General features: G+C 46.0%; 1 pseudogene; it reads left to right on the top strand.

Annotated features, from left to right (window-relative positions):
- The first annotated feature begins 70,991 nt into the window (after positions 1–70,991).
- The window catches only part of LOC144107756 (uncharacterized), a 1,175-nt pseudogene continuing 77 nt past the window's right edge, over positions 70,992–72,089 (top strand).

Below are 72,089 nucleotides of genomic sequence, written 5' to 3'. Positions count from 1 at the left end.
GGCCGGTGCGTACCATGACGTCTACTACAGGCAGTCAGACAGGCCAGCCTTCCGGCACTGTCCCGCCCGTTGTAGTTCTCACCCCTCGCTCACCACCATCCTTCCACGGCGATCGGTTTGAGGACGTCGAGGACTGGTTGTCCAGCTTTGATCGTGTGGCCACTTTTAACCAGTGGGACGACGACCGAAAACTACGAAACGTCTGTTTATCGTTCCAAGACTCTGCGAAGACATGGTTCGAGAACCATGAGGCATCCTTTACGAACTGGGAAGCGTTCCGCCGTCAGTTGCTGGCTACCTTCAGCACAAACGCACGCAAGGAAAATGCCGAACTCGCCCTTCGCACCAGGTCACAGCAGGCGAACGAAAGCGTCGCTATGTTTATTGAGGTTTTATTGAGAAGCATGGCGAAATATATACAGCACAGCATACAGCATTCAAAAAACATATAAACAGCACAAAAAGCCGAATAAGAAGCCAGCATCCAAACTCATCGCTTAACGTCGCATATCCAAGAATTCCATCTCTTTTGTTGACAGAAGGATAGACGGGGTGCTGACACATGAGTCCTCCGCTTTTGCTATCGCCCTAGCCTCGATAATTTCCCTTGTTATTGTGCACTTGTTTCGTGCCAGGATTTTGCAGCCCTGAAGGTCGGGTATGCAGGCAGGTTTATGATTGCAACGGTGACAGTGCTTAGCCAGAAAACCTGATGAAGCAATGGATCTTACATTGTTGTTATGCTCCAGTAATCTTTCGTTAAGACACCGACCGGTCTGGCCGATGTATCTGCTTCCACACGGTAACTTAATTTCATAAACAACACCCTGATCACATGCAACAAAAGGATTCTGGTGGTTGATTTTGCATCCAGGGCGAGGCTTTTTCATTGGATTTGTCGCTTTACACAGTTTTATTAGTTTTTCTGGGGCAGAAAACACAACCTTAACATCGGCCTTCTTGGCTATTTTCTTAAGGTTGTGCGAGATCTTATGCATATAAGGGATGACCACAACTTTTTGTTTATCATCTCTTTGTCCCTTTTGTTGATTGCATCCCGTCTGCCCTTCCGCTTTTTTCTCTTTTAGAACACCTTCCGCCACTGACACTAGCAATTCACTGGGGTAGCCAGCCGCACCTAGACGGGCAGTTTGCTTCATTAGGCTTTCCTCAACTGTGTGAAAACACGACCTGTTTAATGCACTACGAAAGCAAAGCTTAGCAATACCCCTTTTCACCAATTTCGAGTGTGCCGAATCGTACGGAAGTATCGGCTTTTTTCCCCTAGGATCATAAATCCAACAGGCATGGTTGTTCGTAAACCGGAGGCTTAAGTCCAAGAAACGGATGCTTTCATCCTGAGGCAGTTCATTGGTCAATGTTAGGGGGTTTAAACACTCCTCGAATATTCTTAGAATGCTCCCGAATGTTTCGTCAAGAGGTTGGTCTGTCCTTTCTATTATAATCAGAACGTCGTCAACATATCGTGCCACGTTTAAAACTTGGCAGCCGTCCAGACGTGTTAACAACACATTGTCACACTCAGCCAGAAATAAATCGCTCAACAAGGGCGCTATGCATGAGCCTATACACACACCTTGCTTTTGTAGATACGTGTTTTTTCCCCAGTCTACATATGTAGATGTCAGATAAAGATGCAATAGTTCCAAAAAGCCCCCTACATCTATACCCGACTCATTCTGGAATGCAACAGCTCCTGCCTTATCAATACACGTTTCAACACACGACATTAATCTATCATGCGGGAGTGAATAAAACAAATCCTTGATGTCAATAGAAAAGGCCGTCACTGATTTTCCTTCTACAGAATTGAGATAGTTAGCAACTTCATTGGAATTTCTGATTAGGAACGGGTCATCAAAGGTAAGCTTTCTCAGCTGGTCCTGCAAGAAAATTCCAATGCTCTTTTGCCACGTCCCACGCTCCGACACTATGACCCTGAAAGGGCACTATGGCTTGTGCACAATAACAAGTGCACAATAACAAGGGAAATTATCGAGGCTAGGGCGATAGCAAAAGCGGAGGACTCATGTGTCAGCACCCCGTCTATCCTTCTTTCAACAAAAGAGATGGAATTCTTGGATATGCGACGTTAAGCGATGAGTTTGGATGCTGGCTTCTTATCCGGCTTTTTGTGCTGTTTATATGTTTTTTGAATGCTGTATGCTGTGCTGTATATATTTCGCCATGCTTCTCAATAAAACCTCAGTTGCTAGTTCAGCGCTTGTCCCCTTCTTTCTGTCTGTGTTTGCTTGTGCGCTGTTTGTCACTAAGATGCAAAACAAACTAGCCCATTAAGCTGCTTTGCTGACAATGATGTTTATTGAAGACATGGCACGTTTTTTCAATCGGGCTGACCCTGCCATGCCAGAGGCTACCAAGGTGCGCCACCTCAAACGTGGTGTGAAGGAGCAGCTCTTCGCTGCCCTCATACGCGACCCACCAAGAACCGTCGCTGACTTCGCTAAAGAAGCCACAGGCATGAAACGTTCCTTACAGGAACGCAGTGCGCAGTACGGTCGTCCGGGAAGTGTTGCGGCCAGCAACTATTGTGCGTCCCTGCCAGTCGCCGGGACGAGGCTCTTCGGGAGCTTGTGCAGAGTGTAGTTCGCGAAGAACTGCGCAACCTCCGCTAAGATGCTCCACCTGCCAGTGTTGCAGCTGTAGCCGATGCCGTCCGCGAGGAAATTTGGCGAGCAGTCCAGCCACCACCGGCACCACAGCCGGAGCCGTACGCCAGCAGCTACAACGAAGCCCTACGGACACCGCAGCCGGAGCCGTACATCATGAGCTACAGTGAAGCTCTGCGGAGACCTGCGCCAGTTCCACATGCGTTCCGCCCAGCTGCCGAACAAACGCAGGGGTACTTTCCCTCCGCCGAGCTGCGTGACCCGCGCCCTGTTCGACAAGCTGACGTGTGGCCACTATGCTACCGGCCACTATGCTACCACTGCGGGGAGCCCGGTCATATCCTCCGCAACTGCCCCTACCGGCGGATGGGATTAAGAGGATTTCCACCGAGCGCACCTCGACCGCGCTATGGTGAGAGACCGCGAGACATTGAGCAGTACCTGGCCGATAATGTGCTGCCCTCAACGCCTCCACGACGCCAGTCTAGGTCGCCGTCTCCAAGACGAGTTCCTCCACCCAGTCATGCACCATCATCTGGCCAATTCAGAGGCACGTCTCCCCGCCGGGAAAACTGAAGACGGCGTCCTCTGGGGGTAGGACCACCGCTGCCGCAGACAGTGAACAGCCTCCATCCGACGATTTTATGCGACGACCCCACCCGTTGACCTTAAAGACGATCCCACCGCCGACCTCACCGACGACCTCAGCGACGACTCCATCGACGACGGCACCAAAAACCTCGCCGACAAATTGTCAAACAATTGTTTCCGCCGCCGAAATTCTTGTTGCCGTCGATGGCTATGACGTATCTGCACTCGTCGATACCGGAGCCGACTTTTCTGTCATGAGTAGTAACCTAGCCGCAACCCTCAGAAAGGTTCTAACACCTTGGCATGGGCCGCAGATACGCACAGCTGGTTGCCATGTGGTAACGCCGGTTGGCGTCTGCACCAGCCGTATAAAGATCCGCGGTGCAACTTTCACTGTCTCCTTCGCCGTGCTACGAGAGTGCTCTAAAGAACTGATTCTCGGCATGGACTTCCTTAAAGAGTATGGGGCGGTCATCAACCTGCACGAGCAATTGGTATCGTTTTCGACACAGCGAGCCGTTGATACCGACCCCGAGCCGCACAGAGCACCATTACGCATCTCTGATGACCACACAACGATACCGCCGAGAGCAAGCAAGTTTGTCACAGTCCAGTGTGATACCAGCTCCGGTACTCGTGGCATTGCCGAAGCGAATATGTCGCTGCTACTGTCTCGGCAAGTTTGCGTTGCTCGCGCCCTTGTCGACCTTGTTCAAGCGCGTACCACGCTCTTAGTGACCAACTTTAGTTGTGAACCCCAACATTTGACGAAAAACACGGTGATTGCCCATTTTGAAGAACTTGGCGAGCATGCCGGCCAATGGGTCTTATCAACAACGGCCCCCGAAATAACTGAACAGGACACTGCAACAGCCATTAGGACCGACGTGAACCCTGACCTTCTGACCAATCAGAAACGCCGCGTGGAAAGCCTTATTGACTCTTTCCGCGACTGTTTTGCATCAACATCCAAGGTTCGCCAGACGCCAATAACTAAGCACCGTATTATCGTCGACAGTGACCAGAGACCGCTATGTCAGCGTCCTTATCGTGTTTCGTCGAAGGAGCGCGATGCTATCCGCCGCCAAGTAGCCAAAATGATCCACGACGACGTCATACAACCATCGACGAGCCCCTGGGCGTCACCTGTTGTTCTCGTCGCAAAGAAGGACGGAAGCCTACGGTTATGTGTAGATTATAGACGTCTCAATAACGTTACCAAAAAATATGTCTATCCACTGCCGCGCATTGATGACTCATTAGACCGCCTCCGCCATGCTACCTACTTTTCGTCACTCGACCTTCGTAGCGGTTATTGGCAAATCGAAGTCGACGAACGTGACCAAGAAAAGACCGCCTTCGTTACTCCTGACGGACTGTACGAATTTAAGGTGCTTCCTTTCGGCTTGTGTTCAGCCCCTGCGATGTTTCAACGTATGATGGACACCGTACTAACTGACCTGAAGTGGCAGTCCTGCCTTGTCTATCTCGACGACGTCGTGATTTTCTCCGAGACGTTCGAGGAGCACCTGAAACGTTTGCGTGCCGTCTTCGAAGCAATTCGTTCTGCGGGTCTGTCAAGCCTGAAAAGTGTCACTTCGCATTTCGGGAGCTCAAGTTTCTTGGCCACATTGTGAGCGCTCAGGGTGTTAGCCCCGACCCAGAAAAGACCGCCGCCGTTGCTGCATTTCCCCAGCCAACAGATAAACGAAGCTTGCGGCGTTTCCTGGGGCTCGCCTATTATCGGAGGTTCGTTCAAAACTTCTCCAAGCTCGCAGAGCCGCTGACTCGCCTGACAAAAGACTCCGAACCCTTTTTCTGGGGCCAATATCAGGAAAAAGCTTTCATAGAGCTTAAGGCCCGCCTCCAATCTACGCCTATACTTGCCCACTTGGACGAGCAGGCCGACACGGAACTGCACACAGATGCCACCAATGTGGGCCTCGGTGCGGTGATTGTGCAGTGGCAAGATGGTGTGGAACGCGTGATCGCATACGCAAGTCGCACTTTGTCCCGTTCCGAAGTGAATTATTCCACAACGGAAAAGGAGTGTCTCGCTGTTGTGTGGGCAATCACAAAATTTCGTCCATACCTGTACGGCCGCCCGTTTCGAGTCGTCAGCGATCATCACTCCTTGTGCTGGCTTGCGAACCTCAAAGATCCATCGGGGCGACTTGCACGGTGGAGCCTTCGGTTGCAAGAGTTCGACGTCACCATCGTGTATAAGTCGGGTCGGCAACATAGTGATGCAGACTGTCTCTCCCGAGCTCCTCTTCCGTGCCCACCAGATGAGTCCGACGACGATTCTGCTTTCCTCGGCGCTGTCACCACATCCGACCTTGCCCACCACCAGAGGGCCGACTGCGAACTGCTGCCTCTAATCGAGTACCTAGAAGGAACCGCTCCGTCTCCGCCCAGACTCTTCTCGCGCGGACTTTCGTCGTTTTGCTTAATAGATGGAGTCCTCTACAAGAAAAACTACGGTCCGACCGACACTGCGTATCTCCTTGTTGTCCCAACCGTGCTTCGTAAGGAAGTTCTCGCTGCATGCCACGACGACCTTCCTTCTGGCCACCTCGGTTTTTACAGAACATTGGGACGCCTCCGCCACAAGTACTACTGGCCACGGCTTGCTGCGGTCGTCCAACGCTACGTTCGAACCTGCCGTGAGTATCAACGACGGAAGGTACCACCGACAAAACCGGCCGGCCTTCTGAAGCCAATTGATCCACCGCAAATCCCATTCCAACAAGTCGGCATTGACTTACTGGGCCCATTCCCGGTGTCCTCCATGGGAAACCGGTATATTGTTGCCACGGACTACCTAAGCCGCTATTGTGAAACCAGGGCTCTTCCCCGTGGCACCGCGGCTGAAATTGCACAGTTCTTTGTTCACCACATCGTGCTTCGCCACGGCGCCCCCGTGGTTGTATTAACTGACCGGGGAACCGCGTTTACGTCGGCTCTTACACACGAGGTCCTCCGTCTTAGTGGCACCAGTCATGGAAAAACGACTGCTTACCATCCTCAAACGAATGGACTTACTGAGAGGCTTAACAAGACCATCATAGATATGATGTCTATGTATGTCGACGCTGACCATCGCAACTGGGACGAAATACTTCCCTACATCACGTTTGCGTACAACACCGCCCTCCAAGAAACGACGCGCTTCACCCCCTTCCGTTTGGTGTATGGCCGAGATGCCCTGACCATGCTTGACGCCATGCTGCTCCCGGATTGTACCCCCTCGTCTGTCCCAGGCGCTGACCAATTCGTTCGCGATGCAGAAGCCGCTCGCCACCTTGCTCGACAACGCATTCGCCACCAGCAGACAACTGACGCCCGGCGTTACAACCTCCGCCACAGGGAGGTGATTTACCAATCCGGCGAGCACGTCTGGGTATGGAGCCCTATACGTGTGCGCGGTCGCTCTGAAAAGCTTCTGCGGCGCTACTTCGGCCCCTACGAGGTGCTACGTCAACTCAGCGATGTGAACTATGAAGTGTACCCGCAAGGAGTTGTCCGGTCTTCTCGCCCGCCCAAGTCTGAGGTCGTCCACGTGTCCACACACATATAACACTTGTGTGCACTACACATTACTCAAGAATCACAACGGCGCGAAGAACGGGACAATATATAGAGAAACAACGCGCACAACACCGAACTTACAACTGAGTGTATTTCATGCGAGAGCGAAATGAATACAAAAAGTACACATAAAAACTAAAAGAACACCATGATATAAGATTGATACGATTGCAGGTCACTATCTAAAAAGGCTATGTCTTTTCTCGACAAGCGAAGAGACGGCACGCTCAAGCACTTGTCACCTCTCGTGTGGATGACGAAAGCTTCGTATAGTTCTAGTTTTTGTTGGCTTGCGTACGTGTCTAACACTTTGCTTTTCTTGAACTGGGGAGTGCATTTGCTTGTTGTCACATGCTTGGCGGATGTGATCCTTCTGCCTACTCTGCCGCTTATGAACGCTTATCGTGGTGGCTTGAGGACAGCAAGCCACTGCCAACATGTAGGACAGGGACAGGATTCCGCCGAGGTCTTAGTGCCCAAGATCGCGTCTTAGACTTGGTGAGTCACACTGAACATCAGAGAGCTTTCGGCCTTCCACTTTAGCCATTTTTCTTGACGTAGCGAAAGCTTACGACAGCGTGCTTCAGAGCTCAATTCTAAACAGTTTACAAGGCATGGGCATACAGGGCCATATGTTAAGATTCATTTACAAGTTTATAAGTGAACGCGCGGTTCGTGTACGGTTAGGGAGTGCGTTAAGCACCGAAAGGGTTCTATCACGAAGTGTGCCTCAAGGAAGTGTTCTTTCCCTCAAGCTCTTTAACGTCGTAATGGCTGGCCTTCCTGATTCGTTGAAAAAACGTTGCAGGCAAGTGCGTATGTCACTTTATGCTAACGACATCTGCATTTGGATTACTGGCTACCAACACAAGCGATTAGCCCTGATAGCTCGACAGGCTCTACTTTCGGCACAAGCTTACCTTCAAGGTGTGGGGTTGTCTCTGTCAGTAGAAAAATCCGTCTTTGTTCTGTTTCCAGGTGTAGGAAGACGTCAAGCGCGGTTGAAGATAGACCTCGGTCACTCTTGCATCTGTCAATTCAACCACACGCGTTTCATGGGCGTGAATATTGACTCCCGTCTACAGTGGCGAAAAGCTGTAGATGCGATTGTTTCATCTATATCTTCTGGTCTCAATGTGATCCGTAGAATTGCACGTGAGTAATGGGGAAACCCTCCTTCTTCAATGGTCAAACTTCATGAAGCGCTGGTGGTCAGTCGCATAACATATCAATCAACTTTAATTTCCCTCTCGGCATCACAACTTGAACGTCTCGAAGTTGTCCAGAGAAAAGGCCTAAAAAGAGCCATTGGAGTTCCCCAGGCGGCTGCGAATAAGGCAGTATTTCCTGAGTCCCTATCGAAACCTCATAGCCTTACAGCTTCTCAGAGACTACTAATGCTTCTTGACCGCCTAGGAGAGACAGTAGCTGGGCGATCCCTTCTCCAGCGGCTCTGCAAGAGATATGAGTCGAAGGCTTACTTGGCATCATGAAGAGCAAAACCGCAAAGCAGGACGAGACTAAGGCAGGCGACAACACAGGGCGGCCCTGTGTTGTCGCCTGCCTCAGTCCCGTCCTGTTTTGTGGTTTTGCTCTTCATGATGTCATACCAACTGGCCTACACCAAAGTCCTTCTAAGCTTACTTGGCACTCAATACTCTTAGTTCTTTAGATTAATGTCCGAAGGCAAAGGAAACGGTCCAAACCCCCCTGGTCTTTTTTCACCCTCGACTGTAAGGCCACAATTCCAGATGTGAGCGCAAAGCGCTGCTCTCCTTTGGCAGCAACGCGTTCGCTTGTACTTGAGCACTTGGAAACAGAGTATGCCCGCCATCTTCAAATTTTCACGGATGGTTCTGTGGATAAGGTCAGACAAGCTAGCGCAGCGGCTTTTTACATTCGGTCTTTGGACTGGAAGTGATCCGTACGCTTTACTGCTGTCGTATCCTCCACAACGGCTGAAAGTGTTGCTATTGAGGCGGCTTTACGAAAGTTAGGGTCTTGTCCGGCTCAACCTGTTGTCATCCTAGCTGATTCAAAATCTGCCCTTCAGAGGTTAGAGCGCGGATTCCCTACTGACGCCTTGTCTATAAGCTCTCTGCACTTGGTGCAGAATCTGCACTGCAGAGGCTTTACTCTACATTTTCAATGGGTGCCCTCTCACATAGGAGTCAATGGTAATGAGGTGGCAGACAATCTCGCCCATAAAGCTCTCTCAAGGATTCAATCAAAAAAAGTACCTCAAGACGGAAAAAGTCTCTACACGAAAACGGTGCTCGATCACTTCAGTACCCTGTGAAGTGCGTCCCACAAGCCATGTGTGACCAAGGAACTGAGATCTCAGGCGACCCTTCTACATCGAATTCGCACGGCCTCTGCTCACACTCTTGCATGGATGCATAAGACGGGCATATCATCGTCTCCGCTCTGTTATTTATGTGGTTTGTGCGGGGATATCGAACATTATGTTATGCACTGCCCAGAGTACAACGCGGAAAGGCATGTGATGTTCGCACCCTTCAAGAAGACAGGAAGCTACCCGTCACAGTACAATTCAGGACATTGTTTACCCGAGTGGCAACCAGACATGCAGAAGGGAGGCTGCACGCCTTCTTTTAACATTTCTGCAGGATACGGACCTTGTTTCTAAACGGTGACAGCAGGAACGAACTATGGCCTACTGTGATTGAATGTGTGCGTAAATTGTGTCTTCCGGAGTGGACTACGTTATACTGTGAGTGAATGTGTGTATTGATTGTGGCACTACAATGACCTATGTTCTACTGTGACTGAATATGTGCAAGGATGGTGACTTCTGGAGTGCACTGTGATGTGAACTGTGTGGATTGATTGTGTGCATCGATGGTGACTGCGGGAGAGAATGTGTGCTATTATAAGAGACTGTGCGCATAGCGGGATAGATGCGACAGGCTTTAGGACATGGTTAATATAGAAAAGACGCTACGGTTCAGCCATTGCCGCAGATAAAGCAAGGCTAACCCCACCTGTAGCATTCAACACCTCAACTCAACTCAACTCAGGTGAGGCGTATACGGTACTAAAGGACGGGCACATACTGTGCTATCGTGGATTAGCGGATAGACGTGAATGGGGTGAGGGATTCCTCATTAATCATGATATAGCTGGCAACGTACAGGAGTTCTATAGCATTGGCGAGATGGTGGCGGCTACCGCAATTGGGCTCAATAGGAGGTACAAGCTGAAGGTGGTGCAGACCTAAGCGCCAACATGATGACCAGAAAGTTGAAACCTACCATGAAGAGGTGGAATTGCAAAGTAACAAAGTAAAATCACAGGGCAACGTATTCATGGACGAATTCAATGCGAAGGTGGGCCTGAAGCTTAGTTAGTTAGCTAGTTATATTGATTTTAATGGCGCAAAAGCAACTGAGGCTATGATACGCCAAACACACGGTTAGAGCTTTTATTAAAGATTATGCTTTTTATATCTAAACTTTGTTTAAAACATTGGCTTCTCTGAGAAACTTAAAAATGCTTGAAAAATCAACCAGTGCTTGATCTCCCAAAAGTAACATGGGGTGTAGTGGGATGTATTCATTGTAGAATGTTGTGAAATATTTTTCCTCAGTTGTTACAGTTTTGTGCATACAATTAAAATGTGGTTTACCATGACTTCATCGCCACACATTTCGCAGAGAGGTTTGTCTTTTTTTGTCAGTAAGAAGTTATGTGTAAGGTGCGTGTGTCCAATGCGTAGTCAATACAAAATAACTTCTGTAAAACGCTCCTGATGTTTACATGATCTCCATTCTCCCAAAACGGGTCTTATAGAATGTAGTTTTTTGTTTGTCTGTTCTTCCCATGCAACCTACCACTTATTCCTGAGTTTACTGTGCAGTAAATTAGAAAAATCTTTTTGTGGTATGTTAACTCTTTTTATATGACCAATTCGAGCTCGTGCTGCGCAAGCATCTGCTCTTTCATTACCTAAAATTCCAACATGGCTAGAGACCCAGCAGAATAGAATGTTATGTTCTTGCTTTGTGATTTTAACTGTTATGTATGATTTTTTCTATTATGGGTTCAGCGGCATTTGTAGAGTGCAGCGCTTTGAGCATACTCAGTGAATCGGTGTAAATGATGCTATTTTTAAGTTTTGTTTTACTATTTGTTCTACGGCTACGAGGATGGCATAACACTCAGTAAATACCGATGCATACTGTGGCAATCGTATCATTTTTTCGTTCTTTCCTTGAATTACTGCACTTCCGACATGACTTTCTGTTTCTGAGCCATTAGTGTAAATTTCAGTGTAGGTGTCATATTTTTCTTGTAGTGCAAATGACTCTTGCAGTATGTGCTCGCGTGGCATTTCCTCTTTGTTTACGTGTGTCAGGGTGAAGTCACCCACCGAAGGGAGGCTGTACCATGGTGGCAGATATCCATGTCTGTGTGCAATATTCGGTAGGGCGTCCAGCACTGCTAACTCTTCACATTTATCTTAAAAGCGCATTATTAGTGGCCTGATAAAATTTGGTTTATTATTGAATAATCTTCTAGATGGGCACTTGGTAAAAATGGGATAGCAGAGATGTTTAGGAAGAGAATGGGTTTTTAGGATGTACGTGCATGTATGTGTGACTCTTCTATCCTCTAGTGTGGGCTCATTAGCTTCAAACATAAAGACTATTTACCGGGGATGTTCTATATGCTCCAGTTGATAGACGCAGACCAAGATTATGAACAGGGTCCAGTCGTTTCAAGTAGAATGCTCTTCCCGAACCATATACCACGCACCCGTAGTCCAGCTTGGAGCGCACCAAAGAGAGATATATTTGCAATATGCATGCTCTATCGGGCCCTCATCGTTTTCACCAGAGTACCTTTAATACATTGAGGGCTTGGGATGCTTTCTTTTTAAGGTTGTTAATGTGTGGTAGAAATGTAAGTTTCTTGTCAAAAGTGACGCCTAAAAATTTATGTTCCTGTTTGACTGGCAGTGGGGTTTGATTAACACCGGTTGGGATCGACCTGTAGGCCTCGTCTTAATGAGAACAAAACAGCTACTGTTTTCTCAGGAGAGAAGTTTAATCCATTTTTCACTGCCCAAGCAGCCAGTTTATTTAGCGTGATTTTTATTTGTCTCTCGCAGGACAGTATGCTGGAAGAAGTGTATGCTATCTGTAGGTCATCTACATAAACTGAATACATTACGGACTTGGGTATTACTTTGGCTAAAAAATTCATTTTTACTATGAAGAGTGTAGTACTTAAATGCATCTCTGGGGTACGCCATTCACTGGGGTGAATGTCATTGACAGAGTTGCTCCTAGACGGACTCTGAATGTGCGGTTAGTCAAGAAGTCGGTCAAGCAATTCAGCATCCTGCTGCGGATCCCTAGCTCTGCTAGGTCATGTAGGATGCCCAGCTTCCACGTGGTACATAGGCCTTCTCCAAATCGAAGAAGACCCCGATACAGTGCTGTTTTTGGATGAACACCTCCCGGAAGATGTTTTCTAGGCGGACAAGGTGATCAGTGGTCGAGCATGCTTCCTTAAATCCACATTGATGTACATCTAAGAGTCGACGAGATTCAAGTGTGAAGGCCAGTCTAATGTTTATTATGCTTTCGAAAGATTTAGCAATGCAGCTGGAGAAGGCTATCGGTCTGCAATTGTTAGGACTTGTTGGTGGTTTTAGGGTTTCAGAAAAGGTACTACTATCGCTTTCTTCCACTCTTCTGGTATATTCCCAGTTGTCCATATTTTGTTAAAGAACTTCAACAATGCCTGCACGGCAGCCTCAGAGAGATGGGCAAGCATAGTGTAATGCACATTATCTGGGCCTGGTGCTGTCTTTTTACCAGAAGATAATACCCCATTCAATTCCTGGAGTGTGATGGGTTGATTGTAGTCCTCGTGCATACCTGCTGCAGATGAAAGTTTTTGTTTTTCTACTATTGCTTTGTACTTCTGGAACGTGTTTGTGCAATTGGACGAACTGGAAACTTCAGCAAAATGCTCACCCAGTATGTTGGCCTGTTCTTCTAATGATGTTTGTGTCCCGCGTGTAGTCAATAGAGGAAGTGTGAAAGGGGTATGGTCACTACTGAATCTACGAACCTTTTCCCACATTTTTTTGAGGTTATTGAGCTGTTTATTGAGGACACATATTACTGCCACGAGGATTTCTCGGCATTTTTTCGAACGAATCGCGCTCTGGCCTTGGCCCTCTTTAAGGCAATCAAGTTCTCCGCTGTGGGATACCGATGCAGAGAGCCCCAAGCTTTATTTTGTTGTTGTTTGCCAATGTGCATTCTTGTGTCTCCCATACCTTATGTTTTTTGTGTACAAGTCCTGTTGTTTGTGGTATGGCTAATGTAGCGGCCGATATTATGTATGTCGTAAACTTTTCAATAATTTCGTCTATGCGGAGGTCTCCACAAAATTGTTTTTATAGTGTGGCACTTGCTGTAAAAAGTGACCAGTCAGAGAGATGAAGTTTCCAGTACCGTGGTCTTGCGGGGATGATTGGAGTAGACGATGAGAGGCTGATGATAGTATGTAGGTGATCACTGCCCAGAGGGTCATTTAAAACATTCCATTTAAAATCGTTAAAAAGCTATGGTGATGCGAATGCTCAATCGAGGAATCTCATTTTTGCCGAGCTTGGGCAACAATAAGTGGATTTTCCCGTATTTAAAAGACAGATATTATTTGAGAGGAAAAAATCTTCGATTATTTCTCCCTTTGAGTCACATAGTTCGCTTCCCCAAAGTAGGGAGTGAGCGTTAAACTCGCCAACTGCCAGATATGGCTCCGGCCGTTGATCAATCAGGCTTTCTAAATCTTCGATTGTTAATGTGATGTGCGGGGGAAGATATACAGAACATACTGTTATTGCTTTGTAGGCAACGACGCTAACTGCAACTGCCTCAAGTTTTGTGTTAAGTTTGACTTCTTGAGCAGGGACGCCGCTTTGGACGATAATTGCGACGCCTCCCGAGAGTCGATTTGCCTGCTCGCGATCACGTCTAAAACTTTTGTAATGTTTCAGGATATGCACATGTTGTGGACCAAGATTGATCTCCTGAAGACATAAAACTATGGTTAACATTGACCCTAAATTATATGTTACGTCACTGTAATTCCGCATAAGTCCTCTGGAATTTCATTGAATTAAAAAAGCCATGTTTATGTTTTTGAAAGGAAACGAAAGGGGATTTATTTATGTGGTAGGCCCGTTATGAGGGGCCTGTCTTTTTTTCGCTCAAGAGAGCTGTTCCGCCGCTGTAAGGGACGCGGTAAGGGTGTTGTATCCATCACCTCAACACAGGTGCTGGAGGACCACGGAGCCGCGGTTGTGTTTGTTTCAGGCCTCTCCCGACGGCAGGATGTCCTGCGGGATGCCGACCCATGAACCGGCGCTCCCTGCTTTGGCAATCACAGGGCAGCTTTCGCTGGCTCTGCCTGGGGCGTGGATAGCCCTGCCATAGGCTCGTTGGAAGCGGCCTTGGCAGGTGCCAGAGTGCTGTGTGGTGCTACGCCCCTGCGCACCACATCAGCGAAGTTTTGTTTTGCTGTGAAGGAGAATTTGTTTGTAAGCACAAAACGCTTTCTCGCTTCTTTAAATGAAATGTTTTCCCTTGTTTTTGTGATGATTATCTCTTTTTCTTTCTTCCAGGACGGACACGCCCTGGAGTATGCAGCATATACTCCACAGTTTGCACAGCTTAGGGCTGCGTCACATACATCAGACTGGTGATCATTCGAGTCAAATTTTTCACAAGTTTTGCTACCGCGGCAGCTCTGTGAGCCGTGGCCGAACCTTTGACAGTTGAAACATCTTCGAGGGTTGGGTATGTATGGTCTTACATTGACTTTAAAATATCCCACGTCGATTGTGTCGGGCAGTGTGCTGGTGTTGAACTTGAGGATCAAGTGCTTTGTGTCTATTTCCTTATTGTCCTTCCGGATTTTTTTATACGGCGGACAACTATGACGTCTTGGTCGGTGAGCCCTTCGAGCATTTCTTTTTCAGTCATGTGAACAAAATCATTTTCCGATATTACGCCACGTACAGTGTTAAGTGAGCGATGAGAAGTCACGGAGACAGGGATTTCCCCTATGGACTTTAGATTGGAGAGCTCAGATTGTTGGACATTGTTGCACAGTTCGAGCAAAAGATCGCCGCTGGCAATTTTTGCGACCTTGTAGCCAATGCCTAAGGTTTCAGTCATGTACTTTGACACAAGGAATGGGGATATTATTCTTGCCTGTTAATTTGGTTCTTCACTGTGGATCACATAATATTTGGGAAAGGTTACTTTTCTTTTCTGAAAGAAGTCGTCTGCCTCGTTCCGCCCCCTTTTGAGAGAGCATTCTGGTTTTGAAAGTACGGGAGCCATAAAAAAATTTTCTTTTTCAATCGTGGTGCCAGCCACCCACCACGGAGTCCAACAAGGGGACGAGGCCGGCACTTGAAAGGAAGTCCTGCCCAACGCCAGCTGTACACCTCAGCTATAACCAAATATGACCCAACTTATGGTAGTTGGTCACACAAGGTTAACCCTCGCCGCCAGGAAAAAAGGAAAAAACCAAGAAGCGAGTAGGAGACAGGAGATCCGGAAAGCAAGCTGCCGGGCTAGTTGGTGATGCATGTTGTAAACTAGGAAGCGCAAAATACCGGACGACGGACAGAGTAAGGGACACAAAAAACAGGTTCACGAGCGCTAGGAGATAGGAGAGTTGTGAGAAAAACATAGGAAAGTGAAAGACGGAGGGGAGAATAGGAAAAGCCAACTGCCGATTCCCCCCGGTCGGGTCAGGCCGGACGTGTCGTCTACAGGAAGCTGAGGCCAAAGTGGTGTGTTGCCTCCGCCGAGGGGCCTTAAGGGTCCAAACGCTCGGCATTGGCTCAACCACCAGGATCCCCTTTTCCCCGGACACGGCGATGCCACGCACGGCTAGGCGCAGGTGCTCGCGTCCGTGGTGACGCACTGTTCACGATCATCCCCTTGCGGGGATGTCCCTGCGGATGCTCGGGAACGCGTGGTGTTGCCACTCTCCGACGCCTTCAAGTTGCAGACGCCCCTCTACGGGGAGGTGGGCATGAAACAGGCTGGCGACCAGGCGGTAAGCGAACACGGGTTAGGGCCCGGTAATAGCCGGCAGAGTTATTAGTAGAGTTCGCAGATAGAAATAATTTACGGATCGTGAATGCCTTCTTCCGCACACGAGAGAGCAGGAAGAGGACCTGGAGCGGCCCCAATTGTGAGACTAAGTATGAAATCGACTTCATATTATGCGCTCAACCTGGCATCGCTCAGGATGCGGACGTCCTCGCAAAGGTGCATTGTAGCGTCCACGAAATGATTAGGTCTGGAGTTAGCTTCGACTTGAAAAGGGAACAGAACAGGCTGGTTCCTATCCCAAGTTACGTCTTACAAATAGCTCGGAACTCAGCTCACTCCAGATCTTTCATGGTGTTGTCACATTTCAGCATTCTGCAACAAAGTGTCGAGGACACTGGGGGTTTCATAGGCCGTAACCTGCGCAACTCTGCTAGCTCCGTTCGTAAACTAGCATACCTTATTTTGTAAGACCCCAGTTAGAATTCGTCTCACCTATACGGTCACCCCATCAAAAATATCTCATTAAAATGCTTGAGACTATTCAAAACAGAGCGCCTGGTACATTGTTAGCAATTATAGTCCCCTCGCCAGTGTCTCCCAGCTTAAAACCGTTTATTATTTACAGATACTCGATATTCGTCGCTCACTTTCACTTCTGTGTTTATTTCAAAAATATGTTTACACCAGCCCCTTGTTCCTGCCTCCGAATCACCTTTAAGCTCCTCAGCGCGCTTGAAATATCATCTCAGCTTCAATCGTATACACTACAAAACTCAATCTTTTAATTCGTCTGCATTACCTCTAGCAATCAGACTCTAGAACGATCTTCCTGACAACATAATCTCCTGTCCTGATCCTACAGAGTTTAAAACGGCCCTAAGTATGCATTTACCCTTTAGGTGTTGTTTCAGATGCTTTTTTACAGTTTCAGTTCATTTTATAATGTTCTGAGATGTACCACTGTTCTTGTTTACACCTGACTACGACATTTCGCATATTCGCGTGTAGCAGTTTTTTCGCATTTTCTAATGTTTTGTACAGACGTTATTTTTGCTCCGTTTTAAATCATCCGTGTTTGTGTTTTTTGCCTTGTACCGCGTCTATTGTAACGTTATTGTTGTTTATTATTTATGGATATTCCTTTTCCTTGATGCCCCACTCACTCAATGCTCTTCGGGACCGGTGAGATATCAATAAATAATAATAATAGTGAACAGGAAGTGGCGAAAGCATATCGCCCAACGACGTGGTCGTTTGTCAAAGGGTGCCAACCAAAGAAACCAACTCAACTAATATAATAGTGCAATTCCAGCGCCGCGAAAAACGGGACAAAGTCCTCAAAAAGGCTCGCAAGAAACGGATAACCGATTCTGTGCTTGGCATGAAAAATGAGTCGCCTATTTTCGTTAACGAGCACCTCTGCCCTCCAATGAAGCGGCTTCTGGGAAGGGCTATCGCACAGAAACGCGAGCAAGACTGGAAGTTCGTGTGGGTGAGAAATGGTAGCATTTTTGCGCGCCGGACGGAAACTTCGCCTATCATTCCTATCATCAGAGAAAGCGACATCAGCAAGATCTGCGCCGATGATTCGCCGTAGACCGAGTATTTCTTAGTCTTTTTATTAAGAGTACCGGTCTGCGTGTGACATGTCTGGAAACTGTATCTTGCCTGAAGATATTATTAATACAATCGGTCCACAAACAAATAAATGTTTAAGCTTGCTGCATTTAAACGCGCGTTCAGTTCAATCGAAACGAGATGACATATCCTTACTAATAGAATCATGCAGCTTTGATTTCAATATCATTACGCTGACTGAAACCTGGTACACAAATGACGCAGAGTAACTTATATTTCCCGGCTACGATCATTTCTGTCTAAACCGTCAGCTAAGCAGAGGTGGCGGTATCTCAATTCACTTATACCAGGCTGTGTAGTAGTTGCCGATTACAGTATGATAACAGAAAATTACGAAGTGCTGTGCCCCAAAGAACGCCCCAACTTTTTCGCAGTAGTTTATCGTCCTCCCTGTGGAAATCTTTCAGTTTTTTGTTTACTTCACTGATAGCTTTCTTTCATTTGCAAATGATGCTGGACACAACCTCACAATTGGCGGAGATTTCAACATAGATCTTTTGAAAGACACAAAGCCTTCCTCAACCTTCACATCTATACTTGAGTTTAATGGTTTCTTTAGTACTGTCACCTCACCCACGCGTATTACCGCGTTAAAATTGTCATTACTCGACACATTTATTACAAATGTGTCTGCCGAGGATACAGTATCTGGTACGATAAGCTCGGATATCAGCATTTGCCAATACTTTTATCTGTGAAACAGCATATTGTGCCCCTGCCTAGTGAAAACGAAAATTATACGCATCGTCTGATAACGCAAAGTACGCTAGAAAGTTTCAGAGAAGAAATAGCCGGAACAAATTGGAGCAGAATTATGGCCGTCAGTGATGCAAATGAGGCATACAAAAATATTCTAGCTACGTTAAAAATAATATACAGTCAGTCTTTCCCTGTTCAAACGCATCGAAAGAATAAGAAATCACGTAAACTGTGGATCTCAAGGCAACTTATTACGCTAATTAAAAATAAAAAATAAACTGTATCTGTCCTTCCTGCAAACCCGTGACCCGAGGAAATGGATGGATTTTAAAACCCTTTGAAATAAAATAAACAAGAAGAAACAGAAAGCCAAGAGTGAGTACTACCGTCGCATTTTCAATAAGGATAGCATAAAAAGAAGTAACGTCATGTGGCGGAAGGTAAACGAAATGCTAAATAGAAAATCGGGTGGCAGACATATGGACAGTCTGACTATCGATGGCGAAACAATAAGTGGGGTAAAACTGGCAGATAGATTCAATGACTTTTTTGTTGAATTAGGGAACAGAAACAATGACTTAGATACTGCTTCAAGCATTCCAGTTGTTCCACAATCAATATTCTTTACACCCACTTCCAAAAATGAAGTCCCTAAAATTTTTAATGGCTTCAAGAACAGCCATTGCCATGATACGGATGGCATAGAAATTGGGCCAGTGAAATATGTAATAGATTTAATTTCGCCTGTGTTAACACATATTTTCATTGCTGCCCTTTCCACTGGTGTTTTTCAGGAACAGATGCAGATAGCGAAGGTCGTCGTTATTCATAAAGGAGGTGATAAAAACAGCCTAACAAACTATCGCCCAATATCTATATTGCCCATATTTTCTAAAGGCCTGGAGAAAATAATAATGACCGTATAGACAGTTTTTCGCAAAAACATGACCTAATTACTGACTGTCAGTATGGGTTTAGGAAAAAAACGTTCTACTGAGATTGCTCTCTTGCAACAAAAAGATATGATCCTAGATAATTTTGAAAAAAGACTCATGACGCTAGGTATATTTTTAGATTTCAGCAATTAAAACTTTTGATTGCGTAAATCATAAACTACTTCTATGTAAACTCGAGTCCTACGGTTTCCGTGGCACACCATTAAACGTAATTAAGTCTTATTTAAGCAGACTCAGACAGTTTGTCCAAATACATGAAGAGAAATTGAGTAACCGACCGATAAAATCTGGTGTGCCGCAAGGTAGCATCCTTGGTCCGGTACTTTTTCTTTATTATATAAATGATATTGTAGCAATCAGTAATATCTGTAAGTTCTTTATCTATGCAGACGATTGCACCATATACGTGGAAGCAAAGGATTTGGGAAACATTTTAAGACAGGCAAGCTCTGTGTGTTGTAGCCTTCAAGGTTGGTCTGTAAAGAATAACCTACTACTAAATGAATCAAACAAAATGTGTTCTTTTTCGTGCAGCAGGGTCTCAAACAAAAGTGGCTGGAAGCATTACTTTAGGCCCCTACTCAATCACAGTCGAAAAACACGTTAAAACTCTAGGAGTAATTTTCTCAGAAAACATGTCCTGGAATGAACATATTAACGCTATGTGTACAAAAATTCGCAAATCTGTTGGCGTGTTTAACAGAACCCGGCATTCACTTCCTGTCGCCATTAAAAAACTCATATACCATTCTCTTTTCCATTCTCATCTCTGTTACTGTGTGTCAGTTTGGGGAAATACGACGTCCCAATACCTGCATAAATTGACTATTTTACAAAAGAAAGCAGTACGAGCCATACAAAATGCACATTTTCTTGAACTTACAGAAGGATTTTTTCAGACACCTAAAATACTTAAAGTGGAAGACGTGTATAATAACATACTAAGATGCTATAAAAGTGCAGTCCATGGAAAACTGGACTCATTTTTACCAAATGCCAACCTCAAACGCTCCCAGTAGGGGTACCCATATAGACACCAACCCCCATGGCAAATACCATTCTCACGCACAGAGTACGGTCGGCAACGCGCAAGTTGTACTCTACCTAAACTAATAAACTACTTTGATCAACTAGGTATCGATGTGTCTACACTAAATAATCGGCGCCTAACAAATATTCTTGTAGGTAATATGCATCACATTTTACAAGACAAAAATGAATGAAATATTAAATTACAAGTGCAATCGTGTTTTTCTGTCTTTGTTGTGTACTGCATGCATCTTCCTTCAAAGATTTACATATTTGATAACCATGTGCTATTTCGACACAGTTTTCTGTTACAACATATGTTGTCATAAATGACAGATCTGAGTGGTATTTCTGTCTTTGTAACTCTTGATCAGCATCGATTACATGTTTTTTTTTTCTTTTGTTATCAGTGTGTGTGCATGCGCGTTTTTTTTACATGTACTATAGCCTGTCTTTGCTCGAGGGGCGGACGGGGCTTTTGTCAAACTGCGAGACATGCAGCTTTTTCTCCACCGCCCCTTTACACCACCTGTACACTTTGTTGGTGAAATAAATGCTCATTGATTGATTGATTGTTTACCGAGTTAGTGGTATGAGGGAAAATGGAAGAATTCAGAATATCGCTGCAGAAAAGATATTCAGCTTCAACAGAGGAAGACGATGTTAATGTTCATACAGTGAACGATAATCTGACAGCTATCGTTACGGAGTGGGTAGTAGAAGTAGGCGGTTGGACGGTTCGACAGGATACCGGCAAGCTATTGCAGGAGGCGAAAGGTATGATCAAGAAAAGCCAAAGCATGAAGGCGTCTAAACCTATGGACAGAATTGAATTGGCAGAGCTATCGAAGTAACTAAATAAGTACAAAGTAGCGGACATAAGGGAGTTTAATATGGAGAGAACCGAACATTTCCTAAAGAAAGAACTAAAGGAAATTAGGCTATTGCGCCGTTAGCGACGTGCACGGCTCGTGTCGGTATTCAGGAGATCCTCTACGTGATTGAATTCATCATCTTTCTAACATGTTCTCATGAAATCATCTTGGGTTGGGACTTCCTGTAGCGGCATAACACAGTCATCGAATGCGCTCGTGCTGAACCCGACCTTTTGCGCTCAGTGGTTCCTCGCCGCCCGATTCACCTTCTGCTGCTCCTGCCAAAGCGTTCGTTGCCGAAGACACGAAACTGCCGGCGTGCTCTTCTGTTCTTGTGCCCTTCACTTCTGACCTTGTTCGCGACGGCAACGTACTTTTTACACCATCGCCCCTCTTTCTGTGCCGCAAGTACCTGCCCATACCATACCTTAGCTGGCCTTAGCGCGTTTTTCGTGACCCATCCGTTTACATATGTTTCCGCTGTGCGTCGCGGTGAGTGCCTTTGTACCGGCCAGATCATTGACTTCACATTCTCTTGCGATGAGACTGACGACTCGCCATCCCTCGACGTAGATGCCCTCAGCCCACCGGTTCCTGCACTCGACACTTCGCCTCCAGACGTTTTCCTTGCCTCCATCGCCTCGCTCCCTGCACCTGGACGCACTGAACTTCTCGAGCTGCTTCATCAATTTCGTTCCTCCTTCGATTCACACCAACCCGCTTTGTCGCGCACGTCGACTGTCGCCCATCACATAGACACCGGTGACCACGCCCCTCTGCGTCATCGCCTATATCGTGTCTCCATCAGTGAGCGCCAAGTTATTCAAGAACAAGTTGGCACCATGCTTCAGAGCGGCGTGATTCAGGCCTCACGCAGTCCTTGGGCCTGACCCGTGGTACTCGTGAAGAAGAAAGACGGCTCTATACGTTTCTGCGTTATTTACCGCCGCCTGATTAAAATCACGCGAAAAGATAGTTACCCTTTCTCCGCATTGATGATGCTCTGGACTGCCTTCAAGAAGCGGAGCTCTTCTCTACTCTCGATTTTTGCTATGGGTACTGGCAGGTCCCGGTGGCAGCCGACGATCGGCCGAAAATCGCATTTGTGACCCTTGATGGCCTGTATACATCATGCCTTTTGGCCTCTGTAATGCTCTAGCCACTTTCGAGCGCATGATGGACACCATTCTGCGCGGCCTTAAATGGAAGGCGTGCCTCTGTTATCTCGACGATATATTGATATTTTTGCCCGACTTTGCGACTCATCTGTCCCGCCTCAAGCACGTCTTAACCTGCCTTACGGATGCCGTCCTTCAGCTGAACTTAAAAAAAAGTGTTGATTTTGCTGCTCGTCAACTGACAGTTTTAGGCCACGTTGTGTTTAAGGAGAGCGTCCGCCCTGTCAACGCTAAACTTCGTGCTGTGATTGCATTTCCAAAAACAACTTGCAATAAGAAACTGCGCAGCTTACTAGTCCTCTGTTCCTATTTTCAACGTCTTATTTGCAACATTGCGGCCATTGGGGCCCTTTTAATTCAGCTTCTCGGCAGCAACGCGGATTTTTCGAGTTAGTCGCCTGCCTGCGATGCCTACAACACCTTGCGCAGTCTCCACACGGCACTGCCCATCTTGCGTCACTTCGACCCGCAAGCCCCAACCGAAGTACACACGGACGCCAGTGGCATTGGCCTCGGGGCTGTGCTCACCCAACGCAACTCTGGATTCGAGGAATATGTGGTCGCTTACGCCAGCTGCACCCTCACGAATGCGAATCCAACTACTCCGTGAAGAGAAAAGAGTGCTTGACCAATGTCTGGGCCCTTGGCCAGTTTCGACCTTATGTCTATCTCTATGGCCGTCATTTTGACGTCGTGACCGATCACCATGCCCTCTGTTGGCTTTCTTCGTTAAAAGACCCCTTCGGTCGCCTGGCTCTATAGGCTCTTCGCCTGCAAGAATATGACATATGCGTCATATATTGGTCAAGCCGCAAACATTAGGACGCTGGTGTCCTCTCCTGCTCCCCGCTACCGGCCGAGCTTGACAGCCTTTCCGCCCTCGAATCCGCTGCGCCTTCGCTCAACACCTGCCACATGCCTTCTGAGCAGCGTAAAGATCAATGGATTGCCTCTCTTCTTGACTTTCTCTCCGACCCATCTACGGCTCCAGCTCCCGCGCTCTACGTCGGCAAGCTTCACATTTTGCAATTCGTGATGATCTGCTTTATCGGCGCAACTATGATCTCATGGACGGAAAGGGCTTCTCGTCATTCCCCGACATCTCCGGTCCCAAATGGGCACCTGTTTCCACGCTGACCCGCAATGCGGCCACGCGGGAGTCTTCAAGACGTACGCTCGTATCCGTCTCCGGTACTTCTGGCGCGGCATGTATAACTTCATCTTGAAGGACGCCCGCTCCTGCCCGTCCTGCCAACGCCGTAAGCCTAAGCTCTGTGCTGGAAAGTTGCAGCCACTATATTGCCCACCTCTCCCCTTCGATCGTGTTGGCATAGATTTAAACGACCCTCTGCCGTACACCGCTGCTGGCAACCGCTGGGTCACTGTTGCCATTGATCACCTAACCCGGTATGCAGAAACTGCCGCGCTCCGGGCTGCTGCAGCTCGTGAAGAGGCGTCCTTCATTTTGCAGCACTTTATTTTTGGCCACGGTGCTCCTCGTGAACTCCTCAGTGACAGATGATGCGCCTTCTTGTCTCATGACGTTAATGGTCTAAGCGCCGTATGAAATATAATTCATCGGACTTGTACAGCCTACTATCCGGCAAACAAATTGTCTAATTTCGTGGCAATAGCGCAAACAGGACAAGGGACCAAGACGAGTAGACACACACAGCGCTGACTTTCAACTTTATTGAGAAAAAACACATTAATTTATACATGCACTTATTGCCGTGTCATCACAATGCATGCGCAAAACTCAGTGTGAACGTAGGTAGGCCAGTTCTTTCTTCGATACCCCGCAGGGGGGCGCCTGCAGCCTGCACGCGTCGCGACGATGTGGGGCGACACCGCGGGTTCCCGAGCATCCGCAGGGACATCCCCGCAAGGGGATGATGGTGAACAGTGCATCACCACGGACCCGAGCACCCACGTTTCGCCGTGCGTGGCATCGCCGTGTCCGGGGAAAAGGGGATCCTGGTGGTTGAGCCGATGCCGAGCGTTTGGACCCTTAAGGCCCCTCGGCGGAGGCAACACACCACTTTGGCCCCAGCTTCCTGTAGACGGCACCTTCGGCCTGACCCGACCGGGGGAAATCGGCAGTCGCCTTTTCCTATTCTCCACTTCATCTTTCACTTTCCTACCCCTTTCTCACAACTCTCCTGTCTCCCACTCACTTCTTGGTTTTTATCTTTTTCCTGGCGGCGAGGGTTAACCTTGTGTGGCTGACAAACCTTTGTTACGCCATATTTGGTTATAGTGATGGTGTACAGCTGGCGCAGACAGGGCTTTTTAAAGGCACCTGTCCCGTCGCCATGTAGGGCTTCATGGTGGGTGGCTGCCACCATTGCCGAACAAAGAACACATTCCATGGCTTCTCATTTTTTTCAACCCGATCTCCCTAGAAAAAGAGGGCGCACCGAGACAGATAAATTCTTCAAAAAAAAAAACGCTACAAGCTTCCCTCGATTCCACGTTGTTCACAGCGAACACGAGGAACAAACTGCTAGACAAGTGTCACCATTCATTGTTACCAGGACTTTAACAAGTGCCATAGGAGAAGGGTACAAGATTAAAAAACTAGCAAACGGAGACCTTCTTTTAGAAGTTTTATACAACCACCAACAAGAGAAATTGTCAGAAGTGAAGTCATTCGGAGATATACCGGTCACAATCAGCACACACCGATCTTTGAATACTGTTAGGGGAGTTATCTCAGATGATGACCTCAAATATGTAACTGATGGAGAACTTCTGGAAGGTTTGAAGGAGCAAAACGTGACCAACGTGTACAGGATAAAAATGAGACGAGATAATTAAGAAATCCCCACAAAGCACATTGTCCTGACATTTGCATCTAGTATCCTCCCCGACTCCGTAGAAATAGGCTACATAAAGCTCCAACTAAGACAGTACATACCAAACCCACGACGCTGCTTCAAATGCCAACGTTACGGCCACAGCTCTCAGTGTTGCCGGGACCAACTCACATGTGCTAAATGCTCTTCCCATGAACACGATTCCAAAAACTGTGCAGTTGAACCACACCTATGTGTAAATTGTGAGGGCAGCCATCCTGCATACTCACGCGCATGTCCAGTTTGGAAACAAGAAAAGGAGATTGTCACAATCAAAGTCAAAGAAAACATAACATTTAGGGAAGCGCGAAAGAAGGTAGCTTTAATACACAAACCTACTTTCTCCGATGTGGTGCAAAGGGGCACAGCACCACAGCCGCTTTTGGCTCCCACTCAGGCCACACGCAGTGAGCCTGTAGTGGGGCCACCCGTGCCCAAGGTGGCAGCAGCTAGCGCTGCGCCACCACCCACAAAACAGGACGCGCGGACCTCCAGGTCCGCGGGCCCCAAGGTCCCTCCCCACGCGGAGAGGCCGAACATGAAAACAAACGTGCGGCTCGCACGTTCGTCCAGCGTGTCGGAGGATGCGATAAACACGATGGACACAAGTCAAAGTAGTCCTAAGGCGTCGACGTCGAAAGGGCGGCGGGGCTCCATAGACCGAAAGAAAAAGAAAAGCCCCGAATAAGGGCGCCTGAAAACCCAACCTAGTCCCTTTCAGTACCCACATAATACAAGATGGCTTTTATACACTGGAACTGTAGGGGACTCTTACATAATCTAAGCGACATAAAAGACATATTAGCCACATACTCACCTGTCGCCTTGTGTTTACAGGAGACAAATTTAGGCTTTAAACACGAAAACATTTTAAACACTATAAGGTCTTCCGCCGTGACCGAGAGCAGGTGAGCCGGCTTTCGGGTGGCGTAGCCATCATTGTTAACAGTGGAATCGCAGCCCGAGAACACAAGCTTAAAACCAAATTAGAAGCTGTGGCGGCCATCCTGCACACATTTAAAACACTCACAGTGTGGTGCGTTTATATTGATCCACATCTTAAAATAACACTCCAAGGCTTACAACACCTTTTCGTGCAACTACCAGAACCGTTTTTGATGGTCGGAGATTTTAACGCCCACTCCAGTTTTTGGGGCAGTAACAAAACCGACACTGGAGGCCAACTGATCGAGGATTTTATACTCTCCAATAACCTTTGCCTCCCGAACACTGGCAAACAAACCTATTGTTCCCCTAGCTCAGGAAAATTCAGTTGCATAGATTTGTCTTTTAGTTCGTCCTCGATTTTTACAGATTTTAATTGGGATGTCTTAGATAACCCATATGGAAGTGATCATCTACCCATACTAATTAGCTTAGCACATTCACCCGAAGTAATCCCAACTAAACCACAACGATGGAAACTGCACTTAGCCGACTGGGCACTGTTCCGTGAAAAAGCCAGCCTAGATAGAATAGTTTCTGACGACGTGAGTGTAGACGAACTAAACGAATGTCTCACAAACTGTATTATTGCCGCTGCACGCCAAGCTATTCCTCAATCCTCTGGAATAGTAAAACAAAATCACAAATACTGGTAGACAAAAGAATGTAAAGAAGCAAAAAAGAAACAAACCAAAGCCTGGGGCATTTTTCGCAGATACCCCACACAGGAGAATTTTATAAAATTTAAAAAGGCGAGAGCAAAAGCTCGTTATATCCGTCGTAGTGCAGAAAAATCTTCTTGGAAAAATTACGTGTCGTCGATATACAACTCAACCACATCAAAAAAAATGTGGGAGAAGGTCAGAAAGCTAAAAGGCAACTACTCTCTGTTCACAGTCCCCCTTCTTACCGCTCCAGGTGTACAGACTAGTCTAGAACAACAGGCAGATATTTTAGGCGAATATTTTTCCGAAGTTTCCGGCTCATCCCACTACAGCGATTCATTTTTAAAATACAAAAAGACAGCAGAGAAACAAAGACTGCCGACAGACTGCGGTACAAACGAACCGTACAATAGTTTAATTACAATACCAGAAATCCAAACAGTACTTTCTGCCGGTAAACATACCGCCCCCGGCCCAGACCAAATACATTACCAAATGCCAGCCCATCTTTCTGAACCTGCCGTAGAGGCACTCCTAAAGTTTTTTAACTAAGTTTGGGTATCAGGAAAAATACCCAAAGCTTGGAAGGAAGCTATTATTGTGCCATTTCTTAAACCCGGGAAGCCACCAACCGCTCCGAACAGTTATAGACCCATAGCCCTTACCAGTTGCCTCGCCAAGTCCTTTGAAAGTGTCCTAAACATAAGATTAACTTTTGTCCTTCAATCGCGTGAACTTTTCGACAGCCATCAATGTGGTTTTAAAAAAGGATGCTGCACCACAGATCACCTAGTCCGCCTTGAAAATACTGTCAGAGATGCGTTTATACACAGACAACAATGTCTTGCAGTCTTTTTTGACTTAGAAATGGCATACGACACAACCTGGAGGTTTGGGATTCTGCAAGACCTTGCCGTGCTTGGCGTCCGCGGCAGGATGTTAAATTGCATAAAAGACTTTTTATCCAATCGCTCATTCCATGTGCGCCTAGGCTCGACCTTTTCAAAGAATTTTATTCAGGAAAATGGGGTACCCCAAGGCTGTATTTTAAGTACAACTCTCTTTGTCGTAAATATGAATTCTATTAGGAAAATAATCCCAAGGTCCATTATGCATTCTGTTTATGTTGACGATCTTCAGATAGCATGTACATCCTCAAACATATCCACTTGCGAAAGACAAATACAGCTAACAATAAATAAACTGGCAACATGGGCAGACAGGAATGGTTTCCAGTTCTCTCCACAGAAAACAGTGGCCTTACTTTTTTCACTGAAACGGGGTCTACAGACAGACCCCACATTATACCTAAACGAAAGCCAGTTACCTTTAAAAACTGAACACAAATTCTTAGGCATAACATTTGACCGAAAACTAACTTTTCTACCTCACATAAATGCCTTGAAAAAGAAAGCTTCTCGATCGCTGAATATACTCAAAGTGCTTTCACACAAACACTGGGGTTCTGACAGGGCAAGCCTTCTACACATCTATCGCTCTGTGGTACGGTCCTGCTTAGACTATGGCTGCCTGGTGTATGGTTCTGCAAGGCCATCCTACTTGAAACGACTAGATCCAGTGCATAATTTGGGGTTGCGTCTTTCCACTGGCGCTTACAGGACGTCGCCCATAAACAGTCTTTATGTCGAAACAAACGAACCATCACTTACAGATAGAAGAAGCATGCTTACATGCTCATACGTCCTAAAAATCCGTTCCCTTCCAAAACACATATGTTATGAAATAGTTACAAAGTGTCCATCCAGAACAATCTTTAACAACAAACCGCAAACCACCAGGCCACTGCTCTTGCGCTTTGAAGAGATCTGCCAGAATCTCGGCATACTGAACACATTACCCAGCATTGCGCAAAGACGAGGTCCACTGCCTCCATGGTATGATTTTCCTACATTGTGCGATTTCACTCTCACACAGTTCCGCAAGAAGCAAACTCCACAACTCCAAATAGTACAAGAATTTCTGGCACTAGAGGAAAAATACAATGGTGTCACAGCCTTTTATACTGACGGTTCGAAAACGGATACTTATGTAGGAAGTGCAGTGGTGCGAGGGAATTCGGAGACAACAATACGACTTGCACAGTGCGCATCCATCTTCACTGCAGAATGTTACGCAGTATATGTGACCGTAGAAAAAATTATCAGCGAGAACCTCGAAAACGCTATTATTTACACAGACTCTTTAAGTATACTTACAGCCCTCCACTCAAGAAACGCAATCACTCCTATACTTGGTGACATTATACACAACTTAGTAACAGCCACAGCTAGAAGACAAAACATTAAACTCTGCTGGGTCCCCAGTCATGTCGGCATAAAAGGCAATGAGTGAGCAGATTTCTGTGCTGCTCAAGCTCGTGGCAAGGAAATAAAAAAAGTAAATATACCCTTGAATGACTGCATGAAATTAGTACAAAGGAAGTTAAGGAAAAAATGGCAATCGGCTTGGAACAGCGAATTGAATAATAAACTACACTTAATAAAGCCGATTTTAGGTGAATTTAAGTCATGTGTGCACCAAGAACGTTTTAAAGAAGTGATTTTATGCCGTCTCAGAATAGGCCACACGCACCTTACGCACAACTTCCTGCTAACAAAACAAGATAAACCTCTTTGCGAAGAATGCGGAGATGAACTTACAATTAACCAAATTTTCTTCTCATGTATAAAACTAGAAAAACTAAGAAAAAAGTACTTCACTCAATTTTATCATGAATGCATTCCTTTCCACCCTACATTGCTTTAGCTGATAATGGCATTGTTAACATACCTTCCATTTTTAGCTTTTTAAAAGCAGCAGGCGTACTTGAAAAGCTGTAATTTTTTTTTAACCACTGGATCGCCTTTATACATGATACACCTCAGCCACTTTCTCATTCTTGATAAGTAGGCTGAGGCTGTTTATTTGATTGGTTGGGAGCCTCAGGATCCTTGCTAGCCAAGGAAAGTCGCTTAGGCTGCCTGACCATCTTTAAGGCTTTTACCATTAGCCATTTCCAAATTTCTTCCCTTTTATTACTAGGCAGTACAATCTTTTTAGGTCATCTGCACCATCGCCTCTTTTTTATACTCCAAAACATTCTGTACAAAAGCAATTCTATACCTTGTGCTTGGCGCACGATGGCCTTAGCTGCCTATGTGCCATAAAACCCAACACAACACAACACTCTTTCTTCGATAGTTTGACTGAAGGTGTGCTAACATAAGAACTTCCTAATCTAGCTATCTTCTCTGCTTCTATAATCTCACGAGTGCGCTTGTCCTTACTTGAAAAGCTAAACAGCCTATGCAAGGTTAACAAATGTGCTCGTGCTGTGTCCAATCCATGCGCGAAAAAGCATCAAATTCCATTTGTTGAATGCAAGGTTGGGGTAGTGTATCAGATTCCACTCTCTTGTGGGCGCCAATATGTTGGTCAAACTGGTCGCTGCCTCAACGACCGCCTCCGTGAGCATAATCGCAATGTACGCAACAAAAACAAAAATGACGGAGAGCTAGTCAAACATTGCAACGCATGTGATAAGTGCAGGCCGTTACTAGACAAGTGTTTTTTTAGTAGGAAAAAGTAAGGACAAGCGCACTCGTGAGATTATAGAAGCAGAAAAGATAGCTAGATTAGGAAGTTCTTGTGTTAGCACACCTTCAGTCAATCTATCGAAAAAAGGAAGAAGGAAGAAGAAGAAAATAGTACAGAGCGCTGAACTTCCAACTTTCATTTGAACGAAAACTGAACCCGCACTTATATCACTATCTTCGCCAACCTTTCTCGCACTATCTTCTCCGTCTTCTTCCTTTTTGTGTTCGCGCTGCTGATACATATGGATCAAAGAAACTGCTTTCTAAATACCATATCCCCTACCGCGTCCTGGAACGCACATCCTCAGTCGACTACATTGTTTAGCCCCTCACACCATCTTCCGATCTCCGCCGACATGGTCGCGAGACTGCATGTACAACGACTAAAGCAGTACTACGACCCGGTTGCTTTGGCACCATCAATCGCCAAGATGGCTGCTTTTCTCCCTGGAGCCATTGTGAATAAGATAAGCTTTAGCCGTACTGCCATCGCTCAGAGCGAGAACCTGCTGACCTGGACAGACCCGAGACTCCGCCGCCGCCTGAGCGCTGACTTAAGCCCTCGTTACATCATAAAACAGGTGTAGAGTGAATGCTTTCCATATCGAAGCACGAGAAAACCAATGAATGCTCGTAAGCTGTGGGTAAACAGAGACCATTTAAAGAGGAGAAAAGACCAAAAATACATTTTTAATAGTTTTGTTCGGAATAGAATCACAGATGACTTCCTTATATTTAAGGCGTACAGAAACAAGGTGACATCATTTCTTCGTCAGGCAAAAAAAAAAATACTTTCCTAGTCTATTCAGCAAGGATGTTCTGAAACGAAGTGATAGAGTATAAAAAAAGCTTCATACCATTAATAACCTACCCAAAAGCATTAATGAACTGGAAGTCACGACAGAATACGAAATCACTGGCGCGGAAACTGACGAAGACAAGAGAAGAATAAACACTGAAGACAGGACAGCGCCCGTCCTTCAGTTAGTGTTTTTTTCTTCTCTTCCCTTCGTCTGTTTCCGCGCTGGTCATTTCGAATCATGTCCCACCAGCTCGCATAATTTTGAATTTTGATCATAATAGAAAGTGAGAAGTTATTAAGAGAAAGGTTGGCTGATTCTTTTAACGATTTATTTGCGTCTTTGGCGCATACCGTTCATGATCACCGTATTTGCGTGAGATATCTTGGTCAGTCAAACTCGTTTACTGCTTTCTTGGCAGCAACTGACCAAAGCGAGGTCAAGCGTTGCTTTAATAGCCTGAAAAATATCAAGTTGAACGACGTGGATGGTTTCAAGATGCAACTGATCAAACATGCAAACTGCGAGGGTCGTTGTAATTCATAAAGAAGGGGATGCTAATAATTGATCCAATTACCGTCCAATATCAACACTCCCTTCATTTTCCAAATCTCTAGAAAAGCAATTACATACCAGGATTCTAGGGTTTCACGAAAAGCAGAAGCTAAGCACACACAGTCAGCATTAATTTAGGTAATCACACTCCACTGAGACCGCTCTTCACACAGGGAAGGAGCTGATTTTGATTATTTTGAACCCAATTCTAGGCGTATTTGAAGATTTTTCTAAGGCATTGGATCGCGTTAATTGCGAACTCTTATTACTAAATCTAGACACATATGGTTTTCGGGGTTGTTTTTATAGTATATTTCAATCATATTTCGAGGCCCATTTTCAACAGGCTGTAATTGGTAACACTCTGATCCCAAGCGCATTTCTGCCGGCGTACTCGAAGGCAGGATACTCGGACCGCTAATTTTTAATAACTACATTAATGATATTGTAAAAATTGACCCTAACACAACATTTATTATCTACGCTGATGACACCAGCCTATTTTTCAGAGCGTCATTTGTATCAAGACTTCAATTAGATGCTACGAGGTGCCTACGCTCTTAAGAACACTGGTCCCTTTCTAATTTCTATATATCAATGTAAGCAAAACAAAAGCGGTGGTTTCTAGACCCCTGTGTTTGACTTAAAGTTATCAATCGGTTCGTCAAAGATACACATCCACTCTTCGGTTAAAATCCTTGATGTCACATTTCACGAGAACTTACCTTGGGATCTTATTGTTGAAAATACATACGCCAAAAATTCTAGAGTAGTGGGTATCCTGTCAAAGTTTCGATACTACTGTCCAAACCTAATAAATTTTTTTTATATGACTCGTTCTTCATTAGTGTTATAAATTAGTGTCTCTTAGTCTGGGGTACAACCACCGCCAGCAATACTACAAGACTACATGTACTACAAAAAAAGCAGTTTGTGCAATTAACAAAATTCCAAATGATTCACACACCAATCTGGTCTTTAAGGCATTACATACTGTACCTATTGTGCAATTTTACTGTGTCCTGTTGCGTAAAAACTACACATCAGACATTAATGAAGGCACTGCATTTCTCGTAGATTTGTCTAGACCAACATGTGGAGAACGCCCTTATAATACGCTCATTGGATAAAACTTGTCTCTGCCGCAAAGGCGAACTAACTACGGCAGACAAAAGCTGTTATAATCTGCCGTTAATTTTATACAGTTGTGATGAACTGTAATTAGAAAAGAATAACAGTATATCAATTTTTTTTTCATTAATGTACTACGTCAACGTACTGTTGTGCCTTCCCTCTTGGCATGAAGGCGGCTAGAGTAATGTTTCTGTTGATTAGCTTCGAATGCGCCGAGTCATAAGGTAAGGCAGGCTTGTTGGCTCTTGGCTCAAAAGACCAGCAAACGTGTTCTGGAAAAACTGCAACCTGAGCTCGAGAAAGCGAATGGAGCCATTCTTTGGGATCTCATGGGTTAAAATCTGGGGTGATAAACATTTATTGAAGATCGCCAACACACTGTCAACATGCTTCAGGAAACCACCTTCGTGGCTGTCTAATAAAACAAGATAATCATCCACGTACCTACAGATTTTAAGAACCGGTAACTTTTTTAGTTTTGTGCTGAGTGCTCTGTCCTGCTTGGCGAGGTACAAGTCGCTCAAGATGGGGGCGATACATGAACCGATACAGATCCCCTGTTTTCGGATGAAAAGCGAGCCGTTCCACTCAAAGTAAGTGGATTATAGATAAGTGGATATAAGCTCCAGAAAACCGGTAACTGAGATGCCGCTAGCGTTTTGGAATGCCACGCTGCAATGCTGATCAAGCGACTCGCTAACACATCGCAGCAACTCATCATGAGGGATTGAGTAATACAGGACGGGAGGGAGAAACACGCACACACACACACGAGCGCAAACTTGCAACTGTATTTTCAAAAAAGATACACCGCCTTAAGAAGCAGAGAGGGCGCAAGCGTACAAAATTCAGAACATCACGTGTGGGAAGAAAAGAGCACGATCAAAGATACAGTAAAAATTGCATCAAGAATAGGCACATGCAGAATCTTATCATAACTAATCGGATTTGATCAACAAAAGCAGGCTATCCATTGCGGAGAAAGGCGATTTCTTTTTTGAGAAGGGCCACCGAAGCCTTACTCACGCAGCCTTCCGTGGTGCTAATTTTAAGTTCCTCTACAGTTTCCCGGGCCACCCTATCGGAAGCTCGCCCGATAACAACAGTGCAACGCAGGAAAGGACGGCACTGCTGTTTCTTCTTCTTATTCCTGTCAGTATAGTGTTCGCATTTGAGGCAATGCAAAGACAGATTCGAGCCGCCACTTGCGCCCAGAAAATTTGCATGCTCTCTGAGCCTGTCATTGAGACAGCGCCCTGTTTGGCATATGTACACAGACCCACAGCTGAGCGGAATCTTATACACCACACCAACAGTACAAGGCACAAACTGAGTTTGGTGTTTGATTACACATTTGTTCTTTGCCCTTTTGCTTTGGCACCTGCTGGTCTTGGCGCACAGGCGGGACAGCTTCAAGGGGGCTGTAAAAACAACATCAACTCCGAACTTATTAGCCACCCTCTTGACATTGTGCGATATCTTGTGCACATAAGGAATGACTTAAAAAGGTCTTTTTTCTCTTGCCAGCGTGGAGTGAGGACCATCGACGGCCCTCTCAAGCCTACTAAATTGTTTGAGCATCGACTCCGCCACAGAACCTATTACCTGTCTCGGGAATCCGGCTTGCTCCTAACGTTCAACCTGGTGGTCAAAACTGGATTCGACCCTATGCGTGCATGACTTTCAAAGGGCTGATCTAAAACAAGACACAATGCCACGTTTAACGAGCTTTGAATGAGATGAGTCATATGACAACAATGCTTTCTTCGAGCGCGGCATATAAGCCCAACAAAGGTGTTTGTCAATACTGAAAAATAATTTTAGATCTAAAAATTGCAGACAGTTGGCCTGTGGTAGTTCAAGGGTAAAATTCAGAGTCTTGGAGCAAGCAAAATACTTCTCCTAGACTGAACCAGCAACCGTAGAAACGTCATTGTTCAAATCTAGTTGTAGAAGGACTAGATAATCGTCAGCATGCCCTAAAAATACCAACAATGCTTTGGTTGTCAGAATCAGCCTTCAAGCCTTGGTCAAATTTAGATAAAAATATCTCGCATAAAACTGGCGTGACACAAGAGCCAATACCTATCCCGCGTTTTTGAACATAGTACCCATTCTCAAACCTGACTACCATCGAATTCAAGTACACGCTCAATAACTCTAAAAAGCCAGCCAATGAAACACCACATAACTTTTGAAAAGCCACTGCGCCGGTTTCTTCTATGCATTCACGGACGGCCAAGAAAAGTTCCTCGTGTGGCACCGAATAAAACAATTCCTCAATGTCTACCGAAAACCAAGAGTTATATCTTCCAGCGTCCTCTCGAAGTTGATTTACCAGTGTATTGGAACTGTCGAGCTTAAAAGGATCGTCAATCACAAGCGTTCTCAGGTGACTCTGAAGATATTTGCTCACCGGTGCCTGCCAGCAGTCTCTCCGTGATAATGACCCTGAAAGGGTCCTGGGGTTTGTGTGTTTTCACTGTGAAAAACACATTCAACGTATCTGACTTGCATTCCTTCACGGCTTTCATCACCTTCTCCATGTTCAGATCACGCAGCAACGCCACAGCCCCGGCCTTTAACTTCTGCGGTTTCTGCTTACACACTCTGAAGTTCTTCAGCACCGCCGTCATGGCCTTTTCACCGAACATCTGACAAGGCATAACGGCGAAGCCTCCCTTTTATCAGCTTGCAACAACGCCAAGTCTGACCCACTGAAGAAATCAGCAACGTTACGCAGAATTGCCTTCCCGGTTTGCTTTGCAGAATAGCTGCTGCACACAGCATGAACACCTTCAGCTAAGCAACACGCCCGTTCTTCTTCATCTGGAGACTTTTCGGCTATTCTGCGCACCGAAGCAAGGACGTCGTGTTTCTCAAGTCGAGTCTCAACCTCAAACTTCGGCCCGCGCTCCAAGACCTTGGCTATTTTGGATGGAACAGAGGCACCTCCGAGAAGCACGAGAGGAACCGTACCTTTCTTGTTCTTTGCAGTCTTGGGAAGGCTTTGAAGAAGGCGGCACCACAAAAACTCTGTGCCAGCCTGCACAGATCTTCGATAGCCCTGCAAGTGCTTCAATCCAGAATAACCAAACCCTCCAACGTTGCAGCAGGTCAGTAGAAGCCAGTCGTTGAGCAGACGAACTTGGCGCCAGCATTCTGATTTGAGGATCTTAGCAATTCTTTTCCAGTGTCCGATGGACGGTCCAATCTCACCAAAATTGTAGAGGCCCTTAAAATTAGCACCACGGACGGCTGCGTGAATAAGGCTTCCGTGGCCCTTCTAAAAAAAGAAGTCGCCTTTCTCCGCAATGGATAGGCTGCTTCTGTTGTTTAAATCCGATTAATTCTGGTAAGATTCTCCATGTGCCTATTCTTGATGCAATTTTTACTGTATCTATGATCGTGCTTTTTTCTTCACACACGTGACGTTCTGAATTTTTTACGTTTGCGCCCTCTCTGCTTCTTAAGGCGGTGTATCTTTTCGGAAAATACAGTTGCAAGTTTGCGCTCGTGTGTGTGTGTGTGTGCGTGTTTCTCCCTCCCGTCCTGTGTTAATCTGCGCGAAGATTTTAATTATGTCGCTACACCAACTGGCCCAACGTTCTACCCTATTGAGCAATACAAGTCCTCAACGTCGACGGAAAACCCAGAAAAGCTCTACTCTCATTTGGTCGCAAGAAAAGAATGACGTCTTTTGAATTGTTTAGTAGAAACAGGTCATCTATTTCAAGCAGCTTCAGTTTGGCTTATAGAAAAGTTGCAACGGACTTCTGCCAAGTATCTACCAAGTTTTCTATGGAACCGATTCTATCCGCCTCGGATTCCTTGTTTCTGGTCAGGCATGAATCAAAGTGAGCTCCCATGTTGGAACAATATCGCTGTGTCTCAGATGACGTCGATGTGCTCATTCGCTGCGACGGGAATGGGAAAAGGACTCCCGCTGAAAACTGTTTCCTATTTGAAGAAAAATAACCTCTCCTTGCTCACAGCCGACAAAGAAGGAGGTTTTGTCATCATGCCAAAGGATGTTTATCCCAGAAAAGCTATCGCAGCAATTGACTCTTGTTTCGAGAAATGCAGTGTTGGTTTAACTAATGTCAGAAGTGCAGCCATAAAATTGAGTGAGCGGTTAAACCTAGATAAGCTCTCTCTCTCTATCAGCAACAGCAGCAAGGTATCGGTGGAGCTGTTTTTCACAGCAAAAACGCACAAAGCTGAGTGCCCGTTCCGTGTGATCGTCTCAGAGAAAGATACTTGGCAGAAGTCCATTGCAAGTTTTCTCCAAGCCAAACTGGAGCTGCTTGCAATAGATGACCCGTTTCTAGTAAAAACTCAAAAGACGCCATTCTTTTCCTGCGAACAAATTAGAGTAGAGCTTTTCTGGGTTTTTCCGTAGACGTTAAGGGCTTGTATTACTCAATCCCTCATGATGAGTTGCTCTGATATGTAGTTCAGGAGTACAAACTGCTGGGCTAGTTGGTTCATATTGCATAGAAAAGGAACCAGCGAAAATAGACGCAAGACAAGAACAAAGGAGGCACACACCAGCGTTGTGGTGTGTGCCTCCTTTGTTCTTGTCTTGCGTCTATTTTCGCTGGTTCCTTTTCTATGCTCTGATATGTTAGCGAGTCCATTGATCAGCATGGCAGCATGGCATTCCAAAATGCTAGTGGCATCTCTGTCACCGGTTTTCTGGATACTTTATCCACTTATCTAAAATCCACTTACTCTGATTGGAACGGCTCACTTTTCTTCCAAAAACAGGGGATCTGTATCGTTTCATGTATCGCCCCCATCTTGAGCGACTTGTGCCTCGCCAAGCAGGACAGAGCACTCAGCACAAAATTAGAAAAAAATTACCGGTTCTTAAATTCTTTAGGTACGTGGATGATTATCTTGTTTTATTAGACAGCCACGGAGATGGTTTCCTGCAACAGGTTGACATTGTGTTGGTGATCTTCAATCAATGTTTATCACCGCCTGATTTTAACCCATGAGATCCCGAAGAATGGCTCCATTCGATTTCTCGAGCTCAGGTTGCAGTTTTCACCAGAGCACGTTTGTTGGTCTTTTGAGCCAAGAGCCAACAAGCCTGTCTTACCTTATGAGTCGGCGCATTCGAAACTAATCAAGAGAAATATTGTTCAAGCCGCCTTCAACAACGCGTTAACCAAGTACTGTGAGCACTCTCTAGAGACAAGTTTCCAGAAGAAAGCCTAGAGAATGCTTCATTCCGGGTACCCGGCATTGCTTCTTTCCTCAATAGCCAAAAACTGCTCAGCGCCATGCAAAGCAATAAGCACAGTATGCCTAACGAAAGAGAGCAGAGCAAGAAACTGGCAGTAATTCCGTACATTCACCAAGAATTGGAAAAAAAGCGGGAGCGGAGGTTACTTTTTCTGCTCCTCACCGCTTTCCAGACTGTGCAGGCGCGTAAACAGACCAACCGAACGAAGGAAAGAATGCACAATAAGACATAAATACCCGTATGTCGCATGCGACACAGGAGTTGTCTACTCTATCCTTCTGTCCTGTGGCAAAAAATACGTTGGACAGACAGGTCGCTGTTTGATCAAAAGACTGCAGGAGCACAACTTGAACGTGAAAGATAAAAAATCAAGCAACTTGGCCATCCACTGGCGTGACTGCTCAGCCCGCAAGAGTCGCCCTCCAATCTTTGCGAACACCAGAATCTTGGCGAAACACAAAAACTACCTAACTCGGGAAATAATTGAAGCCGCCATCATTGACAACCTGAAAGCAGGCTGCGTCAACGTGCGTTCAGTAGCCCTTTTAGAAAGAGAGATCGCATACCTGTCTGGGTCAGTATGATTGTACTGTTCTCGAGGCAACCTTAACCGTTCTCGGCACCCATCTCAGCTCTCATCACATCTGCTTTTTGGCCTGTTAATTGTTGCCTCACTTACGTCATCCTTTTACCTGCTTTTAGCGCTCCATTGAATTTTTTGATGATGTTAATTTTTTAGCCTGCACCCTTGTTATACGTTTTTATCTTTTTCATGATTTATTGCGTGTTAATTGTTGCCCCATCTATGCCATTTTCTGACTTGATTTTATACCGATGCTTCGCCTGTTTTTAATGTCTCGCTTTTTTCCACTTATGTTTATGCCTGGCCTTTTCCTTCTTACCTTTTGTTTTGGTGCGTTCGCGTTTGGAAATTCTCGACCGAGCCTTGGCTGCTTTGCGTTTTTTTTTTCGTGCCGGTGTTTCTTGTCGGGATCAAACCCTCCCTGAATGCACTATGAAAACGTGACTGAGACTATCCCCGTCGTATCTGTGCAGTAGATGCGCTTGCGTGTTAATGCCCTTCTGTTACATATAAGGCATGGTTCAGAAAAGTTCAAAATAAAGTTGACAGTTCAGCGCAAGTGTCTGTTTGTGTCCTCTTTGTGTCCGTGTCCGCTAGAGCTGCGATACCATAATGTTCGATCACCACCAACTCGCCCAGCAGCATACCCTCCAAAGCACTGTTAACAATATAGACAGACTGCAAGATCTTAGATTAGTATATGTTCCTCATGTATGTTATCACTGAAACCTGGTTGCACGACGGAGTGCAGAATGATGAAATCATTTCGCCAAGTTACCAACTGTTCAGAAAAGATAGATGCTTCCTACGCGGTCGCGTTGCAGTAACAGCAAAAACGGTGTTGACATAAAAGACTTGTGCCAGATTGATAACCAGGGAAGCTTATTTTTGAATGTCTCTGTTAGGGGTGTGTTATTCATACATGTTCTCTGTATCGCGCACCTACTGCTGATGATCGGCTTATGCAGAAATTATATGATCATCTTTTGAAGTTTAGGGGGAAAAACTTAATAATTACTGATCATTTCAATCTCCTTCAAGTAGAATGGAATAACTTGAGTTATGGGAACAGTCTTTCCTGCGATATACTTACAGATACAAGGCTAACTTTTAGTCTCAGACAGGTCATTATTGTATCTACTAGAGGAGACAATATTCTAGGACACTTATTCCGCAGTGAAATTTTAAAAGAAGGAACCGCTGAAATTGATACGAGAATTTCAAACCGCGAATTAAATTTTTTTCATCAAAATGAATGTCAATCTCAGAAAACAACGAGAAAGAATTGATAGTAGGGACTATGCTAAAGCAGATGATGAATGAAATTGATTACTTAGACCTACAGCTAAATATTGTTCATGATGTTGTCGAGCTTTCATGGCAAACGTTCACGGACATAGCTGCTTATTGTAATAATACATCCACTGAGAGATATCAGCAAACGTCCATCAAACCCTTGGATAACCAGAGATATTATTAAAACTTATCGAAAGCTGAAACGAAAGGAAAAGAAACACAATAGAGACTATATCTCTCAAAAATTTAAAAACTGACTTACTGACATAAATGAAGCAGCCCAAGACAAGTTCTTCAGTCTTGCTTGATTTCATATCATGTGCTCCACAAAAGATTTGGCGCTTTTTAGATAAATCTATCTTAACAGGTATACATAAAATAACGTTTAATGAAGAAATTGTTTAAGACGCACGCCATATTCCTGACCACTTAATTATTTTCGAAGTGTGTTTGCACACCTAGATGAATTTGAAGATCGAAATGCTGGGAGGTCTTTCGTACACAATATACGATTTCCTGACTAGGTGTTTTCGATAAGCTTCTAACAGTCATTATAGGAAATCTGCAGGGCCGCATAAGCTACCAAATGCTTTTTTACGAACGTATGCGGAACAGATATTTGCGTTCTTAACTTATTTTTCGAATTATCATTAAATTAAAAGAAATACCATCCGGCTAGCATACCGCTAGCGTTCTCCCAAGTTCATAAAAATGCTGATCCTTTTGCAGCATCCAATTATCGTTCCATTTCTATTACAAGCAATTGCAGTAAATTATTACACAACATTGTTGCAGGCTTTATTCTTCAGTTTTGATAGACCATAACGTCCTCCCTGCATTAGAACAAGGGTCTAGAAAAAGACTGTCCACTTTAACTGGGCTCGTGTCAGTTGTTCGCGAAATCTCTGAGGTGCTTGACTCTGTGGAAAGCCGTTCCACATTTATTGGAGTTCGGTAGCCGCGGCTGATGAGCCGGCGGAGCGGGCTGTTGGCGTTCCTCGCCAGGCCGGTCGCCGAAAACGTTCTGTTCTTTTCTGCGCGAGGCAGGTCGCGCCAACTTGAACTTCATCAGCGCTGCTGGCGATGCCAGCGCCGCTACAATCATCCGAAGAAGTCGATATGCCCTATTTTATTTTTTAAAACGTTCGGCAAGGCTCCCGATGAAAAATTTCATCATAAGTTAGAGTGAACTGGGCTTTCTACAAATATATCTTGAATTCAAGCCTATTTCATAGACGACAATACGTAGTAATTAAGAAGTGCTCTTCAAATAACCGTCGGGTAGCTTCAAGCCTACCGCAAGGCAGCGTATTAGTACCGCTTTTATTTCTGATATATTAACGATACAGTAGACGGAATTCTTGATAATGGCCATGTTAATTTATTTGCGAATGACTATCTCATTTTTAGGAAAATAGTTCCCTGAAACGATAACGAAAGTCTACAGAAACCCGTTATTGCTATCCGCGATTAATGTGAGCTTTAGGGCATGAAAATCAATGTAAAGAAAACTGTTTTGCTGCGAGTCACACGCAAAAAAAGAACCTAGAGTATATTATTATGTACTTAACGAACCAAAAATATCTGAGGTTGAAACATACAAGAATTTGTGAGTCACATTCAATAACAATCGCTCTTTAGCAAACCTTATTGCTCTTGCGTGTTGAGCAGAGCTGAAGAAATTTTGGTTCTTGTGGAGGAAACTTAAAAACGTAGATTTCAATACCAAAAATTTAGCATATAACGAACTAGTCCGATCAAAAATGGGAATATGCGGCAGTTGTTCGGCATCCTCATACTTAAAAGGCTGTGATGAACTTAGAGCGCGTCCAAGCAAAGCCATCAAATTTATCTTTGGAAATTATAAAATACAGGATTACTCGTCTTTACTAATGCTTACGAATGAAATCAATACACTAACACGCGCATAAATTTAGTCGTCTCCAATTTTCACATAGCTTGGTAAACAAAAAAAAATCAGAGTGCAGCTGCCTCATTAAGTAAAGCTTCTAAGTACACGCAGAACATGACAGACATAACCTTTCCCTTAGGCCAATATATTCTAAAACAAAATGCAGCATGAATAGCTTTTCCCCTCGTACTATAAACGACTGGAATTCTATACCTTAGAGAAATATTACAAAGAACTTACTTCACAGAAGAGTTCGAAAAATATTTTTATAAAATCAAATAGGCTGATGTTCTCCATAAGCATACTTTGCAGCCCACTGTTTTGTCTGTATTTGAAATTCCTTCATTTCATGATGTTTATTGCTCACTTTCTGATGTTTGGCACAGCAATTTGTCCGGCTGTTTGTATTTTCATATGTGCCGCTCTTTTTTAGTTACTGTGTTAGTGCAAGAAATTGCTCGTTTTTAGTACCACTGCCAGAGTTTGTATCCTGTTCTTGAGTTATCGTTGTTTTGCATTGCCACGCCTGCTGTTCTGCCTCTTCTTCTTGGGAATGTTTTTGGCCTGCTGTATCAATCAATAAAAAAAAACTATCTTTGCCCTCAGCTTAAAAGATGTGCCGAAATCAAGTCTGGTCTCAAGTGCCTTGGTTAGGTACCATATTTTCCAGCATTTGATATACAACAAAAGCACTTTCAGTTATCACTTCGGAGTATGCATTTGTACAGTATCTTGAGGCTCACAAACACACAGTTCTGCAGAAACGTGAAAAGCGGGTTGAACTTCGGTGCCATCAACCAGTTGATATCCAGACTGCTTCTCGAAACGCCACACCCCACACGCTACAATGTAAGTGACGCGTTGAATGTATCGTTATCTGCAAAGAAAAGAAAACAGGCACAACATTTTATTAATGGAATGAAAGCATGTGATAATATGACACAGATGGCACTTCCTCTATATAGAAGTCATGCATTTACATCTTTTTAATTACTATTGCCTCTAAATAAAAGACCTATTGCCACTAAACCATAATTTACACGTAATCATTCGCTGTCAGCGGAGGGCAACCAAGCAATTTCAAGCTCTACGTGCTGCCTGAATTCATTTAAACCTTATTTAAACCAATAATAACTTTAATTATTTCGGCCATTTCATGCTATATAACCGCTATACAGTCAATAAGGTTCAGCAATGAAGACATGTCTTAAACCGTCTCCCTAGCATTAAACCGTATTCCTACCAAAGTACGCCGCCGTAGTGGCTCAGTAGTTATGGCGCTGGGATGCTGACCCGAAAGACGTAGGTTCGATCCGGCCGTTGCGGACGAATTACGATGGTGGTGAAATTCTTGAGGCCCGTGTACTGCGCGTTGAAAGTGCAGGTCAAAGAACAGGTGATCGAAATTTCCGTAGCCCTCCCCTACGGCTTCCCTCACAGCCTGCGTCGCTTTGGCACATTGAACCCTTACAAACCTACCAAGATGCGGCTTAAACCTTTGAAACTGTTTTACTACTACTACTCCTACCAGTATAGGAATAATGAAGTTCTAAATGACATTAGGCGACGCGGGCGACATCTGGTTTGTACTCACGACAAATGGGTTTTGCAGTTTGTGGACCGCAAACTGAAGGTTCGTGAGCGACATGTTTGTTAGGCTTAGCAACCGCGTGCTAAAACGGAACTCTTGTCTTTTGAGTCTTCATATTAAAGAATCGTGAAAAGCGGTATAAAGTCCTTTTGTGCATTGAATCGGCTCCCAATAAATCGTGTGTGCATAAAATGCAGCTTAGCGTTGACAATCAGGTGCGATAACTTGTGGCGGATACCATATGTCGCTCTTGACAGCTTACCGAGGTTCTGACCCAGAAGACAAAGCCAGATCACCAAGTAGAAGGACAGCTGCCGAACGTGAAACGTTCAAGCCAGTGATAGCGCCTTAGCTTCACAATTTTGCTCATCACCTCAAGAAGGTGGCAAGCAGGCTTTTTCTGCTGCGAATAAGCTTGCTATGCTGTGCTCTAGCATTCGCGGTGACAGCAGACGGGGCTGCGAAACCAGGAAAAGGATAACCTGTGTCTCATGTACCATCGCTGTCGTGTAAGCCTTCCAACTTTCATGCGGACAAACTTACGTAGGATAGACAGGCCACCGCATAAACAACATGCAGTATTACAAACATAAAAAATGCAAGCCGCGGTCCAGCACTGCAAAGCACGAAACATCAAAAGGACGAGAAAAGTGCACACCGAACTCAACGAGCCAATCAGCACCATACAGTCACATCTACGTTAACGAGCGCAGCTCTCCGAACAAGGTCCGCCTAGAGCCGAAAGCCATACGAGCTCGAGAGGCATTAAGCCGTGCCTACCGAACCCCTGTTTCCTGCACTTACATGGCCGGCTACCTAAAACAGGCACTTCGGAACTCATGGAGATCTGGAAGCGGTACTGCAGAGGATTAAAGAGAAAACAAGGCCCCCCGAAGGGATGCATTACACGCGCATCGATGAAGCAAGTTTACAGGAAATAAAAATTGAAACATCAGCCACCCTATCAGGCTAGTACACCATTCGACAACTTCACATGCCAACAGTAGCAATAGTGTTGCAATAGCAATAGTGGCAAATGATGTAACAACCACAGAACACTCTCTTCCGGGTTGAGACATCGAATATCTCGTCATCGAAATAGTACAAATCAAGACGGGAAAGAAAAGCACCTTCGTCGTAAATATATCCAAGCAACCCAAGCCGAGGACCGGCGACTTCACAAATAGCATCGTTGAAGCCCACTCTGTGGCGCAAGAGGGCCAGCTTGTAATAGTAGGGGGTTTCAACTCCCCCACAGGGAATGGGGATAGAAATCCAGCTCTCGCCGAAGAGATTCCATGATGAGCACTATAGAAGCGCTCGGCATGGAGCTTCTCAAGAACCACAAGTGTCTGCAAAAACAAAGAAACAGTGTCACACGAGATGCATGACCCACCTGACAATGGTCAAAAACATCAAGAAACCTGCGTGGTTCAATCTTGAGGAATCTTTGAGTAGCGATCACTGCATCATCAGTACGTGAATATCTACAACCAAGATTGAAAGGAATCTAGGAGTAGTCGGAATAAAAGACTAGACAGAGTTCTGCACAGCTCCGCCCCCGACAGATGGCCCAATCCAGTCCATGGTGGAATGGAGCTACAACATCATGAAAGCGCACGAAGCAACTACAGAACGCGTACAATGCACTCGGGAAACATCGGAAATAGATATCTACCCCTTTTCACCAGCGCGATCAACTTGTCTTGAGATGGAGAAGACAAAAGCTTAACAGGCAACTATGCTTGCGCATTGCACATCTCACAGAAGAGGTCCAAACGTACGCGGCGGAATTTGCTGAAAAGAATTGGCTTCAGTTCTGCGAAACAAGTAAGGGTACATTAGGCAGGACCAAGACCTGGACAATCCTGCGCAATCTGATCGATCCCACCAACTCCAAATCGGAATCCAACCACACTCTGAAACGCATAGCGCACACCATTCTGGGTAATGATGCGGCGCTAGTAGGTGATCTGAAAAGTCAATACATTGGAGATGGAGACATCCCTCCCCCCTGCCAAAAAGATTATCAAGGACAAGAAAACAAAGAGCTTGACGCCGCCATAGCAGAGGCCGAAGTGTACACGTGCACGAAGAATACTGCAGCAGGGGCAGACCAAATAAACAACGCTATGATCAGGAACTTGAACAAAGAGCAGATCGCGGCACTTACTATGTACAGTACTCACGGATTGAAATAGGACATTCGGAGCGCTAGCCTTGCAGTGCCACGCAGGCATGTGGTAAACCACAGGCCGGCTGATTGGCTACTGGAAGGAACAATTCTGCTTTGTAGATGTTCTCCCTCTCACGCCATACCACAATGCACCACCTTGGTTCCATGAGCGTCTACGGGCGGCGCTCCATGAAGCGACGGCCACGCGCTCCGAATGTCCTATTTCAATCCGTGAGTACTGTACATAAAGGACTCCACGTGGGAACACAGCGTGATTCCGCAAGAGTCGAAACACTCGGAAATAGTGGGCCCGCCATCGAGGCAGAGTGTCCAATATCCCTAACATCATGTTTGGGGAAGTTCGACGAGCAGGTCATCCAAGCAAGACGGAGGTCCCGAACCTCTTCGATCGACTCATGATAGGTTTCAGAGCAGGTTTGTCAGCACAAGACACCTTCCTACTGACACAAGAATTCCTCAATAACATTTCAAAAAGCAGGGAACATGTTATCATGACACTCGAATTGAAGGGCGCCTTTGAGAACGTGTCCCACGAAGCAATCCTCGAAGAGCTAATCAACATCAACAGCGGCACGTGCGTATTCCAGTACGTAACTTCTTGTCCAATCGCACGGCAACAATTGGAATGGGCGAGGCTAGATCGTATCGTCTACACAAGCCAACCAAAGACACGCCACAAAGATCGATCATCTATCCACTCCTGTTCAAAACAGTTATTTTACGAGTCGCTTGAGCACTACAGGAAATCCCGGACATCGGATTCACTCTATATCCCGACGATATAATGATTTGGACCAGCAAAGGTTCCTTGTCGGAAAAAGTACAAGTCAGAAGGGTAGCGGATCGGGCTAGTTGGTGCAGATTTGACATTTTCAGAAGCGCTAAAACACCGAGGACGCAGAGGGAACAGACAGGGACGAGCGCTACTTCCAACTGTTTATTTCGTAAAACCGCAAGTGCTTTAAACAGTTCTCGAACGCTTTTCCTCGTCCCTCGTCCCTGTCTGTTCCCTCTGCGTCCTCGGTGTTTTAGCGCTTCTGAAAATGTCAAGTACAAGTCAAACGGCCGCAATATGCGCCGAGGAGACAGCCAGGCGGAGCGGAATCAAGTGTTCTCCGGAGATATCGGAGATAATCCCTATAAAGGGTTCCAACTACACGACTAAACATCCCATTAACATCAACCTTCAAGGAGAAGAAGTACGGGAAGTACCACTCATAAGAATCCTAGCACTGTGGTTGCAAAGCGAGAGCGAAGCCGCGCACACCGTCAAACTACTAAACACGTCGACCGCTGAAGTTACCAGAATGAGACGTACAGTGGCTAAAACACAGAAAGGAGTGAAAGCGGAAGACACGATGAGACTAGTGGAGCCACTGGTCATCAGTAGAGTGTCATACGGCCTATCATTAATCTCTCTCTTCAAAAAAGAACTAAAGGAAATCAGCCGACGTAGATGCAGCTATACACCCAAGCATGTATAGGCCTACAGCAGTGGCGGCCGTAGTGAACGCCAATCTTCAAAAATCATGAGCATGACACTAATGGGTTGCACAGGCACCGAGGCTGAAACCTCAGCGATTGCACTAGCCATTCATTATGTGGGATGCCATAAACCAAGAACTACACATAATCACCGATTCGAAGGCGGCATCTCAGCTCTTCTAAGCAGGACGAATACATGAAATACTGCACTAACAAACAAACTGCAGCAGCTCCTCTAACCCATCGCTCAAACACCAAATTACCTGGATACCAGCGCACTCAGGGCTCGAGGGCAACAAGGTTGTGAATAGCATAGCTCGAGGACATACCAACCGAGCAGGCTACACCCAGACTCACGCCAAATGGACACCACACCTGGAGTGACTGGAGGCAACTCCAAACAAACATCTTCCCCAATGTGCATAAATACAACATAATATTTCCTGAACACTACAAAGACACATACCCTTGGTGCGACGAAAGACCCACTGCATACCACGTCACGTGGGGCTGCAGTGGCGTGAAACCAGACAACCTACAAAAACACTACGCGAAGTAACAGTAGAAGGTCGCTCCGTCCGACTCTGACCTGACGATACAGCGTGTACGGAGTGTCCTAGGCATGAGAAACAGCCATGGCCATTGGAGTCCTGAGATAAGGACACCACCCACAGCAGAACCGATAAATGTTTATAACAGGGCTGCATAAACGAACGACCCAGGAACCACGCGAGAAAATAATGAACAACGTTGACAAAGGCGAACATCTTTTGTCGTACATTAATGATTGCTGCAAATGGGCACCGCGGTTTGATGACACTGATTCTCAGTGCAAGCAAAAATGAATGCTTGCGGCTGGTCATCCAGGCTTATCACATAAAAAAGCTGATGACTTTATCAGCGAGACTTTATTGTTTCTGTACACTGCCGTATACAAGTCCTTGTGCTTGCATCAGTTTTAACGGTCTCTGGAATCACATGCACTTTACCTTATTAGTTGGTACATGCGTCGCCAATTAGTATACATATCCCGCGTTGCAAGCAGAGTAAAGCAGTTAATGTAGCTCTTCCCCATGTCTCTTCTTTAAATGTTTTATTGTGTTTGCGCCCAGCTTCCCTTTAAGAAGAGCTTCAGGAAAGGTTTTTCCACTGTCACTCAGTTGGTTACTGCTATCCATAATTTTACTTCCGTATTAGATAATCAGGACAACTGGACATAATTTTTTACACTTCGCTAAAGCGTTTGATAAAGTACCCCATAACAAACTTCTTGAAAAACTCAAATTAATAAGCGTGTCCTTGACCTTGGTAAACTGCATTGCTTCCTACCTCAGAAATCGAATTCAGTTTGTGGATCTTGGTGGCATTTCTTCCACGTTACTCCCAGTGACATCTGGCGTTCGGCACGGAAGTGTACTAGGTCCGCTGTTATTTTTGGTTTATCTATATCACATTGGTGTGAAATGTTGAAATTGGTGTATTTGCCGAATTCTGCATGCTGTACACCCCAATAAGTTCTGTGGCTGACCAAATGTTACTGACTGATGCTATCCGTGAAACTGTGGCTTGGTGTGACAGATCAGGAATGGTCTTAAATTTTGATAAGACTGTACTTTTGCGCATGACAGGAAAGAAACGTCCTACCCACTTTAGTTACTCGGCTTGCGGCACTACTATATCCGAAGTCGAAAAATACAAATATTTAGCTGTTTCAATAAGTTCACAGCATAACTTGAGCGACCATGATGATTACATCTGTTCATCTGCGTTAAAAAAATTTGGACTTTTGAAACACAAGCTCAAAGGAGCACCCAGTCACGTTAAGCTATTAGCCTATAACTCACTTATTCGGCCCAAAATTGAGTATGCGGCTATTCTGTGGGACCTGTACACCAAGAAAGATATAGCAAAAATAGAAAACGTACAAAAACGGGCTGTGGGATTCATTTACAATAAATTCAAGAGAACTGATTCCCAGTCTGCTTTAATGGCCACCAATGAAATTAAACCTCTTCATGTAAGACAGAAAATTGCTCGCCTAATGTTTCTTCATTCACTCATTTAGGGAAAGTTTAGAATTTCTTCTTCACCTTATTTTACGCCTTCAACCACACGAAAAACCCACCACCAACATACCCATGCCCTCACAAGATATTTCGCGAAAACGAACTGGTTTAGACGCGCATACTTTCCGCGCACAATAAACGAGTGGAATGCACTGCTTGAAGAGATTGTCTCAAGTTAGAGTTTTCAAAGGACTTTTAGAAATAAATTTTGATGTGCAAATTGATGTGCATTTCCTTTGACTTATTTCGCTCATTTGTGTCATGTGTCAAACCTTTTGTCTATGTACTAGCTGTATGGCGTTTGTAAATATGCCTTGTTATCTGCCCTTCCTGCTTGGACCACATGAAGTCTGCAGCATTATGTAAATAAAAAAATCATCACGAAGGAAGCGGCAAATACCCCTAAAAGTAGGTCATCTAGCCAATGGCGTCGACCGGCTGTGCCGACGTCGCGGTTGCCTTCATGGAGGCACTTGCCAGTCACCAGTGATTTCACCCTGTACTAGCGGACACGTCTTTTTGGCATTGCAGCAGAGCCTAGGTAAGACGAGGCCGGACGCAGACATTCCTCACCGTGCTTTGGGGTGTAGGCTCCTCAGTATTAACGAACCTGCACCCGGTATTCAGCTTCCCCCTTCACCACTCAGCACCTCTAGCCCGAACAAAGAACAACCCACTGCTCACGGCACTGGCACAAAGCCCGGTCCCATTCCCTTTTCTGCCTAGCATCTGCTGGATTGCTACTTCGGCGTCATGCGAACCGGTCGACGCCATTTTCTGGACAGCCTCCTTTGAGGAGCATTCGCCGCTGCCTTTCTAACTTTTACATCCCTATAATGCAAGAGCAGACGACAAGGCAGTGCTCAGGCAGGTTTAGTAAGCCGTTCCTTGATGCATAATTTTGGGGGCCATTGGCCTTGCGTAGCGTTCAGCGCCTAATATATTTTGATGCCTGTTGCGTAAACAAACACGAATATTAAGAATTGTTGGTTATGTTGAATTATTGCTAATTATTATAACAAACATATTCAATGTTTACTTTATGCACCAAACGCGGACGTCATAAATCGCATGTATGGAACTCAGCAACTATAATCGATAACCGTTAGTAAGGCATACTTCGCTGCACTACACAAATAACAGGAGGTTGTACTCCACGCATTTGTTCCAAGAATCACGTTTTTCCTTGCAATATTGTTCATATCTAGATGAACGGAAGATAGGAGCGTCCACTTAGGAAACGGGGTGGTGGCAGTTGCCACCATGTTCTGCTGTTTTCATTTCTGCTTTGCTGTTATAAAATTTGGCTTTAAGTTCGCCAGTTTCTTTAAATGCGTTTTCAGTCTTAAGCTTCTAACCTAATGTCACCTGTCAGCTTTTGAGCCACCAATTTTCTAAACGCTTTTTGCTAACGTCAATTGGGGATTTATCTGCGTGACCATTGTTGCGCTTATCTCTAAACCCTGGAGCCTCAGCGAGAATGGCTGTGCCTACATCGACACCCGGATGGATACCATCCAGTAAGAGGTGTTCAAGTGTTTCTAAAGACTTACCAAACACAGCACATGTGTCATTTGATTAAATTTCTCTCTGCAGCTGCGCGTGCTAAGGCGCCCTGATCTAGCCCCAAATAGAGCACTGCCTTTTTAGTTACCATAGAAATATTCCTTTCTGATCTGCCTTTTCTAGTATCAATATAATTCTACATTATACCTCTTTTTCATTGCATTAATCCAGTTTTTACCTTGCGCTTCTTTACCTGTCGTTTAGTGCTCGTTATTCCTTCATCCTTGCGTCCTGCATACTGCCACACTGTTGCCATTTACTGGCGCCGCCATGCGGTGCGACAGCTCCCTCTGGTCTTACAGGCCTTCCCTTGCTCGAGCGTTGGTTGGCGGAGTGTGCCTGTCGTGCTAGTCTTGGTGTGCCCTTCTGTCCTGCTAACGCTCTACCGCTCTCGGTGACATTTTAATGCTGATGCTGGGTAAGTTCATGACGTACAGGAAGCTTCCAGGAGCCGCCGACGCCCAGTTACACCCAGTGGACATGACACCTCTCCACACAGCAAGCCACTGCTTGCGAGGCTGGGATCTTAAGTTCTGACTTTTCAAGACACCACCACACACAATGACGTCCACTGTGACAGACCAGACTATCAATAATTTTGTTTGTTCCTCACCGCTGCTTCTCCATGCGCCTCGCAACACAGCGTCGTTTCATGGCGAGAAGTTTGAAGACGTGGAGGACTGGTTGGCCGGCTACTACCAGGCTGCTGCGTTTAACGTTTGGGACGAGAACCGCAAGCTATATAATATCGATTTTGCCCTGGACGGTGCCGCCAAAGCGTGTTCTGGAAACCACAACTCCCCTATCACCACCTGGCGAGATTCCGGCGACAGTTGTCGTAAGCATTCGATTCCAGCAAAGGGAAGGAGCGAGGTGAGCTTTCCGCAGCAGCCAAATGAGAGAGTCGCATTGTTCGTAGAAGTCATGACGCGGCTCTTCAATCGCGGAGATCCTTCTATGACAGAATCCAAGAAGGTACGTCACTTTATGCGAGGGGTCAAAGAGTAGCTTTTCGTAGGACTTGTGCGAGACCCTCCTAGCACTTTGGTCGACTTTGCTCGGGAAGAGACAAGCATGTAGGGCGCCTTGCAGCAGAAGTTCTCGCATTACGGCTGTCCCGCGCATATAACTGGTATGGACGCCCACATTCCGCAGCCTGGCACCGAGGGTGAGGCCCTCTGTGAGCTTGTAAGGAGCATTGTGCGCGACGCGCTGCAGAAGCGTTGCGGTGTCTAAGAACACGCGGGTGTCAGAGCCATCTCGGATGTCGTTCGTAACGAAGACTTTCGAGCGGTGCATCCAATGCCCTGTCCTCAGCCGCCACCTGCGCCGCTCGTCAAGACGTACAGCGGAGAGTGATGCGGCTCTGTGCCAGCACCACCGCGGTTTTACTGTCGTGCTCCTCCTGCTCCTTCACCAAATCAGCGCTTCTCGACTTAACCTGCTCTCTTCCACGGACGACCACCCCTCAGCAACTCGTACGCGTGGTGCCCATCGAACAACCGGCCCTTTCTCAGGCACTGCAGTGAAGCCAGGCACATATTGCGCCAATGCCCGTGTCGTTAGTCGGGACCGGGAGGATTTTCACCAGACGCACCCCGGCCACGTTATGGTGAACGACCCCATGACATCGCAGTAACTGATGGCCAATGTGCCCCTCCGACCTCGCCACACCGCCATTTTGGGTTGCCATCCCCTGTCAGTTCTCTTCAATAGGTCGCCAGACGTCCTTCCGGCAGCCCTCTAGTTCACGCCCGGAATATTGAGGGCGGCGACCTCGGGGGTAGGGCAGCCGTCGCTCCACAATTCGAACAACCTCCTCTGGTCACAGACTTGACCCTTCCACCCGACCTTCCATCCCCCGCTCCGACCTCCTTCTGACGCCCAGAACACGCTCTGTTCGACGCCCCATTTTGACGAACACCGTTACACTCCACTGCGGATCCTTCCACGACTCATGTTCGAGAAAGTGAAATCGTTTCCGCCAAAATTCCAGCCGTCGCTGACAACCGCCATGTGACTGCCCTCACAGATAACGGCGCCGATTTCTCTGTTAGGAGTATTGGGCTTGCTACTTTCTTGAAAAAAATGCTGACACCCTGGCACGGAGCACAAATGTGGACAGCTGGCAGCCATGTGGTGATGCCGCTCGGCGTTTGCACCGCCATGATAGAGATTCGCGATATCATCTTTAATGGTTGCTTTGCTGTGCTGGCTCAGGGCTCTAAGGTCCTTATCATCGGCCTTGATTTTCGTCCAGACATGGTGGTATCATCAACCTCGCTAACTCATGGTGACATTCTCCGCACCATGCACCTTGACCGGTGACGGTGCGCCAGGCAGGCCAGCTTTTCGTGTGTCCGACGAAAACATTTGTCTACCACCGCACGCCGGCTTCTTTAATATCGTTGATTGCGAATATCCCCGCACATCAAACAGCATCGCAGAAGCAAACCTGTCGTTACTGCTGAGCCAACAAATCTGCATCTCTGGGCGTCGTTCCCCTCCACAACCAGCGAACTCAGCTTCTAGTTACGAACTTTAGCACCGCATACCGCATCTTGCAGAAAAATACAGCCAACGCCTATTTCACTAAAATTAGTGTGCCCGTCGCACATTGCGCGTGTTCAACGTCCGAGGGTACCCCTCGAGGGTGACTATAGTCGAAAGTTAACGCAGACTTGAACCAGGATTTTAACACTGATCTGCAACGCAGCCTGTATATGATGCTTTACTTTTTTCATGACTGCTTTGCGACCACCTCTAATGTCAGGCAGGTGTCCATTACGAAACATCGCATAATCGTTTATGACAATAAACGACCTATCTGTTAACACCCCTATCGAGTGCCGGCAAAAGAACGGGAGGCGAATGTGGCTGCAGGTTGACTACTTGCCCCGGGATTATGTACTACAGCCGTCTACAAGGCGACGTGCTTCGCCTGTCATGTAGGTCGCCAAGAAACACAGGAAAATTAGATTTTGTGCCGACTAGCACCGATTTAACAAAATTACTAAAAGCGATGTTTACCCATTACCTCTAATCGATGACTTTCGATCGGCTACGTCATGCCAGCTACTTTTGTTCTGTTGACCCCCGCAATGGGTACTGGCAGATTGAGGTGGATGAAAAGGACCGCGACAAGACAGCGTTCGTAACTCCCGATGAGTTGTATGATTTCAAGTTGCTACCCTTCGGCTTGCGTTCCGCTCTTGCTATTTTCCAAAACACTGTCCTAGTTGGCCTCAAATGGCAGTCCACTGCCCTAGTTGGCCTCAAATGGTAGTCCAGTTACGAAGAGCATCTCAAGCGCATGAGTGCACTACTGGAGGCCATACGATCGGCCGACCTCTTACTCGAACCAGAAAAATTCAACTTTGCGTTCCAACGGCTTAAGTTTCTGGCCCAAGTCGTGAGCACTGAAGGTGTTCACCGTGCTCCGACAAGACGGCTGCCGCCGCTGCGTTTCCGCGCGCTTAGCAGACGTTTTGTGCGAAACTTCTTGCGACTAGCCGAGCCTCAATATCGCATCACAATGGACGACCAACCATTCATCTGGGCCCAAGAACTGCAGGGGGCCTTTGGCGATCTCAGAAACTACCTCCAAATGCACCCATCCTTGCCCATTTTTACGAGGAGGCGGACACGGAACTACAAACCGATGCCAGCAACGTCGGCCTGGGTGCCATCCTCAGTGGCAAGATGGTGTCGAGCGTGTAATTTCTTATGCAAGCAGCTCACTCTCGCGATCTCAGGGGAGTTATTCTACCACGGAAAAGGAGTGCTTTGCTGTCGATTGGGCGGTAACCAATTTTCGATCCTACTTGTAGACTCGGCCATTTCAAGTCTTGAGCGATCATCACTCGCTTTGTTGGCTAGCGAGCCTTAAGACCCCTTGGGCAGGCTAGTGCGTTGGAGCCTCCGGTTACAAGAATTAGACGTTAACATCGTGTACAACTCAGGCAACAAGCACAGCGTTACAGACTACCAGACCCGTGTTCCTATTCCGTGCATCACTGCTGATATTCAAGACGATTCCGCTTGTCTTCACGCTATAACCATGTCCGTCCTCGCTCATACGCAGAGACAACGTTGAGCTGCGACTCTTCATAGAGTGTCTGGAAGGCTGCGCCTTATCGTCACCCCGTTTCGTGTGCTTGCGGGGTGGCATCCTCTAAAAGAGAAACTATGGCCCCACATACACTTCGAACCTGCTCGCGCTTACAACGGTCATTCGAGACGATGTTCTGCACGCATGTCGCGACGTGCTTTCTTCCGGCCACCTCGACATTTCTCCCACGTTGGCGCGGGTATATCCGAAGTATTAATGGCCCATGCTTGCTACAGTTGTGCAGCACTAAGTTAAATACTTGCCTCTGGCGCCAACGTCGGAAGACAACAAATCCAAATCCGGCCGGCCTACTAAAGCCCGCTCATAAACCTCGAATCTCTTTCCGACAGGTCGGCATGGACTTCATTGGACCATTTCCGACATCATCATTGGGCAACAGATACATTATCGTTCCCATCGACTACCTCACCCGGTATTCTGAGACGAAAGCCCTTCCTTGCTGGCGCTGCTGAAACTGCTAACTTTTTCATCTTTAGCATTGTCCTCCGTCACGGTGCCCCTGCGGTTGTTTTGACTGATAGATGCACGGTACTTACATCAGCCCTTACTCGGGAGGTTATGCGGCTCAGCTGGAGCAGTCACCGTTGAAGCACTGCCTACCATCCTCAAACAAATGGACTTACTGCGGCTGAATAAGACCATTGACGACATGCGTTCTATGCACGTCGACGCCGACCGTGAGAACTGGGACCAGATCTCGCCTTACGTCGTGTTCGCTATAATACAGCTTTACAAGAGACGACGCCCTTCATACCGTTGCATTTGGTGCATGGTCGCGGGGCCAAGATTATGCTCGATGCTAAGTTACTGCTAGATGTTGCGCATCCTTAGGCCGCTGGCGCTGAACAGTTCGTCTGACACGCTGGATCCGCACGCCAGCTAGCTATACAGCACACCCTTCGCCAGCAAGAAAGCGATGCTCAACTCTAAACCCTCCATCACCGGGCGGTGCTTTACCACCCTGCTAATCAAGATTGCGTTTGGACCCCTATCTGTCTACAGGGCCGCTACTTCGTCCCCTATGAGGTACTACTGCGCAAACTTAGTGACGTTAATTACGAAGTGCTGCCGTAGCTTACTGGTTAGTTTCCTAGTTCTCTTCCGCCATTGTGAGTCGAAGATCTCTATATTGAAGTATTTGAAAAACTTAGCTGCCACGCTCACATTTTACTCTCAGCTTCCAGTACATCGAACGATGTCCAGCCCATATCCCCCTGTACTGCCCTGTTCGTGGTTTTGCCGTGGGCACCTAGTGCTAATCTTCCAACAGCTCTCTGATTTACTTCTAATTTCGACTGAACTTCGGGCCTTAAACACAGAACCGCATTCCAGAAAGTAAGCGGTACCATTATTCCGTTCCATATTCTCAGCACTTCATATTTCTTGTACCTCCATAACGTCCTATGTTTCGCTGTTTCAGCATCTCTTCGCCGTTTTGCCCTGAGAGACTATTCGTGCTTTTCTCTATATATCTGTCCTTGATTTCTTCTGTGCTTTCTATTGTTTATATCCCTTGCGCTGAAATTGAAATCTTTTGCGAAATCAAGCACTGATCTTACCCTTGTGATACACAAAATGAAACACCCAATAAACGCTTCTAGGTTCCACTAGCTTAATAACACCCTCAAAATTGTTTAAGAACATCCTTATCAAAATTTAAGAGCTCTTAAATCCGAAATCACAAAAGAATACCATGCATCAAAAGAAAGAGTTTTCAGATAGGGAGTTCATTGAATAATAACTTTGCGTGAATCTTTAATAAAGATAATAGTATAGCCTGAGCACAAGAAAAGCGAAACACATTGAATCGCTAACAATAACTGAAAGTGGGGTACTTAACCTGTTATTAAATATGTGACACAAAATGGTGCAAGGCCGGATAAAATTCCCGATTTCTTGTTAAAGAGATATTATGAGAGTGTAGCTAAGTGTTTCCGCTTAATTTTTAGTAAATCCCTGACAAAAGAATAGAAAAAAGCTAAATATCCCAAGACACAAAACTGGAAACAGAACTGATCTTAATAACTACTGACACATCTCCATCACCTGTGCAGCATCTAAAGAACTCAAAAATTTCATCCTAAAACACAGAAATTTTTCATGAGAATGTAAGCTTAATATCCCAATTTCATCACGGAGTCTGCTGAGGACTTTCTACAGTATGCAGTTAGAGCATATACCGCAGTATGCACAGCCAAAAATAAAACTACCTACTACTGCTAAATTTTTCGACGGTATTTGACCGGGTTACGCATACTAAATATTTCTGGCAACATTTTTTTTCCCTCAGCAATAGTGGCCACGGGCGCATACACGCCTAATCGAGGATTTTCTTTTGTCACTACAGTGCGCAGTCTTCGCGTATTGGTGATATTTTCAGCAGCCAGACCATCACTTCGTCGCACAACCCACGTGTGAAATTTGGATTGCCAACGTACGAAGGCTCGCTCTACCCACTAATCCTGCTGTTGGTATCAACCTGCTGAAGAAAACCACGGCGGGACAAAGGAAGCGAAAGGCGCCACCACCATCTGCAAACATGTGCGGCGATGCAGTGGCCTTATCATTTGGCAGCAGCAGTGGCCACGGGTGGACACGCGTGCAATCGAGGATTTTCTACTCTCGCTACAGTGCGCAGTCTTCGCGTCTTGAAGTTTTCAGCAACCGGACTATCACTTCGTCGCACAATCCACGTGGGCAAAGGGGTTCCCAACGTACCAAGGTCTATGCAGGGGGGCGTCTACAGGGCGCAGACGTGAGTAGCGACACCACGGGTTCCCGAGCATCCGCATGAATATCCCTGCAGGGGGATAATCATGAGCAGTACATCACTACGGACCCGAGCACCCGCGCTTCGCCGTGCGTGGCATCGCCGTGTCCGGGGAAAATGGGGTCCTGGTGGTTGAGCCGATGTCGGGCGATTCGACCCTTAAGGCCCCTCGACGGAGGCAACACACCACTTTGGACCCAGCTTCCTGTACACGCATCTCCTGCCTGACCCGACCGGCGGAATTCGGCAGTCGCTCTTTCCTGCCGTACTCTCCACTTTTTACTATTCTAACTTCTTTCTCACAACTTTCCTGTACCCTACTCATTTCTTAGTTTTTTCCCCTTTCCTAGCGGCGATGGTCTACCTTGTGTGGCCAACCGCCCTGAGTTGCGTCACATTTGATCATAGCTGGCGTGGGCAGGGTTTGTTTTCAAGGTGCTGTCCCGTCTCTTAGTTGAGCTCCGTGGTGGGTGGCTGGCAGCATGGTGGAAGAACATTATTTTTTTCTATGGCTGCCTCCTTACTTTCTAAATCACCGCATTCTGAAAAGAGGGCAGACTGATGTAACCTCTCCGGTTTTTAACAAAAAGAAAACATCTTATGCAACAGTCCACATCGTTCATAGTGAACAATAACAAAAACCAGCCAGAACCATATAGCCTTTCACAGTCTCGAACCTCGTCACAGATTTGTTAGGTCTGAAGTACAAGGTGACCAAACTGGCTAGTGGAGACTTCCTGCCAGAAATTGTCGACATCACTCAAGTCTCGAAACTGGCAGACATTGAAACTTTCGGTGACATCCCTGTCTGTAACACTCAATCGATCGTTAAACAGTGTACGTGGTGTCGACTCCGACAACGGCTTTTTAAACTTGACAGAAGAGGAAATGCTGGAAGGACTGTGCGAACAAAATGTAACCAATGTATATATAATAACAATACGCAAAGAAAACAAAGCACTTCCAGTGAAACACCTGGTCTTAATCTTTGCCTCTTGCACCCTGCCCGAACAATCGAGGTAGAGTACGCAAAAACCTCCGTCCGACCATATATCCCTAACTCTAGACGCTGCTTCAAATTCCAAACGTTTGGCCACGGCTCCCAAAGCTGCCGCGGCCGCTAATGATCACAAATATCAAGACTGCGATGCTGCACCACGCAGTGCAAACCGCAATGGCGATCACGCCACTTATTCAAGGTCGTGTCCTGCAGGGAAGAAAGAAAAAGAACTAATTACTATAAAGACCAAAGAGAATGTAACATTTAACGAGGCAATACAGTGTTACGCAATGACTCGGAGCACATTCTCTTTCACCGCACATAAAAACTTCGCTGATGTGAGGCGTGAGCGCAGCGCACCACACCGGCCTTCAGCACTTGGCCAGCTCACACACAGTGAGACTAAAGCAGGGCCATCTGCGGCCCTGGAAGATGCAGCGACAGCTGCTATTCCACCGGCAAAAAAATACTCGCCGGCCACAAAGCCGGGAGCCTGCAAGGCTTCCTAGTTCAGGAGAAGCCCACAACCCCCTGCCCGCGGATGCTCCGCGGAGCGGCTACGCCTCTGGCAAAGCGAGAGAAACAAGTTAGAGCTATCTCCACCGCAGCGACGATGGAGCTCTATTGATTTCAAAAATAAAAAGAAAACGTAATGACAAGCCCTCAGCAAGGAGGGACCTAAGATTCCCTATACATCCCCCCCCCCCAAAAAAAAAAAATTCATCATGGAGTTCCTTATTCACTGGTCGATCCTGGCCGCGGCGGTCGCTTTTCGATGGAGGCGAAATTCTAAAAGCGCGGGTACTGTGCCATGTCAGTACATGTTAAAGAACCCAGGTAGTCGAAATTTCCGCAGACCTTCACTACGGCGTCCCTCATAGCCTGAGCCACTTTGGGACATCAAACCCTCATAAATCACAAAAAAAAATCCTTATCCACTGGAGCTGCCATGGAATTTTAGATAACTATGGTGATGCAACACATCTCTTACATTCTCTGTCTCCTGTAGCACTGTGCCTTCAGGAGACCAATTTGGGACCTTTACACACCCTATGCACAGTGTATCTTCAACCACACCTCACAGTAAGACTCAATGACCTAGAAGCATTTTTTAATCAATTACCAGAGGCATGTCGGGCAGTCGGAGATTTTAATGCGCACTCCCCGTTTTGGGGGAGTGAACAGAGAGACACTAAAGGTCTGGTTTTTGCAGATTTTATTTTATGCAACAGCGTTTTCCAGCTCAATACGCGCAAACCCATATATCGCACTCCATCCCGGAGAAAGATGAGCTATATATACTTGCCTTTCAGTTCTCCATCCGTTTTTACTAATTTTACGTGGAATGTTCTTAATAACCGGTACGGAAATGATCACCTTCTAGTGGTAATTAACTTTTCATCACCACCACCAATCATTCAAGCTAGACCATGCTATAGGAAGCTGCACTTAGCGACTAACCACTATTTCAAGAAAGGCCCGTCTCGAGTAAATATTTTCTGATTATCTTAGCGTTGAGGAACTAAATAAATTTTTACAACATGTATCATTGCGGCTGCACTTCTAGGCAATCCTCAATCGTCAGGAGCAGTGCGACAAAATATCAAGCTCTGGTACACTAAAGAATGCAGAGAAGCAAAAAGAAACGAAATAAAGCCTGGGGAACTTTCCGAAGATACTCCACACATGACGACCTCATAAATTTTAGAAAGGCGAGAGCAAATGCACGGTACATCCGTTGAGATGCTGAAAAATATCCTGGAAAAACTGCGTATCCTCTAGAAATAGTTCAATTGCATCGAAAAAGAACGCACTAACAAGTCCGCAAATTTAATGAAAGCTTTTCCTCTTTCACAATTCCTTTCCTAACATCACCGGATACACAAGCAAGTATAGACGAACAAGCAGACGTCTCAGGTGAGCATTTTTCAAACATTTATTCTACTTCACACTACATAGAATCATTTTAAAGTATAAACATGCAGTGGAGAAATGTCGACTTCAAAACATTGGTTGCACAAACGAACTGTACAATGGTTTAACAACAATTCAAGAAATGAACAAACTTCTCTCGGCCGGGAAAAAGGCAGCACCTGGCCACGATAATATACATTATAATATGCTGGCTCAACTTTCTCAACTTTCCGTAAAAGCACTCTTGAAAATTTTAACAAAAGATGGGAACTCGGAAACTGCAGAATGCCTCGAAAAAAGCAGTTATTGTACCATTCCTGAAAATGGAGAGCAACCAATATCCCCGAGTAGTTTCCGGCCAATAGCGCTTACCAGCTGCCACGCCAAATCATAGGAAAGTGTGCTGAATATGAGAGTAACTTTTCTTTTTGAATCGCGCGAACTTATTGAGATACCTCAGGGCGGTTTCAAGAAAGCATGCTCAACAACATACCATTTAGCTCGCCTAGAGAATGCTATCCGAGAAGTTTTTATATACGAACAGCACTGTCTTGCCGTCTTATTTGACCCCAAGAAAGCATACGACACAACCAGGGGGTTCGGCATTCTTCGTGACCTAGCAGAAGTTGGCATTCGTGGCAGGATGTTAAACTGCATTGATGATTTCTCATCCAACCGTTCCTTTCATGTACGCCTAGGTTCAACCCTCTCAAGGAACTTCGTTCAAGAAAATGGAGTACCTCAGGTGGGTATCGTAAACACAACGCTCTTTGTTACAAAAATGAATTCCATGGCCAAAGTAATCTCGAAGCCATTATGTATTCAGTCTATGTTGACAATCTACAAATAGCCTGCACGTCCTCAAACCTCGTAACATGCGAGAGACAAATACAGTTGACAATGAATAAGCTAGTGACATGAACATACGAGAATGGTTTCCAGTTTTCCATACAGAAGGAGTGGCCATTCCTTTCTCGCTCAAACGAGGCCTACAAGCCGACGCATTCATACACATGAACAAACCCAACTACTCGGAAAAATAACCTTTGACAAAAACTCACTTACCTGACTCATATATATTCTCAGAGAATAAGCTTCTCGACATCTCAAAACTCAAAGTGCTGTCACAAAAACATTGGGGTGCCGACAGGACATGTCCTTAATCTGCAGTACGCTCTACTTTTGAATATGAATTTATATTTTATGGGTCAGCGAGGCAATAATACGTTAAACGACTGGATCGAGTACATAAGTTACGTCTGCGTCTTTCCAGTGGTGCATACAGGACGTCACCCATAAACAGTCTTTATGTAAAAACCAACCCTCTCTTACAGAGAGCAGAACTATGCTCACAGGCTTGTACATTTTAAAAATCCGTTCGCTGCCCAAACACCTACGTTACCCCATAGTCACTAAGTGCTCATCAAGAATACTGTTTAACAACAAACCGCTTGCTATAAGGCCACTCCTCCTGCGTTCTGAAGAGATGTGCCAAAACTTCGGCATACTAGACACATTACCTGCCATTGCTCGAAGAAGAGATCATCTGCCTCCATGGTACAATTCTCCTGCAATCTGTTATTTCACTCTTACCCAGTTCCGTAAAAAACAAACTCCACAACAACATATATTACAAGAATTTCTTGCACTCGAAGAAAAATACAGTAGTTATACGGACTTTTACACTGATGGTTTAAAAACGACTCTTTACGTAGGAAGCTTAGTGGCACGAGGGTAATCGGAGAAAACAATACGAATTCTACAGTGCGCATCCATCTTCGCTGGAGAAAGTTATGCAGTCTGCGTGGTCAGAAAAAAAAGTAAACGAGAACCTCACAAAGAGTATTATATACACAGACTCCTTAAGTGTACTTATAGCTCTCCCACTTTGTAAATGCAACAACTCCTATACTTCGTGTCATCATACAGAACATAGTAACAGCCACTGCTCGAGTACAAAACATTAAACTCTGCTGGGTCCCAAGTCATGTCGGAATAAAATGCAGCGAGAGAACAGATTAGTGTGCTGCTAAAGCTAGTGGCAAAGAAACAAAAAAGTAAATATACCTTTCAATGATTGCATGAAATTAGTACAACGGAAATTAAGGAAAGAAATGGCAGTAGGCTTGGAACAGCGAAGTGAATAATAAAATACACTTCGTAAAACCGGTTTTAAGTGAATTGAAGACAAGTGTGCACCAAGAACGTTTCAAGCAAGTGATTTTATGCCATCTCCAAATAGGCCACACGTACCTTACGCACTAACACCTCTTTTAGGCTAGTTGGTGCATACTTGAATTAGAGAAAAACTAGCGCCAAACCATGCAAACAACAAGAGAAGAACGAAGACGAGACACAAGCGCTTGTGTGCCGTCTTCGTTCTTCTCTTGTGGTTGGCATGGTTTGGAGCTAGTTCGCCTCTAATTCACCTTAAGCACAACTTTCGGCTAACAAAACAAGAGAAACCTGTTTGCGGTGAACGCGGAAATGGAATTACACTTAACCACATTTTATTTTCTTGTGTGAAACTGAAAAAACTAAGAATAAAGATGTTTACTCAATTTTATAAAGAATGCATTCCCTTTCATCCAATACAACAATTACATTATAATGCGATTGTTAACATAACTTCTTTTAGTAGTTTTTTAAGAGAAGCTGGCGTACATGATAAAATGTAAGTTTTGAACCACTAGCTCGCACCGAACCATCACTTCGCCGCACAATACACAAGGGAAATTGGATTCCCAAGGTACCAAAGCACGCTCCACCCACTGATCCTGCTTCTGATATCTCCTGCTGAAGATAACCACGGCGCGACGACGGAAGTGCAAGGCGCCACAATCGTCTACAAAAATGAGCGCCGCTGCAGTGGCGTCCTCATTTGGCGGCAGCAGTGGCCACGGGCGGACACACGACTAATCGAGGATTTCTAATGTGCCACTAATGTGCGCAGTGTTCGCGTCTTGGGGAAGTTTGCAGCAACCGCACCATCACTTCGTCGCACAATGTACGTGTGCAAATTGGATTCCCAGCATACCAACGCTCACTCCACCCACTGATCTTTATGCTAGTATCTACCTGCTGAAGATAACCGCTTCAAGACAACGGAATTAAGTAGCGCCGTCATACTCTACAGACATGGGCTTCGCTGCAGTGGCGTCCTCATTTGTCCGCAGCAATGGCTACGGCCGGTCCCGCGTGTAATCGAGAATTTCTCCTGTCACAACAGTGCACAGACTTTGCGTCTTGAAGTTTTCAGCAAACGCACCATCACTTTGTTGCACAATCGACGTGTGCAAATTGGATTCCCAACGTACCAAGGCTCCGTCCAGCCACGGAAGCTGCTGCTGGTATCTACCTACTGAAGATAACCACGGCGCGACAACAGAATTGGTTTGCGCCACCATCATTTACAAACAATGGAGTAGCTGCAGTGGCCTCCTCATTTGGTAGCAGCAGTGGGCGCGGGCGGGCACGCGTCTAATCGAAGATTTCTGCTTTCACTACAGTGCGTATCTTCGCGTCTTGTTCAATTTTTATCAGCAACCGGAACATCACTTTGCCGCACAATCCGCGTGTTCAATTCGGATTCCCAACGCTTGCTCCACTCACTGATCCTGCTGCTGGTATGTACCTGCTGAAGATAACCACTTCAAGACAACGGAAGTAGAAGGCGCTACCTTCATCTGCAGACATGGGCGTCAATGCAGTGGGGTCCTAATTTTGGCCGAAACAGCGGCCACGGGCGGGCACGCGCCTAATTGAGGATTTTTACTGTCACTACAGTGCGCAGTGTTTAGCTCTAGGTGAAGTTTTCAGCAACCGGACTATCACTTTGTCGCACAATCCATTTGAGCAAAAATCGGATTCCCAACGTACAAAGGCTCACTCCAGCAGCTGAACCGCTGCTCGTATCTACCGGCTGAAGATATCCACGGCGCGACAACGGAAGCGGTTGGCGCCACCTTCATCTACAGACATGGGCGTCACTGCAGAGGCGTCCTCACTTGGAGCAGTGGCCACAGCCGGACACGCGTCTAATCGTACATTTCTACTGTGAGTACAGTGGGCAGTTTTCGCGTCTTGGTGAAGTTTTCAGCAACTGGACCTTCACTTCTTCGCACAATCCGCGTGTGCAAATTGGATTGCCAACGTATCAAGGCTCGCTCCACTCACTGAGCCTGCAGCTGGTATCGACCTGCTGAAGATAACGACCGCTCGAAAACAGACGTGGTAGGCGGCACCACCATCTACGGACGTGGGCGTCGCTGTAGTGGAGTCCTCACTTGGCAGCAGCAGGGGCCAAGGGCGCACACGCCTCTAGTCGACGATTTCTACTGTGACTACAATGCGCAGTGTTCGCGTCTTCGTGAATTTTTCAGCACCTTCACTTCGTCGCATAATCCACGTATGCAGCGTGGATTCCCAACGTACCAAGGCTCGCATCACCCACTGATCCTCGTGCTCATATCTACCTGCTGAAAACAATCACTTTTGAACAACGGAAGTAGAAAGCAGCACCATCATCTATCGACATCGGTGTCGCTGTAGTAGCGTGCTCATTTGGCAGCAGCAGTGGCCACGGCCGGAGACGGGTCTAATCGAGGATTTCTACTGTCACTACTATGCGCAGCATTTGTGTCATGAAGTTTTCAGCAACCGGGCCATCACTTCGTACCACAGTTCTCGTGTTCAAATTGGATTCCAATCTTACCAAGCCTCGCTCCACCCACTGATTCTGCTGGCTGGTATTTGTCTGCTCAAGATAACTACAGCGTGACAACTGAAGTGGAAAGCGTCACCATCATCTACAAACATTTGCGTCACTCTCAGTGGCATCCTCTTATGGCAGCAGCAGTGTCCACGAGCGGACACGCGCCTAGTAGAGAATTTCTACTGTGACTACAGCGCACAGTGTTCGCGTCTTGTTGACATTTGAGCAACCCGACCATCACTTCGTCGCACAATCCACGTGTGAAAATTTGATTCCCAGCGTAGCAAGGTTCGCTCCATCCACAGAAAATGCTGCTGGTATCTATCCGGTAAAGATACCCGCGGCGGGACAACGGAAGAGGAAGTCTCCACCCTCATCTAGAAACGGGCGTCGCAACAGTGGCGTTCTCATTTGGCGGCAGCAGTAGCCACGGCCGGAGACGGGTCTAATCGAGGAATTGTACTGTCACTACAATGCGCAGTGTTCGCGTCTTGGCGAAATTTTCAGCACCTGGACCATACCTTCGTCGCATAATCCGCGCGGTCAACTTGGATTCCAAGCGTACCAATACTCGCATCACCCACTGGTCCTGCTGTTCGTATCTACCTGCTGAAGATACTTCAGGACAACAGAAGTGAAAAGCGCCATCATTACCTAGACATGGGCGTCGCTGCAGTGGCGTCCTCAGCTGGCAGCCGTAATGGGCACGGAGGACACGCGCCCAATCAAGGATTTCTACTGCAGCTACAAAGCGCAGTGTTCGCGTCTAGAAGTTTTTATCAGCCGGACCATCACTTCGTCGCCCAATCCACGTGTTCAAATTGGATTGCCACGTACCAAGGCTCGCTCCACCCACTGATCCTGTTGCTCGTATCTACCTGCGGAAGATAACCACTTCGGGACAACGGAAGTGGAAAGCGCCACCATCATCTACAGACATGGGCGTCGCTGCACTGGCGTCCTCATTTGGCAGCAGCAGGGGCCACGGACGACAGACGCGTAATCGAGGATTTATACTGTCACTACAGTGCGCAGTGTTCGCGTCTTGGTGAAGGTTTCAGCAACCGGGCTATCACTTCGTTGCACAATTCACGTATGCAAATTTGATTCCCAACATACCAAGGCTCGTTCCATCCAATGATTCTGTTGCTGTTATCGATTCTGCTGCTTTTATTGATGTTAGAGATAACTACGGCGCGACCACTTATGTGGTAGACGCCACTATCATCTACAGACAAGGGCGTCGCCGCAGTAACGTCCTTAGCAGTGGCCACGGGTGGACACCCGTCTAATGGAGGATGCCTGCTTTCACTACAGCGTGCAGTGCTTTTATATTATAAACGGCTAACAAACCTCAGTTGCAACTCTCGCATGCGCCGATGGATTGAGTACATGCTCCTGAGGTAAATCCAGCTAAAGCTAGCAGTTACCTCTCAGTGATATCCATTTTTTCACTTCAGTCTGTGTTTTGTGGAGAGAAGTAGGAGCCATCAATATAGCACACAAAAACCTATATATGGACGGAGACAATAAACACCACGAACGCCGGACAAATTTTTGTGTGCTGGAATGCTGTCTCATAGTTCTACTTAGAACTAACTAGCCCAGCTCTCTACGCTTAGCCTTCTGTAGAGCCTTCCTCTTGTGAAATACTGCATTCTTGAGGATTCCTCCACCTTTATATCTTATACACTTACAAGAAAATGAACACAAGTATAAAATTCTTAGCCCTTTTCGCAGCGAGGAATGTGATAATTGTATTTGTTCACTTCAAATTGTCATACCGCACTATGATTGAATTTATGTTCAAGTACGATCGTCAGAAATCATTGAGTTAATCAACACAAAACATAGAACTTGACTTTGATGGTGTCTTGTAGTAGTGGTGAGTTCTGACAGCAGACTGAACTACAAAAGGCAACTGAATGCTTCGGCTTTTTAATTTTGTAATTGTAAGTGTAATACTGTAGTCGTGGGTTCGACGGATTACCGTTTGGTCAGGAATCATGGCTTGATGAGGTTCACTGGTCACTGACCAAGGTCAACAAAAAAATATGACGTTTCGAGAGTGCTACGGATCCCTTATTCACAATGAGCAACCAGCTGGACGTTTCGGGCTTTTTGTAGCGGTTACTATTGTTCTGAGGCATTTCGCGTAGATGCTGAAGGCAGAATAAAATCGGCACTTGCTTACAAGTGAAGCTGTTAGCAAAGGTAGTCGGAGTAAGACTAAAAGTTCAATTAACGGTTTATCAATGAGGCATATTCATAGCTGCTATATAGAACACCATTCATATTTTGGCCAAGTCAAATAAGACGCCTTTGCTGGAGCGGTTTCTGAGGAGTGTCATGTAACACCGGCATTATAGCAGAAGGATGACATGGTTATCCTTCTGCAATAATTTTCTATGAGGTGTGCCATGTGAGATGGGTACTATAAAGGAAAACGATAACGTTGTCCTAATGCTAAAATTTCTTTTAAAATCCTGCTTGCAGCCCATTACTTCATGTTGGTGTTTTTAAGAGCGTTAGTTCTTCCTCGTTACGTTTCAAGATTTCGTGGAGTCGGCTACCACCCTGAGGTCACAGCGGCATCTCTAACGGCAACTACTCATCACGTTTCGAGAATTCCTGAGGTCACAGCGCGATCTGTGGAAGCAACTAGAAAACAGCAACAACAAGAGGCACTCATCGGGGGAAAATGTGTGCCAAATTTTTTAGGCAAATAAAACCCTATGGTTTGTGGTATAGCAATAAAACAACATTTAAATAATAGGTAAACATTGTATACATGTAATTTCAGAGTGTGGCCCGAGGGGCGAGTTGGTGAATGATGAAATGAACGGCGGTGCAAAAAGTACACTAACAAGAACGAGACACCAAATGCGCACGCTACCAACTGTTTATTCCATGGAAAATTGGAATATTTAAACATTCATCTCAAGCATGAGACTCATCGCATTACCACTCCGAACCCAGGACGTGGAAAAAAAAGCAGCAACATCAGGATAACGGACAAGAAAACTTAACCTCTGCAGATAAACTAACAGATTCTGATAAAAATTATTAGAAACTAAAAGGAGGGGGCCATCTCTTAGAAAAAGCAGTGTCAAACGTGTGTATCAAGAGCAGAGTCATAAATGAGAAGCAAGAGCAGTCAGAAACAAAAACTAAAAATAAATGAAAAGTAAAAAACCAATGCTCCCGTGCCCTGTCCTTAATGCAGCGACCCGTCTGGCCTATATAGACCCTTCCACCCGTCAATGGGATTTCATACACCACTCCGACTACACAGGATACGAAATGCTTGCCATGCCTCTTTTCGCCCAGGGCTTTCTTCTTCTGGCTGATCTGCGAGAATAACCAGTTTGGCTTTTTGGGCGCGGAGAAAACGACAGGCACGTCGAACCGCCCAGCAACTACCTTCAAGCCCTGCGCCACTCGGCGTATATAGGGGACTGCTAGTGGTCGCCTTGATCCCGGCTTGGCATGATATTTTTTCTTCTTACCTTTTATTTTTTCGAGTGGTGTACGAAATCCCACTGACGTGTGGAAGGGCCTAAAAGGCCAGACAGGTCACTGCATTAAAGACAGGGCACGGGAGCATGAGAAATCGTTATAATATGGAGGCGGGTCGAATTGGCCTCCGTATTGTAAAGATTGCAAGTGTGAGCCTAGGCTTAATGGAATAAGGATTCTGGGAAGGAGCCGCGATCAGGTGGCAAGTGAAATTCTTGAGGCTTTTCTGATGAAAAAGAAGGGAAGCACTTCTGTTAGCAACTGCTCCGTATCTACAGGGGTTAAGTTTTCTAGTCCGTTATCCTAATTTTGCTGCTTTTTTTTTCAACGTGCTGGGTGCGGAGCGATAATGCGACGAGTCTCATGCTTGACCTGAACATTTAAATAATGCACTTCTCCCTCTAATAAACGTGTTGTAGAGTACGCATGTGGTGTCTGTTTCTTGTTAGTGTTCTTGTTGCGCCGCCGTTCATTTCAAAAGCAATTACCAATTCAAGCGTTACCATATCGCACCGCGAAGCAAATTCCAGGCCCACCTAGACCCCTTAAACGGAGCAAATTCTGTTTGGGACGTATGTTGAGGTGGTGTAACTCATTAACGGGTAGACGTGTATCGTAATTTCTCTGATAGATAGCCCTAGGCGTCAATCTCTCTGCTAGGTGGAAAAGGTATGTCACTTTTCCGAAACTCTCAGCGTTTTCTATTTCATTCACTGGCCGCGCTGGATACGGAAAGACTTTCGTTTTACGCATGGCCAATAAAGCTAACGCTCGTTCAGCGTCTTCCAGAGGGTGGCGGCAATTTTTTTTAACCTGGCTGCATCGAAGGGGATGTCTGGTGATTCGAGAACAGGTGAGGAGGGAAATAGAGAGGGAGAGAAAGTGTCTGAGCTGGCGCTATGCAAGTGGGCTCGTTGTTGCAGTGTATCCTCGGAGCGGAACGCCAGCTCGGGACTCACTCTTGCTGGGAGAGCGTGGGTTTCCCTTTTAAGAGTTTTAGCTCTTACTAATCATGTCTCAAGATTTCTTGGGGTCTGCTACCACCCTGACATCAACACCATCGGTGGCAGCAACTACTCATCATGTTTCGAGATTTCGTCGGGTATGCTGCTGGATGAATGAATGAATGAATGAATGAATGGACGGACGGATAGATGGACGGGTGGATGTGTGGGTGGGTGGGTGGATTGATTGATTGATTGATTGATTGATTGATTGATTGATTGATTGATTGATTGATTGATTGATTGATTGATTGATTGATTGATTGATTGATTGATTGATTGATTGATTGATTGATGGATGGATGGATTGATGGATGGATGGATGGATGGATGGATGGATGGATGGATGGATGGATGGATGGATGGATGGATGGATGGATGGATGGATGGATGGATGGATGGATGGATGGATACGGTTGAAACCTTTAAATCGCGCGGTGGCTCAAGCCACCTAGCCATGGCTTATGAAATTTTACCCTTCTCTTGATTTTAGCCACCAATCCGATAACCTTCGCTTGGTTACTTCTACCCGCTTAAAATCTACTTTCTCTTCACTGTCCTTAAACCCCAATACCTTGGATAAATCAGCCCCGCTGCTTTCCACTGTAGGGTGAAGCCCTTTACAGAAAAGTATCAAGTGTTCAGCCGTTTCCTCCTCCTGTCCTCACGCAACGCACAACGTGTCTATCTCGTGGTACCTGACTCTATATGTCTTAGTCCGCAAAGCTCCCGCTCTGGCCTCAAACAGCGAAGCTTCGCCTACAATTATCATAGATATTTTCTTTGGCAATTTATTGCTTAAAAATCCTCTATATTCCCACTGTTGATTTTGTCAGCATCCTTATGTTCCACAGACGTCTCTCTGTTTCTTTAACCTTTTTCTTATCCGATAATTGCTCATTTGCCCCCTACTGCTGTGCAGATATTTTCTTGCCAATTTTCTAGTTGGCTTTCTCTATTTCGTGCCAACATTCCTTATATACAGATATCTGAACACATTCCTAGCCCACTGCTTTCCGCCCATTTTTCTCAATCGCTCCTCAAATGCTATCTCAAATGTGGGCTTGGTGACTGTGCCAGTGCACGGACTACTAATCAGTTCACTCTCGCTATGCAGATGGTTTACTGCGTTGTGCGCCTGTTGCTGCCTGCGCTTGCGCATGCGGCATCGCAAACCACATCGGAATGCGGAATCACCGATTCTGGAAGCTACGGACCCTCTGCCCGGCTCCCACCTGTCGGCAGGCTGCAGTTCCTGCCTAAGCCGCATGAGGCACACTGGAAAGCGGAACTCTGCAAAGCTTGGGCTGCCGCATCATCGTCGACAGCAACGAGTCTACCAGCTATAAAGGAACAAGCACCTTCAGCGCAATCCTGTGGGCTTGGTGACTGTGCCAGTGCACGGACCACTAATCAGTTCACTCTCGCTATGCAGGTTGGTAAACCTTACGTTATGTTTGCAAAAAAAAAACGAGTAATTATTGCCTGGTACAGCTACCGAGCCCACGGTACTGTGTTACTATTATTGCTGAATGTGTTGATGTAATGCACTCGCTACTACTCCAAGCTCCAGATATTGAATCTATTCCTGGCCCTTCTACTGCAGCCCTTCTCGCGGAATTACGTAGTCTGAGTAGCGGCCAAGCGAAGGTAATTGCAGAAATACAAGGCCTGAAAGCGCAACTCGGCAATACTGACAAAACAATAGGGAAATTGAACGAAGGACTAACAGATCTCGAAAATCATTATCAGGCATTGGTACCACCGCGGAAAGAAATTGAAATCATGCGTATTGACACAGAGCGCACTGCCTCTCGAATTTCGGAGCGGGAAGCCCGTATGGATGACGCCGAGAACCGTTCGAGGCGGAACAACCTAATCTTCTACGGCATCCTCGACCCCTCCTCCTCGGAAACATTCGCAGAGACAGAGCAGTTGGTCGCAAACCTTTGCCGGGATAATTTACAGTTAACCTTGGAACAAAGGGATATAGAGCGTGTGCATCGCCTCGGCCGTCCCTCAGCTGGTCGCTGCCGGCCCATAATAGTAAAGCTTGCATCACACAAGAGCAAAGCTGCAATATTGTCAAATGGCCGGATGCTTAAAGGGACAAGTTAAGGCATCGGTGAGGATTTCTCGCGCCTAGTCCAAAATGCGCGTAAGCAACTAATTGCTTTTGCGAAAAGCAAGAACAAGCCATTTTCCGTCC

The sequence above is a fragment of the Amblyomma americanum genome, chromosome 10, assembly GCF_052857255.1.
Source record: "Amblyomma americanum isolate KBUSLIRL-KWMA chromosome 10, ASM5285725v1, whole genome shotgun sequence".
Lineage (NCBI taxonomy): Eukaryota > Metazoa > Arthropoda > Arachnida > Ixodida > Ixodidae > Amblyomma > Amblyomma americanum.
Note: the sequence above shows the minus strand (reverse complement) of the source record. Positions and strands in the feature narration are given on the sequence as shown.